The sequence below is a fragment of the Sceloporus undulatus genome, chromosome 3 (assembly GCF_019175285.1).
Source record: "Sceloporus undulatus isolate JIND9_A2432 ecotype Alabama chromosome 3, SceUnd_v1.1, whole genome shotgun sequence".
Taxonomy (NCBI): Eukaryota; Metazoa; Chordata; class Lepidosauria; order Squamata; family Phrynosomatidae; genus Sceloporus; species Sceloporus undulatus.
In genome coordinates, this window is record NC_056524.1 from 222,718,768 (window position 1) to 222,790,856 (window position 72,089).

Sequence of the window (72,089 nt, forward strand, 5' to 3'; positions counted from 1 at the left end):
GTTCCCATGAAGCATTTTACTGAAAGGGTATCCATGGCCCTGTTTACATGGGCCTTTTAGTACGTCCTGACGATGTACTAGGGTTGCCCAGGAGCATAGTTTTTAGACGCTGCCTAACCCTAGTACGTCTCCAGGACGTCAAAATGGCAGCGCCCTGTCTACATGGGTGCCACCATTTTGACATGACGGACACCTAGCATACGCACGTCCCAGCGCGCTTGTGACGCTGCAAGTGCGCCATTGGCGCTTTGTGGCGTCACAAGCATGCTGCATAAAGAACCCATCTTTTAAGAGTTCTTTTTGCTCCGCAGGGAAGCCCTGTGGTCTGGAAGCTGCGGCTTCCCCGCGGAGCAAACTTGGGTGGCGGGAGACCACCCGCTTTGGGTGGTCTGTATCCCTCCCATTAAACATAAGGGTGTTCGAGAGAGTGCACATTTTCAAGTGTTTTCTTAGACAAGGAATACGTAGAGGTGGATTTGCCAGTTCCTTCCTCTGAAATACAGCCTACTGCACCTGGTATTCATTGGCGGTTTCCCATCCAAATACAGTTGGCACTTAGCATTCATTGTGGAATGCTTCCAGGATCCTCCGTAGATACCAAGACCTGTGAATGCTGAAGTCCCATTATATACCATGGTGTAGTAAAATGGTATCCCTTATATAAAATGGCACAGTTTGCTTTGTGTGTGTGTATATGGTTCAATCCATGGATGCAGAATCCATGGATATGGAGAGCTGACTGATAACCAGGGCAGACCCTGCTTAGCTTAAAAGTCCTGGGGGTGGTGTGCTGTTGTTAAGTGCTTTTATCTTTTTAATTGTATTCTGTTTTTAAACAAATGATGTATTTTAATATTGCAATAGTTTAATTCCTCTTTAATTGTACTGTGTTTTTATACTCTAAGCTGCTTTGGGTCCCAATTCTGGGAGAAAAGGAGGATACAACAACAACAACAATAGTAGTAGTAGTAGTAGTAGCAGTAGCAGCAGTAGTAGTAGTAGTAGCAGCAGTAGTTCTTGTTGTTGTTTCGAAGATCAGATACATCTGGTGCCTTTAGTGTACTTAGGCACAGCTACAGGAAATGTTTAGGGTCATATGAATCTCATCCGTTCTCTAAAAGAGAAACACTGAACAGGGATAAATCTTTGCAAAAAGTGTGAAAGTCTTGGGAGAAACCCCCATAGAATACATGTACTCACAAGTGCCAGCATAGCATAGTAGTCTGAGTGCTGAAATATGTGCTGGAGACCAGGATTCAAATCCCCACAGCCATGGAAACCCACTGGCTAACCATGGGCAAGCCCCACTCTGAGCCTCAGAGAGAGGCAAAAGTAAACCCCACCCTGAATAGATCTTGCAAAGAAAACCCATGATAGGGTCACCACAAGTGAGAAATGGCTTGAAGGCACATAACAAACTATATACTCACATATGATTAAATTAAAACATACTCTGTAGAGAAGCATTCAGATGTTTAACTTGAACACCATATACAATGGGCCCTTGGTATGTGCTGGGGTTTTGTTCCAGGACACACACAAACCAGGAACCGAAATCTGTGGATGCTCAAGATTATATATAATGAGGTAGTAAAATTGTGTCCCATATATAAAATGGCAAAATCAGGCTTTTCAGATTTTTAAAAAATACATATTTTCAAGCCATGGATGGTCAAATTCTGGATACGCAATCTGAATACTACAGAGGGGTAGCTGCATAACAAAACTAAACAGGCTATTTTACAATAAAAAGAAAGAAAATAGAAAGAAGTGGTTGGACTATATGGAGACATTGCCCACAAAGATTTGTAAAAATCACCATACGATTTACCAACAACTCTAAGAAATGGTATTAACTGTTGAAGTTTCAGACTAAAAATGCCACTGTGTTTACAACATGACAGAGCCCAACTGGAGATCTCATTCAGAGGTTCTGCTGACCATGGGGGGAAATAAATTTTTGACACTTAAGCAAAAACAAGAACTTCAGCCCTTACAAATAAGCATGAAGGGCTGAAGCAAGTTGAGTTAACTTTTTTAAAAAAAGAAACCATTCTAAAGCAATAAACAGAGTAAAGCTATCTTGATAAAGATTCATTCCCTTTACATACAGCAACTCACACCATTCTACATGTGTTTCAGACCAAATGCCTTGTAGAAACATCTTCTGCAGTACTGTACTTTCTCTTAAATTAGGAATTACTGTTGCTCTTTTTCTAGATCACCACAGTGATGTAGATAGATGACAATAAATTTCCTTCTATTGAGAATTTTTTTTATTTGCAATGTTATGCTTGTTCGACTTTAATTTTGAAGAGCTCCCTTGGTCTGGACCATGTTCTACTATTGGCATTTTCAAAAAAACAGACCTTCAAAATAAAAAAATATATTTTTTGTTTATTTCACAATGTTTCCTTTGCATATGGCTCATTCATAGCTTCTCTCTTGTTAGTGAGGGGGGGGGGACAAGTATAAGACTGTTGTTTTCCCCAAGGTAATGGACAAAATCCTAATAGACATATAATTAAGATCTCTCTTCTTGAGTGTGTGCAATCAGACTACAAAATATGTTTAAAAGCCTCTCTGTCATATGCAAAAGTAGTTAGGTAGCCCTCACGGTGAAGACAAACCTTAGAACAGCTCCATAGGCCCACCTTTGCTAACCAAAATTCAATTTGTTCAAATGGTTTGGGTTGGCATGGTTATGTTACTGCCAATTTTTGTTTGGCATAAGACTGCAATTATGTCCTGGCTCAAGCTGTGCTAGTCCTTTAAACTAGTGAGGCAGACACATAGGGACCACAGAGCTTATCCAGATCAAAAGTTAAAATAGGATTGATTTTGATTACTTAGGAGAGAAGGACTCCCACAACAGAAAAAAATGTGTATGTGACTCACTCAAGTTCACCCAGTGGGTTTCCATGGTCAAACAGGGAATCAAACCCTGTTCCGAGAATTGCTGTCCAACACTCAAACCACTACACCACACTGGGATTTACATTTACCTATTGACAAATTGGCAATAGCAATCAACATATGCCCAAAAGGATGCATAGAGGATAGGTATAAATGGCATGAAATTCAAATCTTCCATGCCAGAGAGAATACTGAGAATTCCTGACCAGGTATATATACAGCAGGATGGGGGATTTCCCCCGCTGCTTTTATGTTCTCATGCCAAATAGGTTAGACTGTAATTGGGCACCAGGATAGCCACGCAGTAAAGTTGATAGAGCTTTTACATATCCACATTTACCTGGTGTGGACTGGTGGGTTCATAAACAAAAATACCATAAAATACTTTGCACACTAAATTGTTACATGCAAGTCTATAACTTTATAAGGAAAAAAAGTCAGTGTGGATTTGATACTTTTGAGTTCAGTTCTGCAGCATCTTCCCTAAATGAGTTCAGAAATATGTGCAGTCTCTTAGCACTGCACACACGTGGCCTACCACTGGCTTGCAAAACTACGCACAGAGCAGAGATTAGCAGAGTGCCAGCTGTGGTCAGCTGGCTGGGATGTTTTAGTCCAAAACCCCAACTCTTCCAGCTTCTGGCTGAGAGGGCTTTGCTATGTGCCCTTAAGAAAACCAATAGGAGGAGGAGGAGAAGTAGGAGGGACAGTGGCAACTTTCTTCTCCATATCAAAAGAAACTGTAGCTTCTCTTCCTGGCCTTCAGATCAGGAGAACAGCCTGAGCCAAGAGTAATATTCTTTCATTCACTCTCAGGCAGAGATAAACCATAGTCCCAACCTGGATCATTTCCCCAGTGCTATTTACTTTTCTTGGAGCAGATAAGTCACACGCCATGTCTACTGGAATCTAGTTGTAAAGAAGCTGAACCAATATATTAACAGCTTTCATGTATTTTAACTTTTATTGACATAGGGTGGGGGAATGGGATTTGTGTGGCCTTCGGGATCTTGTTGCACTGCCATTTCCAGAAGCTCCAGCCAGCATAGCCAATGGTGAAGAATATCTGGAGGATTATTATTAAAGTTTATTTATAAAGCACTGTAGGTTTACACAGAGCTGTACATCATGCAATTGCCATCCTGGTGTAATACTAAACAAGCTATTTTGTGCTATCTTAATCTTTCTTAAGCATACACACTTAGCTATTCCCAAGCTACATTTTAAAGTTTTTACAGAGGAAAGAATAAACTAGTAACATAACAACAAAAGGGCTGAGGCTCACAAGCATGAGCCAGTGTAGCACATGGAAGCACCCAGAGGCAATTAAAACCATTTTTGGCCTGGATCCAGTCAAAAGTTTTTCATACTGTGGGTTGTGCAGTTCACTACAATTGCTATCAGTTACACACAATGATCTGAAAAATGGTGAATTTACAAAGAATAACTTACGTATAGGGTGAGAACATTGAGAAATACTCAAAGGTGTAGCAGAGCTTCCCTCCCTCCACTCACATTAATTGAAGAGATTAAACCAGAAGGCAGAACTAATGCTCAAATAAAGAATAGCTGGGATGAAGGGGTTTCAAGCAATAACTACCACAGCACTCTCATAAGCAATGTGCAAAAGATCACATGGGAGGATTCTTCATGGAACTAATTGGCAATCAAAAGGAAAAACAAGCACTTCCTGTAGACGGCCAAGACAAAAAATGAGGAGGGAGAACAATCCCATCGGGGTAGTTTCTAATGGAATCTGTGCTGTAATTGAACTCAGCAGTAACTCACAGTAATTATTAAATCATTCACCTTACACACTCCACTAGTGCCATTTCCTGAGCTAGGATTGAAGAACCAGTGGCCTGTTACAGACTGCCAAAATAAAGCTGCTTCGGGTCTCTTTGGAGGTATGCTGTTTAAATTATGCATGCACCCTAAGAATCCGGAAGCTGCACCAAAGCTGCCCTCCAGTGCTTAGGAATGGAGTGTGGCTTTGGCACGACCTCTGGACTCTTAGGACCCATGCATCATTTAAATAGCATACCTCCAAAGAGACCTGAAGCAGCTTTATTTTGGCAGTCTGTAACAGGCCAATGTTTTGCAGTAGAACAATTTGCTCACAGTTAATTTTTTCTTGAAACAATATCCAGCAACATCATATCCATTAAGGGGTGAGTCCCAAACCCAATATATTAGCAAATGTCAAAGAAACCATGGCCATCTTCCTTATCTATATTGCTTTGGACTTATTTTTTCATGTATTAAAATACTGTAACTGCAAGATGTTATGACAAGTATAGTATCAACTACATGGCAATTATAGTTACATAAGCAAATAGATTTCTAACCCAAAGTGTTTGCAATCTATATGACTAGTGAGTGTCATCATTCCATTGTAAAAAGTGACCATCACAAAAAATTGCTCAAGTGTTGTCCTAGCCTTAAAGCCAAGAGGTATATCTTATTCAAAAAGTCCGTTTCTTTGGCTTGTACAGTGGACTCTTGTTATACGCTGGGGTTTAGTTCCAAAATCCCCCGTGGATAACAAAATCCGTGTATGCTGAAGTCCCATTAGATATAATGACAGAGCAAAATGGTGCCCCTTATAAAAAATGGAAAAAGGGACATTAGCTCTCACCTGTGATATGTCCATTCCCAGTAGATAAGAGCCCCACATCCTGTAGTTTGGGTTATGCTCCTCCCATTCACTCCAAATAGACAGGAAGTAAAAAGAGAGACCTTCTAGTGACCCCATGTGGGTGGAGCTAACCCTAGAAGGCCAGTCGCTACAACAGACGAATGCTCCAGAAAAAACATACACAATTCATTTGGATATCAAACTATAGAGAATTGGACGGCAACCAAGGCAGCCAGTGAGCAATCTAGCTTGCTCCCCATAGGGACGCACTATGTGGATATGAACCATCCTTGCGCCAGCACCCCTGAGGGTGGGCCAGGATGTGGGACTCTTATCTACTGGAAATGGACATATCACAGGTAAGAGCCAATGTCCCTTTTCCCAGTAGATAAGACCCCCACATCCTGTAGTTTGGAATTTACCAAAGCTGATCTAAACAGGGTGGGCTGTGCTGGCCCTTCAGAGACATAGGTTTGAGCACCTGCTGCAAGACCCCTCTCCCCTCCTTTATTTGCCCTATCAAGGGAGGCTGCCTGGGCAGAAGTTTCTTCCAGGCAGTGAAGAAACTGCTCCTGGCTTAGCAGTGACTGAAGACCATTTGTAACCATGGGTAGACAGCTGCATATGGCCTGTAGTGTAGCCCTGATATTCACAGGGCATTTTGCTGTATTTATGTTTGAAACAGCCCCAACTTCAAGCTGGGGTTTAGAAGCTTAGCCCTTTCAATCTCAGGCAGGCTTTATAGTAACCTGCCTGCATTATAGAAGCTGGCTTGGTCCTCAACTCCCTTCCCACTTGCATAGGTAGCTGGGAAGGGCAGAGGGGGCTACTGTGGGACATGGCTCCCCATTTACCTGAGGTATGTCTGGATCCTGAGAAAGGATCATCTCTGATGGAAAGGAGAGGCCAAGGGCCCCAATTGTTCTCCTCAAGAGTGCCACCATATGAGGCAGCCTAACACAATTGGGGGTGTAGGGAACACTCTCCCCATCCTTCTGAGAAGTTTTCAGCACCCCCTTTTTCAGGGGGGCTGGGAATGCAGGAGGATTTGTATCCATGTACTCTCTCAGAAAATCATAGAATCCTAGCGTTGGAATAGACACTAGGGCCATCCAATCAAACCCCATTATGCCACCTCTGTTTAGAAGTGGGTGGCAGGAACTCTCAATCAAAGCAGACCCGACAGATGGCCCTCCAGCCTCTGTTTAGAAGTGGGTGGCAGAGGCCATGCTCCCTCTGGTGAGGGCATGAAGCCATTTTGTGTTTTTTTTTTGTGGGATGCTCTGTGGCAGCCAAAAAAGACCATTTCAGAGTTGGAAGCCTCAGCCCCTGCTGGGCCCTGTCTAGCTTCCTTTACAGCCATGCGGCCAAGATGGTGGCTGGACATGCCAGAGGAGGAGTCCTCTGCCTCCTTCCATTCCATCTCATTATAAGAATTCAAAGGGAATGTGCAGGAGCCCTGGCAACACCATGTATTTCCCCGGCTGCAATAGGATCTCCCACACCAGATAGGGTGCTATTAGGGCTAGAGATGGGAAGGATGGGGGAGACCAAGAGACTGTAAGTCTGAAGGCAGGGAAATGTCTAATTAACAAATTGTAAGCCACTCTGATAGCCTTGGCTGAAGAGCGGGGTATAAATTATTATTATTATTATTATTATCATCATCCCCTCATCTGCCCTTTGTGGCAGGGTTCCAAACCTTATGCTAGCCATAGTGCCTGCAGTGGCAATGGCAGAGGCCTCCTGGCAATGACTGCCCTGAGAGCATTAGATATGACAAAGGTTCCTTGTTGGCTGGACAGAGGGGACCCTGGTACTCACCCCTTCTCCTGTCTTCTGGCCAATGTTGCCAATTTCAGGAAATTTCCCCGGAAATTGGGGTTTTAAAAGTTTTTCTGTGTCATTTCTGAGATTGCTAAATTTTCAGGAAGATTCTGGGAAATTCAGCCTTCCTCCCCAAAAAACCCGGCCAAAACACCTTCCTGCCCCCAAAAAACCTCCCAGCATCTCCCATCCTGGAATGTTCCGCCCCCTTTAGCCTTCCGATAGTGCCTTATATGTGGCCCAACCTGGAAGTCCCGCACCCATTCCAGGAAATTTGGGGGCATCCCGTAAAGCCAATCAGGGAATTTCCTTCTGGCTGGCTTGCCTCTCTGACCTTGGCCCTGTTTCAGGCTGGGCAGAGGTGCTGTAGAGAAACTCTTTCCCATGGCTTTTGGCTGGCCTGTCCTCTGAACCCTGGCCCTAAACGGGCTGGGCAGAGATGTTGAGAAGGGAAGTTTCCATAACTTCTGGCCAGCTGCCTCCCTAATCCCTGAATAGGCTGGGCAGAGGTGATGTGGACAAACAGAGACATGGAGGGGACACCACTCACCAACTGTTTCCACGGCTCCCATGTGCTGCAAAGCTGTTTGCAGAAATCTCCTGTGCTCCCACCATGAAAGGGGGCAGCTCTGGAGGAGAGGGAGTGTCATAGGCAAAGCCAAAACCTTTCTCCAATCCTGGGAGCCCTTACCATATTAAATCTTTCTTCATTCTTCCAAGGCAGCAAGAGAAATGAAGAGAAGGAAAAGGACTGGAGTAGCTGTAGTAAAGAAGTTGGAGAGCAACAGCAATCACATTGTACTGGAGTGACAAGACTGGCCTTCTAGGGTTAGCTCCACCTATGTGGGGTCACCAGAAGGTCTATCTTTTTACTTCCTGCCTATGTAGAGTGAATGGGAGGAGCATAACCCAAACTACAGGATGTGGGAGGTCTTATCTACTGGGAAATCAAGGTTTGATATTTGAAATTTATACTTTTTTTGAACATTTTCAAACCGTGGATGCTTGAATCCATGTATAAAAAATCCGTGTATCAGAAGAGCCAACTGTATTCTAATTTGTTATATGCTGATAAACTAAGGGGAGGAACAGAAAGCTGGATTGGGGCTGCAGCAATGCCATGGTCCCAATCCACGTTTTTGCTGGTCCAAAAAGAAGCAGTAAAAAGCCACTCCTTTTTGTGCTGGCAAAAAGCTGGCTTTTCCCGCCCCACTTCTGAGTTGTGTGTATGCTATAAAGCCAGCTTTTCATGCCAGTCTGTACCAGCCCTAAAATTGCTACAGCAATTAACATCTAAATCTTATATCAAAATAAGATCCCACAATTTTTTTCTGTGTTAAGAGATTTACAATCAAAGAACAAAGAGCATTAAGAAAAACTGTTATTCAGACATTAATTAGAATTATTAACCACTCTAACACAACAACTAAGGCCCTCTCACAAGCTTAAAGCCCCATACTTGAAAATGTACTCTGATGTAAATGCAGTACATCTTCATCTTGTTTCTAGAAAACATTAATGATGACAAGGTATCTGAGGATTACAGAAATGCCAGTCAAAAATTCAGTCACACATTTTTATTTACAGAAACTTGTATAATAATTAAAAAAAAACATCTCATACCTCTTTGCAGCTTGTAAATACAGTATGTATAAAACAGCTTCTTGCATCTGGAGTCACAGGCTTAATGGCAAACAAGAGGACACATGGGCTGAAATTTTACTCTTGTTGTGTGGTCCTGGCAAAAGGCTTAGGATGTGAACTCTGTTTCAAAGGAGAGCTCAGTATCAGCACTGTTCCAGAGCTCAGGAATAAGATGTTTCATGTTCAAATGTCCAAACTCAGTTGCTCAGAAGTACAAAATTAATTCTCATCAATCCACAAACTGGAGGAAATGACGAGAGAGCCATTATCATGGCACATCCATATGGATATTGCTAGATATATGCAAAATCCTATGGCCTAAATCGAATTGCTATCCCCATTTAGAGTAAACTGGATGATACTAATGGAGTAGACTGAGTAGTACTGGTGAATGGTAAGCCAACACATTTGTAAATTCTGCTAATTCAATGGGTATATTCTAATTGAGACTAGCAAGTGGAAAGATAGAGCTCTCTCATATAATATGAAAACAGATTTTTCACATCAAATTTACTACAGTAGTAGACATGTGTCTGTGGATGTGTGATAACCAGGCACCAGTAGTAGTAACTAAATTGTGAGGATTTTTTTTAAAGGCATGGATAAGTATTAGGTCTCAGTCCAACTGATAGACCCAACTAGAAATGAGCCACTGAGCAAGCTATTGAATCAATTGTGTAAAATCCATTTGAGAGAATGGTTCCACTTTAGTTGAGATTACTAAAGGATTTAGCCATATAGTTGCATGCATGTATGCACACACACCCATTTCTCCTGCTCAAACAGTAGAGTTCACTGCTGGGACATGCAACTCATAGGCCATAAACATCTTTTATATTTTATGAGTAAGCCCAAAGTTGTAATATATTAAAAGAAATTCTAATCAACTTTTTCTGTTATAAAAATAACAGCAAAACACCAATATTTAAATGGAGTATTAAGGGTTGCTGTCTTAATAATCAAGCACAGATAGAAATGGAGTTCTGGAGAAAAAATTCATGACAGAAGCACCTTCAAACTGCTGTAGGACTGACAGATCTTAGGGCACTGAGGGGAGATTCATCCACCAAAACGTAACATTCTCAGAATGGATATTCAACTTTTCTTTTTAATGTTTTCAGGTTACTTTAGCAAGCTCTGAAGGAATCAAGCTGAAGAATGGAAGGCACTCCAGCTACAGATGTATCAGCTATTGGATTCATTGCAAATAGTGCAAATCAATCCAAACATTATGTAGTACGGTGCGCCCGTGTTATACGCAGGCGCGCTTTACGCGGACTTGAGCGTATGCGCTCAAGCAGCAGGGAGCACGCAGGGCAGCACATCCCATTCAAATGAATGGTGTGTGCACCTGTGGTGCCCCGCATGTTCCCGCGCCGCCGTACATGAGTCCCATTCAAATGAATGGGTCTCCAGCATACACGGAATCGGCCTTACGTTGGGGGGGGGGGGGTCCGGAACGGATCCCCCGTGTAAGGCAAGGGCCTACTGTACATCATTTCCATTCTCACTGGAAAAAAGTGCTCAAAACCAGATAGATTTTCCTCAGCCAGATAGGGTTCCCAACTCTTTATAGAAAATATTTTGGTCTGTTTCACAACAGCAACACCAGGTAACTACAAGCCAAGTAGCAGAAGAACAGCCATGTCAGACATTGTACACTGTGTCAACCCCTGCTGATGGATCATAACAGCAAGCAGTACATTGCCTTCACAAGGGCTCATACTACCTTAGGTAGAATATATTTTATTCAATGAAGGGTACTATAATGCTTCCCAGAAAATGAAAAGGAGGAGGAAATAAGGTGTGATGATTAGGTAACTCCTCCTCCTCCTGAGCTACTCAGATAAGGAAGACAACGGAAGGAAAGGAGAAGCAGAGAAATTCCAACCATGGAATAATAATGGGAAAGATCTCCTATCTCTCTTGCAAATTTCATCAACATAGAATACCCCACCCCACAAAGCCTCTCTAGATAAGGCATTGGAAAACTGCTGAGGCAAATGAGAAATGGAAGCACAAAGATGGCTTACACCTGGCTGGGATTTGCCTGGAGACCAGAGATCCCTCAACAATGTTACAATGAACAGAATGTAAGAGGCCAAGCAGAAACAACCCAGAGAAAAATGGCTTTTGTCACTGCTTCTTCATCCCAGATGTTCTTGGGAATTCAAGCTTTTTTTCATGAGATCCTGTATACTATTCCAATTTAGTTTTCCCAGTGGGTGCCTTGGTTGCTTCCTTAAACTCAGGCAATTTTTGCTAGCCACGTCTCCAACGCTTCAATGTCAGCACTATCCTCTTCTCCCTTACTTCCTCTTGCACTGCATTCAACAAATTCCACTTTCATGGGCAATTGAGAGAAGTCAAATTCCTTGCCCTTCTTCCCAAGCTGAGGTGCAGACCCAGAGCTTGAACTATCCAGTGTGCTTGGGGCAGCTGAGAGTGTCACTCGTAAGGTATTGCTATTGAAAAAAAGAAAATAAATTTACAATTAACAAAATAATCCTATGCAAAATTAGAGGCTGAAATCACATGCGACATACATCTCATTCATTCATGCTAAACTAGCAATGAAGACGTTTTCTTTTAAGGCGGTGTCCTACCTTACTAGATCAGAGATGTGTGGCCAAAATTTATGAAAATCAAGCAATTATAATTACATTATATCTGGGGTTCTTAAAATCATTGCCTACTTAAGAGACAACAGTACAAGCTTCATTTTACATGGAGGTGGAAAACTGTAAATGTTTTCCCTTAGCTTCACCTTTGTAATACGTTGGTAGTTCTGGTGATAAACACACCATGATGATAATCTGAATAATGATTTTTTAAGGTTCAATATCCACTGCCTATTCATTCAAAATAGCTAACATATAACTGAGATAATGCAGATTTCTACCAACCTAACCTGAGTTACAATACTGCCACCAGCTGGAGAATAATTCAAAGCAATTAATTATTGAATGAATTATAATGAATTCATGAATTAAGAATCAAATCACTAAGCCTTCATCCATACTCCAGAAATAATCCAGTTTGACACCACTTTCATTGCCATGGCTCAATGCTATGAAATTCTGTGAATTGTACTTTTGTAAGACATTTAGCTTTCTGTCAGAGTTCTGGTATCACAACAAACTACAGTTCCCAGAATTCAATAACAGTGAGCCATGGCAGTTAAAGTGGTGTCAAACTGCATTATTTCTGCAGTGCGAATGTAGCCTAAGAATCATCTGGATCAAAGCAGTATTTCAAAAAGGTGAGATGTCCATAAACTGACTTGATTAAACTGATTTCTATGCCGTTATTCCTTTTGCTATCCCATTCCAATGAACTTTCTACAGGCAGAAAACAAAGACACCAAGAAGGGCACATGAATGAGGTCTGAGAAGACAACTCTTTTCAACACTTACAGTTCTCTTTCAAGTTGTTGCTGTATGAGTTTGGAAGATTTTGCCATTGTAACATCTAAGGAAGGAACAAATGTTTACATTATACTACACATTCTCTTGAGTTATTTTGATACTGAATAATTCACACAAATCAATATACATTCCTATACACAAAAAAAAGACCTAAAAGACAGCAGTACCTACAAGACCACTGCACTTATTTCCCATGCAAGCAAAGTTATGCTCAAAATTCTGCAGCAAAGACTCCTAGCATACATGGATTGAGAATTTCCAGAGATGCAAGCTAGATTCAGGAAAATAAGAGGCACTGGGAACCATGTAGAAAACACATGATGGATAATGGAGAGCCTCAGAGAATTCCAAAAGAAAATTTACATGTTCTTTATTGATTGCAGCAAAGCCTTTGACTAGAAAGACCACAAAAAGCGATGGAATGCTCTCAAAGAAATGGAAGTGCCATTAGATCTAACTGCTCTGATGCACAACCTATATCAGGACAAGAGGCTGCAATAAGAAATGACCTAGAGCAGGGGTAGGCAACCTTTTTGAGCCGGGGGCCGGGTTGCTGTCCCTCAGACAACTGGGGGGGGGGGGGGGGTGGCGGGGGGGGGGGGGGCCCCCCCCCCGGGGGCGGGGGGGGGCGCGGGGGGGGGGCTTCCACCCTCTGGGACGGAGCCGCATGCCAGGGCGGAGCTTCCACTATCCAAGGGCGGAGCCACATGTCAGGGGCGGAGTTTCCACCCTCCGGGGGCGGAGCCACATAATAATAATAATATTTGCAAGAAGCTACTAGGCAATGCCATAACACAGGAAAAATGCATGCACACTGTCTCAACCCAGAAAAGAGCAAGCAAGTCCATGTGGGGGGATTTTGCAAAGAGAATACCAAAGGATAACAACAATAATAATAGCAATATTTGCAAGAATGGAAGCGACTAGGCAAGGCCACAAAACAGCAAAAAATGCATGCCACTGTCTCAAACCACTTTCTTTCTCTCCCTTCCTCCCTCCTTCTCACTCCCACCCTCTCTCTCTCTCCTCTCCCTCCCACCCTTTCTCTCTCCTCCCCTCCCTCCCTCTCTCTCCTCTCCCTCCCACCTTCTCTCTCTCCTCCTCCTCCTCCCCTCCCTCCCTCCCTGCCTCCTCCTCCTTCCCCCCGCCCCTCCATTTATAGGAGGGAGGGCGGAGCCAGGAGGGAGGTGGATGGCGCCCATTGGAAGGCCCGCTGCAGCTGCTGGAGCCCCGTTTCAGGGCTCCGGAGGCCGCAGCAGGCCTCCTAATGGGCACCGCCATTTTGAAGGGCAAAATGGCGGCTGGAGCGGCCGAAATCGGCGGCGATTTCGACGGCAGGAGGGACCGGCGGAAAGGTACCCGCGGGCCGCATCCAGCCCGCGGGCCGGAGGTTGCCGACCCCTGACCTAGAGAAACAGAATGGTTCCCAATCAGCAAAGGGGTTTAGGTAAAGCTGCAATCTATCATCCTATCTATTCAACCTGTATGCAGATTATGCAGAGCAGGTTTAGAGTCAGAAGAAGGCGAAGATCAGAGGAAGAAACAATAACAAGATATGCAGATGAAACAATACTACTAGCTGAAACCAACAACAACCTGGAACAATTACTAAAGTGTAAAGATATACAACTGAGCACTAAATTTAGAATCATTCAAGCCATCATATTCCTCATGGCTATGTACAGATATGAGAATTGGACAATTAAGAAAATGGATAAAAAGAAAATAAATTCATTTGAGATGTAGTGCTGGAGAATAATGTTGAGGATACCATGGACAGCCAAAACAAACAAATAAATAAATGGGTCCTAGAAACTATCAAGCCCGAAATCTCCCTGAAAGCCAATTGCTACTGGGTACTCTTAATTACAGTCAGTGTGGTATAGGGTTTTGAGTGTTGGACTACTATAGTGGAAACTAGGGTTCGATTCCCAGCTCGGCCAGAAAACCCAGTGAAATACCTTAGGTAAGTCACACTCTCTCTGCCTCAGGGGAAAGAGATGGCAAACCTACTGTGAACAAATCTTGCCAAGAAAACCCCATGACAGGTTTGCCTTAAATAAATAAATAAAAATTTTATTTATATACCGCTATTCCATAGATCACAGCGGTGCACAGCATATTAAAAACAGTTAAAAACAACAATATACAACAGCAGTCAATAAAAACATAACATCAACACTCATACAAAGGCTGAAATGATGGAATACATCACATTTAGGGGAGAAGAATGACAACAAGGGTCACCATATGTCAGAAATGACTTGAAGGCACACAATACACACACACACACACACAATTACACTGTACAAATCGTTCAGATGAAAATATTCAGCAGTTATAAAAAGGAGAGTTGACAAGTGAAGACTGGAGAAAAAAAGAATCATCTTTTGTTATCTTTGTAAGTAAATGGACGCTGAAACTGAAGAGGCTATGCAAGAAAACACAGGGCTACAAAAATCCACTTACAATCCATTCCAGTTCCCGGATTAAATAGCAACCATATCCCATTTGCTTTATTACAGTTTTTAACTCTACAAACTGTCTTTAATACTATTGCATTTTTAAAACTTACATTCCTTGGCCTAATTATGCTTGTTAATCCCAATTATAGAGCCAGAATGGTATAGTGGTTTGAACACTGGACTATGTGTTTGAAGATCAGGGTTTGATTCCTTGCTCACCCATGGAAACCCATTAGGTGAACCTGGGCAAGCTATAAACTCTCAGCCTCACAAAACCCCATGATACATTCACCTTAATAAGTCAGAAACAACAACAACTTTCAATTAGTAGATTCCATGAATAGACCCATGAAATCAAAGGGAACTTGATTAAGTCAGCAATTATGTGCATTCATTCCATTAATTTTACTCTAGGTTGACTCATTTGGATTTAGCTCTTTATTTAATTTAATTTAGGAAAATTTATACTCAAAGGTATGACTGCCATTTCCCACTCATAATGGTATTATTATTTAAAGCTTGCCACAAATTATAGATGTAATAACAGAAGACTTGTTCTCAGCAAGAGTCTGCTTTTTGTTTCTATTTGATGGGACTCAAGTTCTTCAAGAGATTGACAGGTAGATTTAAGATATAAAAGGCTGACAGCCACTGGTCCAGAATACAGGAATTTGATTGCACAGATCTGATTATGTTTTGTAACCCATAATGAATGCAGACTGATAAAGTATGTACCACTTCTATCAGCTGGCTTTACCCCCTCCGCCAACACACACATACAAATAAAGGATTCAGCTGCAATGGTATAGTTCAGTTATTTCATCTTTTAATGTAAGTTGACAAATATTATCATATTTTATTCAGCTGACTCAATTTACTAGTCACTTCTCATCACAGCAGCAACCAACATAAAAAAAACCCAAGGATAACACCCACCTATTACAATGGGGTTGGAAAGAGGTAGAGGATACATCTGCTGGTTTTACAACTGTTGTTTAGCTTGGGGGGATCCCCTTTGCCAGCAGCCTAGGCATTTCAATTCAGTATGATACACCACAGACTCATGTGGGTAGTACATAACTCAATATGTGCAAATACATCTTAGGCAAAAAGAAAATATGAGAAAATGCCAGTCAAAGTATCTGATAAACAAAGAATCACCATTTTGTTTTCAAGTAAATATGTAGTACCTTGCTTATTGCAGGCTATTAGCAGGGGAGGTGCATTTTTCATCAGAGTGTTGTCAATCAGAAGCTGGTACAGGAATTCTGCTACATCCTTCATCTCTCGTTGGAATGCTATGCTATCTACAACAAACACAATTGCCCTACACAGAGAAAGTATAAAGAAATTAACACAAATGGTGTGGTGCTCCAATGACAGTCTACATATATAACCCCCATGGAACATTTAACATTATGCAAGAAGCACTGATCTTTCACTTTAAATACAAAGATCTAATATTAAGCCTGGGGACAGCATCTCCAAGCTGACACTACAGAAAAACTCTACACAAAAACTTTTTTAAAAAATCCTGCCAGTCTCAAGCATTTCCTCTAGATGTCTGATCTATTGTGTTAAAAAAGTATTTTCTTTCCCCCATGCAGTTGGCCAGTTCTTGAAAGAAAAGGAAACATGGATGAAGCCCAATAAATGAACTGCATACAATTTCATTAGGTGTTTAGGTTTATATATGGAAAGTCTATATGATCCATCCTTAGCAGAGGTCTTATTTGCTTACAGCCTAAAAGTAATGAACATCCAATTCTCTTCCTATTCTTACCTGGCTGCAGCCTTGAACCTATCCAGTAACTGAAGCCGTAGGCTCTCATGGCCAGGAAGATCAATCAAAGTCACACTTGTGTTCTGTAGGAGAAACAGTATATTTCAGGAACCTCTAGAGACACACAGAGGGTTTTTAGACAGAGTCAAAGTAAGCCTACTGTAATCTGTCCAAATATGTGAGTTCTTATCATCAAACATTATCAATTTCATTTAGTTTTCCCACATAACTAATTAAACCCAAATAAATATTTATAGATAAATATTTATTGCATAATTGTTGCTTGCTATTTGATGTTCTTTTGATGCCTGTTTTATCGAACCATTTCCTGTATTGCTATGTACTTTATATGTAATAGCCTACTAGCCCCACCACCTTTCCCTTTTCCTTTTATGTCATGTCTTTTTAGATTGTAAGCCTGAGGGCAGGGAACTGTCTAATTAAAAAGATTGTATGTACAGCGCTGTCTACATTTACAGCGCTTTATAAATAAAGGATAATAATAATAATAATAATAATAATAATAATAATAATAATATAGAATGTGATAAACTGTGATGAAATGAAAAATTTAAATTTGTATCCTAGCCACCAAATATCTAGAGTGATGAACAGAAATCCTGGGAACAATTATACAATTAGACCATGGTAACCACTAACCTTGTTTGCAAAATACTAAGGTGTACATCCAATTGCTAGTCCCAACCTGAATAGACCAATTAAATAAATGGAAATTATGTAAGTGCTCTCACTGATTCAGTGAGTATGCTCTACTACTAATTAGATTTACCGGTAAGTCTGACACAAGCACTGCAGAAATATTCACTATTACTTCTAGTGCTTCATCTAACTGATGTAGATATATGTCAAGTAAGTCACAGTTCTTCTAGGAACATCTAAGCATGAACTAGAATTATAGCATGTTGATAACCCAAACATTCAAGGAAAGCAGCATCACAACTAGCATATTTTTCTAGTTTTGTAACAAAAACAAAATAAAAAAGTGAAGTTTTTATATCCAGTTTGCCTTCCATCAAGGAATTCAAGACAACACCAAGGAAACCCGGATGATTCCCTATCTGAGTACTCAGACCATGTGAGTGGCCCTCTAGATTAGAGCATTTCAAACATGATTAAAGTCCTAAATATAAAGTTAACTTTTGCTTACACAATTCTCAGACATCAGTTTGTAATACCATGTTAGTTACCACTGTGGTTAAAAAATGGCAACAAAAGCACACACCACTACATTCCACTATTTAGCAAAACATAGTCAATCTTTTCAGACTCATCCTTACAGGACTGGATTACAATTGCAAAATGGCACCATACAATGGTGGGTGTTTCACTATTTGTGTGAAGTAGTGGTTCCAGGGAAGTGGCAAAGTTGCATATACAGGTACTACTATTTAAACATCTGTAGGGATTTGTTCGCCAAAGTATCAGTAAGAACAGGGAAATCATGGTAGGTATATACAGCTTTGTTTTATGTATAAAACCGAGAACTGCAATTTATTGTAATCCTGGTTGGTGAAAACAGACCAGGATCAAACAATGATTAACTACAGATCACTCCTGATCATTTTCTTAAATGAAGAGTAGGAAAGAAGTGGTCCTTCAAATGTTAACCAACTATTACACCCATTATCCTTCAACAGGGCTAAAATAATAATGGAAACAGTAACTACTTCTGGAAACCTACAGGTTCCCCATCACCATTCTAAACTATGCTTAGATGGCCATCTGAACTTGAGTAATGAAGGAGTCAAGAACATCAGAAAGGACAGATTAATAACAACAATAATAATATATTGGTATTTCCCACCTCTCCAATGGATATAGAAGAATATCATTATGTATAATGCATTACTAAGCCTTGGCTCTCTCTTTCAACAATGCATCCCGCACCTCACCTCACCTCACCTCAAACCTAACAGCATGAATAGTGTCTCCATGTGATCCTGGGTAGGAATGGGAACAATGGATCCCTCCTACAAAATGTTTAGGCAGGCCTAGCATATATAATAATAGATTTACTATACTGTATGCATGATAGCTACTTGTATGACTTGAAGGCACAAAACAACAACATGCACCTTTTCCAAGAGCAGATAAAAGAATGGCTTAAAAATGCATTCTGTGGGATTCCCACACAACCCTACAAATTTCACTTGTAAGATGAAATCCCCTTTCTTTCTTTTTTCAGATAAAGTAAGCTAAACTTGCATAAGAGCAGAGGTGATGACTAACACCTCCATATTACATTTCACAAATTATTACGATGAAATCCTTCAAGCTTTTAGTATAGCCCATGAAACCATAAAAATATAAGAGAACAATAAGCACACTTTTCCTGTCTTTACCTTATCATTTTTAACTCTGTACAGGGCAGAGCTATCGGTAATGGAAGTCTGTGTATTTCGGAAATTTCCTGTTATCAGCTAGGAAAATTAAAAGAAAGGAATAGTTAGAAGGATGCTATGAATTTCAAATAGTTGTCTTGAATTTAAATATGCAATTTAATTTAACAAAACTATCCTCAAGGAACATACTGGTAATTCTCCCAGCAGAAACAGCTTATCTATATCTCCCATCGTGAATTACATTTACTTAATAAAAATAAAAATTAATGTTATCATTTGATATGATATGGTTCTATTTTCATTTATGTAAACAAAGGGCTAAGATACCTAATAAGGAAACATAATGATTTTTTAATATCTTATTCCCACAGTGTCTTAAAAAGTAGGCTTACACAAAAAGCTTGTCACTTTTTCCAGTATGAAAAAACAATATGTACGTCTGGAACACAGCCAAAAGAAACCAAGAAAGGAGTTCACATACCCTTACAAAGAGAAGAGTTTTCCCCGAGTCACAAAGGCCCACCAGAAGCACCGCTCTCCGACTGCTCTTTCTGGACTGGACAAACTTCCAAATAACTACAGGAAAACATAAGAATTAGGGGACTTTTGAATGCTTATATCCAGGATGATTCATACTTTTGCCACCTATGAAATCAAACTGTTAACACGCATCCACTAACCTGGTTCAGATCTAATGCTACTTCAAGGATTCTGTTTTTAAAAATGAGGATATATTTTTCATAGAACCACAGAGATGAATGAGACCACAAGGGCCATCCAGTCCAACCCCATTCTGCCATGCAGGAACTCACAATCAAAGCACCCCTAACAGATGGCCATCCAGCCTGTTTACAGACCTCCAAAGAAGGAGACTCCACTACACTCCAAGGAAGAGTGTTCCACTGTCAGGAAGTTCTTCCTAATGTTCAGGTGGAATCTCTTTTCCTGTAGTTTGAATCCATTGTTCTGGGCCCTATTATCTGGATCAGCAGAGAACAAGCTTGCTCCCTCCTCAATGTGACACCCCTATTTAAACAGGGCTATCATATCACCCCTTAACCTTCTCTTCTCCAGGCTAAACATTCCCAGCTCCCTAAGTCTCTCCTCGTAGGGCATGCTTTCCAGACTCTTCACCATTTTGGTTGCCCTCTTTTGGACACGCTCCACCTTCTCAACATCCTTTTTTAATTGTGGTGCCGAGAATTGGACACAGTATTCCAGGTGAGGCCTTACCAAAGCAGAATGGAGTGGCAGTGTTACTTTCCTTGATCTAGATGCTATACTTCTATTCATGCAGCCCAGAATTGCATAGGTCTTTTTAGCTGCCGCATCACTTGTTGACTTATGTTAGATCCCTTTCACATGTACTTTCATTCAGCCAGGTGTCACCCATCCTATATCTGTGCATTTTATTTTTCCGCCCTAAGTGCAATACCTTACATTTCTCTGTGTTGAATTTCATTTTGTTAGCTTTGGCCCAGCTTTCTAGTCTATTCAGGTCATTTTGAATCTTGATCCTGTCCTCTGGGGTATTAGCTATTCCTCCTAATTTGGTGTCATCTGCAGATTTGATAATTATGCCCCCAATTCTTTCATCCACTGGTCACTTCTCTCCAGGATGAAAAGGAGCCATTGCTGAGCACCCTTTGGGTTCGGCCAGTTAACCAATTACAAACCCATGTAACAGTTGCATCATCTAACCCAGTGGTCCCCAAACTGTGCCCTTTAAGAGATTTTGGGCTTCAGCTCTGGGGCTGTGAGAGCTTAAAAAGCACAGTTTGGGGACCACAATAACCCATATTTTACTATCAAAACAATGATACCTTTATGTCATGATACCTTTATTACCAAAATGCACAATTACTTATTGCAAGCTTTCGAAGTCAGACTGGCTTCTTCATCAGGCAAACAGAAGAAAGAAATTGAAGCTATTAGTCATGGGCCTGCCTGATCTGTTTCTGGTCCTAGTTCAGATGGTGGGGAGGGCTATGTGCAGGCTGACACCTCCCCATTTGGCCATGTGGTCACTGGTAGATTTTCAAAATCAAGGAAATTTAATGTCCATTTGCAATTCAAAGACGTTTCATTGGAATCCAGCATGTCTCCTACCTTTGTGAAGCCACAGGCTCCTATGTAGGTAGAGAACACTGAAGTTTTGCATCAGGAACACTTTAGGTGATGTAGCGGGAAAGCATGCCAAACAGTGCCAATATTCGGGAAAACGCTTTCCCTTTGTTGGAGGCCGAGGCCTGAGATGGCAAGGTCCCAGGGCACTGGCTCTCTCTACTGGATTCCTGAGGAGCCTGTGGCTTCCCAAAGGAAGGAGGCATGCTGGACTCCAAGGAAACAGCTCCTCTGAGTTCAAATGGGCACTAAATTGCCTTGGCTTTGTCCCTAACTTCTGAACTAGGGCCAGAAACAGAAAACGCATGGCTCCTATCTATGACTATCATCCTCGGTGTTCTCTCTCTCCTCTTTGCCTGATGAAGAAGCCAGCCTGACTGTGAATGCTTGCAACACGGAGCTCTGCATCTTGGTCGGCCCAATGGATGTTCCCGGACTTTGCTATCTGGCCAACGCAGCCAGACCAGGGCTTCCCAACCTTTGGGCCTAAAGATGTTTTAGACTTCAATTCCCAGAAGCCCCCGCCAGTAATGCTATTGTTCAGGGATTCTGGGAGTTGAAGTCTCATCGTCGTCATCATGCCAGCCGCTGAGAAAGAAGGCCGCTGAGAAGGGGACTCACGCAGAGCCAGGAGGGCGAAGACGGCCACCGCCACCGAGGCCAAGAGCTGGGCCTGGGCCGTCTCCGGGGGAGGCAGCGGGGCGTCCTGCGCCGGAAGAGGCCCTTCGCGCGCAGCCTTCACCTCCCCGGCCTCCATCGTTAACGGTCACCTCGGCCTTGCTTTGCCTCGCCTCGCGCGCGGCTGATGACGTGGCCCCCCTCGCGAGCCTCGCCGACTTCCGGTCTCCTCTGCGCACGCACTTCCGTCCTCCCCCAAGTGCATCATGGGGGATGTAGTTCTCTGTGGGAGAGGCTTCTGAGGAGGAGGAAAAGTGGGCCCAGGAAAGGGATCGGAGCAAGACGTTACCACATAAAAACACACTCATAGACACTGAGGAAATAATAATAATAATAATAATAATAATAATAATAATAATAATAATGATAATAATGATAATAATGATATAATTATATATAATATCTAATATAATTACAATATAATTATAATTATATAACAACATATTATAATATCTAATATAATTATAATTGTAAAATAATATAATTATATGATATAATTATATATATATATATATATATATATTATAATAACTAATATAATAATAATAATATAATTATATACTATATATAATATAATTATAATACAGAATAATAGAATATCTAATATCTGTGAGATACAGATTTTTCTAAGTACCAAAGTACCAAAACAAATTAATCAGAACAAAACAAGTGAAGCAGCAATTTCCAATTTTTGTGAACTTTAAGTCACCCCTTTTATAAAAAAAAGTATTCTTGTCAATTAGTGAGAATAAAACTCCCGTATCTCTTGATTTATTTCTCCCTTGTCACATTGTCCTAGATTTACAGGTGCAGACAAAAGTTTTTCCTTTGAAGCTTCTTTGTCTAATTTAACTGTTATATTTGTAATGCAAGTCTATTTCATTATACATATATATATATATATATGAACAGAACACTTAGCCATTTTGATAATCTTAATAGAGACAAAAAAATACTATTTAAAATAACTAAGTCCAGCATATTTTATAAGCGTATCTTATTATCAACAACATAACCCCCCCTTTATTCTTGTAAAACAATATATTTAATAAATAACAGTGTTATAAAAAGCTTATCTAAAAACTCTTTCTTTTACTAACCTATATATTTTTATAAAATTCCCTTTCAGTTAAAGGCCTCAGCTGACCTTTACTCAGTCCTATTAGAATAGATATATTGATTATCATAGTATACATGTATATATGTGGTTCCATATTATATATGTAATTTAATTATAGCATACGTTTATATAGTCTAACACAATTTCTATTCTATTCATGTGTTTCTAACTCTTTTATTAAATCTTATGTTTGATTCAAATCCATTTCTCTCAATATCTAATATAATTATACTTGTTTATGTAATTTTATAAACCACTTTGATCTTTTGGAAAAGGCGGTATATAAATAATATATATTTATATATATATATAAATTTCTCTGAAGATGCCACAGCCACAGATGGTGGCGAAACGTCGGGAATAAACTCTTCTAGAACATGGTCATGTAGCCTGAAAAAAACCACAAAAAGCTTTTTTTATAATTATTATAATTATTTTATATTATTGTAATTGTATTATATATATTATATTATTATTATATATTATTATATATTATGTATAATTATATTATTATTTAATTATAGTAATATTATATATTATAATATATTATTATATAATTATATTATATATTTTATATATTTATATTATATTATATATAATTATATTATATTATTACAGTATACATAAAATCCCATGAATGAGTTGTTGCTGTTTCTTGCCTAGTTATTCACGGGATAATGACACTTTATTAATGTTTCATCTCAACGTGTGAAAACCATTAGTGCAATTTCACGATTATCACGGGATATTTCCAGGACAATAGCGCTTTGAACATGACATTGTGTGAAAGCCATTAGTGCAATTGCGGGATTATGACGGGTTAATCACCATTTATACTTCCAATTGTCCGCCATGTGAAAAACTAAGAAACAGAGGCACCCTGAGCTCTGGGTGCGAGTCTTGTCTGCTGCTGCTCCTTGGGAAAAAGAGCTTTAGAAGGATGTATCCTATCCCACTATTTGCAGCTTGGACAAGCTGTCAAGTAGACAAATTTCTCAAAGGGGAACAGCAAATGTGATGCTACTCAATGTGCTTCTTTGTCATGCTCTAGAGGACATTTTGGGACACTTCCTGGACAGAAAGTTGAAATGTAGGACATGTCCTGGAAAAGCAAGACGTCTGGTAACCTTGGAACTAGCCAACCCATTTGTCAAATGTCTGTTTGGCCCTCAAATTCAACTGTGGGCGCAACTGCCAAACTCCAAACCTGACTGCCATCAGAAGAGTGACCAGCACCTTAATTAAGTTTTTGAGGACTACAGTACACTTCGCTTTGCATCAGGCTTAAGAAATGCAGATTTTAAAATAAGGCATGTATGTAAGTCATGCATCCAGATGTAGAAGAAAAGTCGCTTCAGTTGCCATGCTATCAAAAGATTATGGGAATTGGGAGTTCTATGCAAAGGAGGAGGTGGCACAGTGGTTAAATGCCTGTACTGCAGCTACCCATTTACAGTCACAAGGTTGTGAGTTTGATACCAGCCAGGGGCTCAGGGTCATCTCAGCCTGGCATCCTTCCGTAGGTCACTAAAATTAGTACCCAGATAGCTTACACATTGTAAACTGCTTAGGGAGTGCTTAAGTGCACTAGTGATAAATAGTATAGAAATGTACTTGCCATTGCTATATGTGTGTGGGGTGGGGTGGAGTTTCAATAACTAGAAAATAAAGAAGACACGAAGAAAGTTAATTTTAACAAAATTCTGGAAGGGGAACAGCAAATGTGTTAGGCAATGGACTCAAGGTGGAAGGATCCTCGTAAAAACTTTCAAAAGTTTTAGAAGGCTCCTCCAATGTGCAGCAGGGACAGGCTGGCTACTGAGTAGACCTCATCCCTTGTCCCAACCCCATTTGCCTAATGCGTTTGCTATTTCTGGGTGAAGTTAGGCCAGCAAGTTAGTTGCTAAAAATATACAAATCTCCAATTGAGTTAAGTCAGCGTATTATTTATTGCCAAGTCGAGTCCAAATGGAGTCACTGAAGTGATATGAATCCAACTTGAATCCGAGTCTATCGACTAGAGTCAACAGCAATGTCTTTATTCAAACAAACGTGAACAGTGGTTTTCAGTCTGCCAGTACCTTTCAAGTACAAGCCAAAATATCACTTGACCAGGAAGTAGTGTTCACTTTTTGCCTTGTTTCTACATTTTTACACTGCAGAATTAACTGCCATGGAATCCTGGGATTGGCCATTCCGGGGCTGCATCCACACAGCAGAAATAATCCAGTCTGACCCCAATTTAACTGCCATGGCTCGATGCTATAGAAATCTGGGAACTGTAGTTTGTTGTGCAACCAATTCCCAGTATTCCATATTCCAATTCCAGATTACTTCTGCTGTGTAGATGCACCAAGGGAAGAATATTTAGGATTCTCAAGCAGAGATTGCCTGTGACTCCCCAGATTACAAACCCCATTGGATGAAGCCATAACAGTTTAGAGTGGAATATAGCAGAGTTTGTGTAGCGTGAATGGGCTCATTCATTTTGTTATATGTGTGTGTTGGGGGGCGGGGGATTCTAGTCTCTTTGGTATGAACACTTATATCTAGGGTTGCCAGACTGAAAACTGGAGAGGGCACTTGACATTTTAAGGGCTATATAAAAGAGAATTTCAGAGGCTGTCCCTTGTCATGCAACAACTAACAGCTGCTAAATTTCCCTCTTCTACACAACAATTAAAGCTACAGGGGTCTCTCCAGTTTCGACTCTGGCAACTCTGTAATACATGTCTGCACATCCACATTAATGCACTGTTGAAGAGTTCAATATTTCCAATGTTGAGCTGGATTTTATAATAAAATGTGCTGCTAGACTAATTCTTATCAGTGCAACTTTTATAATGCTGTTTATGTCCAAATAATACACTTTGTTTATTACATTTGTTGTCTCTTTTTCCTCAGATCTCAAAAACAAAGATGTATTTGCTCAGCTAGTGTAGCATATAGCAGTTTGCAGTTCTTTTTTTTTTTTAAAAAAAGGATGTAATCAAACTTTTTCATGTACATAACCAAGACCTTTATATTAAAGATTTCATTAATATGCCAAATAAATTGTACACATTTATATGGAAAGTAAGGTATAGTGAAGTATTATAACTCAGCCTCAGAGGAAGGCAATAGTGGCAACCCCTCTGTACAAATTCTGCCACGAAAACACCAAGATGGTTGCCTTAGGCCGGGTCACCATAAATCAGAAATTACTTGAAGGCACATAACAACAATGTAACCTCATGAATATACCTACATTAATCTTCAGATTTGTGCAATTATTTTCAACCTTGGTAGAATGTGAAGGTTGCAAAATGTTGATAAATGAATATGGAATTCATCAGAAATCACCAAACATGAATTAAATCAAGAATGTTAATTTTATTTATTTATTTTGCCCTAGTGACACCAATGAGTTGCAAAGCCATACAAGGAGAAGTTCAAAGTTTCTGTTTCAATATTAATGAGAAAAGAGCAAATAGAACAGATTCCTCAAGTTTGGACAAGAAGAATGAAGAATCCAAGTTTTCTTTTTCATTTCCAGGAACTGCAGTTAATATCAGTTATACTACTGGTGGAACAGACAGGCCTTAAGGAGTTCTGTTGGGGGGGAAACAGGAAAAAATGAAATAAAAATTGAGAATCAGTAAACAAAACCAGATAAACTGTGCCAAATACATGTGGAATTTTTCAGAGGGTCCTTTTCAAAACCAGCTGAAATCAATTATCACAAATGAATAAACAATAGCATCACTGGTTATGTAACTATCTAATATATCATTCCAAATTTCCTGTTCAAAACATTAGGGTCATAAAGAGGTTTATATAATTCTAATGGTTATGAGGATATGTGCTACACATACTAGACTGTGCCAACAAAACCCATTATTACCATTCTTTGACTCCATGGCAGTTAAATGAAAACTAGGCTACTGAGTTCATATGGAGCATCTTAGTATAAACAATTTCCATTCATTAAAAAAAACTAGGCTAAATCCAATGTTAGTCTGAAGTCGAGGAGATAAATGAAATGAATTGGAATTGGTAACCACACTCTCTTGGTCTCAGAGAATGGCAATGTCAAATCCCTTCTGAAGAAACATGCCAAGAAAATCCCATGGGATGGTCATCAGAAGTTGGAAATGACTTGAAAGCACACAACAACAACAACAACACCCTTGATCTTCCTTCTTATACATTCCTGATTTTGGCCAATGACCAGTTCCTCCTTCATTTGGATATTCCATTGCATACACACACCCTCCTATGTCTGACTAATTTACCAGACAATCCTTTAGAAAAAATCCTGAATATTACTTTATTCACTGTATTTTTTTTAATGGTGAAGGCATATAAATGATGTTGGGGATATTCCAAAATGTGTCTGGATTACCATTCACCAGTCTGCTCTTGAGTTAATGTGCTTTGTCAGTTCTAGATTTTGGTTAAGATTCACAAGAGGAATTGCCAAGCCAAAACTAAATCAAAAAAGCAACTAAAAATACCATAAAACTTTGTTCAGTTGAGAGAGAGAAAGAGATTACACGTATGGGCCTTCAATACAGCTCATGTACCCTTAATGTAAAATGGCCTTTAAACACAGGGGAGCAAACTATAGACCTGGGACTACGTGGACTCTCTAAGCTTGTTTTGTGGCCCACAGAATCCCCCAGACCACATTTTTTAAGCAAAATATAAGTGGATTGTTTTGGCTTCTTAAAACAGGTTCACCCTTTAAGGAGTTTGTGATGTCTCTCTACTGTTTATTAAAAAAAAATACATACACAAACATTTTTCAAACCCAGAAGTGTACATCTGACCACTTGGACCACCAAAGTTGCCCATCCCTACTTTAAACAAAACTGTAGACACTTTGGAGTTTATCACACAGGGTTTTCCCCATGCAGAAATGGGATTTAAAACAGGGAAATCCTGCAAAAGCAGGATCATTTTTAGACAACGTTGTGTATTAACACGTACAGAAAGTGGAAAAATCCTGTAAAAGCAGGATTGTTTTCACACTCATGAGGGGCACTGAGCATTCACATGAAAATAACTGCACATAAAGTTGACAAAATCGGCTGCTTTTTACTTTCGGGATTCTCCTGAAAGTAAAAAATGGCTGATATAAAATGCAGCTTATGCCTATAAAGTTGACAGCTGCTATTCATTTTAGTCTATCATTGGTACCTGAAGGTGAGCACTCTTTGAGTCCAGCCACAGAATCCATGTACTGCTTGCCAAGATAGGCCTCATAGGTCTTTTCTTTTGGAGTAGCTAAGCACACAGTACCATCTTTGAACAAACTGTCTTTGGTATCAGATTGGAACAATTGGAAGACCTCTTTATCAGATCCAGTGTTTCCATAATATATCTGTAATAAATGAATACAACCAGGATTCAGTTAGTTTTCATGCTTTTAAAAATGTGTTTATGCAGCTCCTTGTAGAAAGATCACAGTAACCTCATTCAATTTCTACTTCAACTGTTTCACTATTGTGTTCTTTTCAAAATCTTTTTCTTAATGATTTAACTGCTGCCACTCTTCCCCTGTTTGTTTTTGGTGCCATTTGTGCCAGGAATGTTATTGCTGTTGGATGTACTGTGAGTATGTCTGCTTAAGCTAACAGAATTTATTTACTCACAAATAAGATAAGATCTGTAAATTATGGTGCTGTTCTGTTAAAAATATCAAAAGCAGTTTAATTTAGGACTTATCTAGCCTGGCAATTTGTGCCACATTGTGGTACACTAGTTAATGTGCTTGCTCTTGCTTTCCTGCCCAATCATATTCTTGACATTTTGTTTAAAAACCTGGTAAAAAGGCATCACATTTTGATTCATTTCTGGGTCTTTTGTGGCATGGGTTGTGACATTAAATGTGGCAATCACCAACCTTCTCACACCATTTTCCATCCAGGTGTGTTTCCAGGGGCTGTTGCAATGCATGTATAAGTCTTTTTTTCTCCCCAATAGCTCATTACCATTTATTTTAAAAAAAAATTAAATCCCTGTAGAACCAGTGTGGTGTAATGGTTTGAGCACTGAACTAGGACTGGATCCCAGGGTTCAATTCCCCACTGGGCCATAGAAACCCACTGGTGATCTTGGGCGAGTCACATACTCTCAGCCCCAGTGTTACTGCTATAAATTTATGAAAGGTATCTAAGAACTCTAGTCCCACTGCTATAAACTGCTGTGATGGTAACACTATGTTTTTCCTCAGTGGGAGTTCCACACACACACACACACACAGAGTCTCTTGCCAATCTCCTCCAATGCTTCATTTCACACAGGCTATGCATATGCGCATGTATGTGTTTGGCAGAAAGAGATGTCACACTGAGGGAAAATACAGCGCTGCCACTACAGCAGTTTATAGCAACAATGCTAAAGTTCTACAGAGATATTTTTTAAATGAAATGAAAACATTTCTTCTCAGAAGGGTGAACAGTTTCCCTGGAGATGTTTTGGGTGAGAAAGAAAATGAAATAGAGGCAGACAGCAGGCTACAAAAGCATGAAAAGTTAACACTGCCCCCAAACCACAATGAACCCCAGCAATAGGCATATGGGTGAATTTGAAATTCAAACTGCATCAAAATGGACTGGGAAAAGGAATAATGCTCTGGGGAAGAGCTGTGGTAATTAATAGAAATGACTAGGAAAAGTATCAGGATAAGATCACGAGAATCTCAAAAATAAAAGTGGTAAGTACAGCAATTAAAACTGCCATATTCCAACACATTTGGTTAGTCTGACTGACTATCTTTAATGTCTTCTTAGAGGTCCCCAGGTCAAGTCTCACCTGTTGTTGGAGCATCACGCGGCGGACATTATCTGCCTGGTCAGGTCGTGTTACTACACCATGAGTAGGAACGGTGGCCAGACCACATGTTAAGTATTCAGAAATTGGACAGCGGCGACCATCACGTGCCAGCAATACAAAGTCATTAGGCCCTTTGTCGCCTACCCAAGCTGGTTTGTTGTCTCCTGCAATAAATTCAGAATGAATTTTCAAGACTGTAAGGCTCTTTACAAAAACAAAAATTGGTTTGAGCCTAATCAGGTGTTGTTCACAAGAGATAATATGTGGAGCAGGAAATGGGACTGGGCTTGTTGGCCTCAATCCTGTCATCAGATGCTCAACTAACTGGCCATTCTTCCTTGAGATCCACATGTGGGTAGAAATGTCCGCAAGAGTGAGCCTTTGTGTATACAGTTGGCCCTCCATGTCTGCGGCATTGACTTTTGCAGCTTTGATTATTTGCTGTTTTCATTCTTATGTCTCTCTAGGTCCTCCAGTGCAACTCTGCCAGAAGCTGACCATAAGGTTGTGCTGGAGAACCAAGAAGTTCCTAGAGAAAACACCTCTCTAGACATTTGTAGGTCCTCCAGCATGATTCTGTGCTCAATGTCTGACATACATTGACCATAGAGCTGCACTGGAGGACCTGGGGAGTCCTAGAGAAGTGTCCTCTTAGGTAAAAAGAACAGTGAGTTTTTATTTGCGTGTTTCCACATTCATGGGGGTCCTTCACCCCTAACACTAGCGAATTTTTATGTTGGTTGGAAGATTGTACCTGTTAAGCCTAACATTAACTATTTTTATGACTATTTAGAGGCCAAACAACAAAACAGACAATACAGATGTTCCTGTGCTCTGCTGTACCTCAACCTAAAATGATGTAAATGAGCATAGTACATTTTTTCTTCTGCATTTACCTATTATTCCATTCTCCTTCACTGAATTGTAAGTGCCTTGGAGCAGGACCTGTCCTCTTGTACTCTGTAAAAGACCATGCCCACTGGCAATACAGTATTTAACCAAAAATGAACATACCTGTGTTGTCAAAGGGTGTGCTGTGTTTAACAAAGGCTACATCTCCTGACTCAATCAAGCACCTAGAAAATACAATAAAAAGAAAGTTATGCAGCATTTATCAGTTCCATGAGATTGTATGTACTTTCTTTTCATTCAATTACTTCCGGTTATGTAATTGATTAAAAATGTGTAAAGAAGTGAAATGCAGAAGTGTCCTCATCCCTTGGATGACTCAGAGATAATATCTTCACTGAATGAGAAATATCAACAGTTGTGAAATGAAAAACATTCCGGTTTTTAAAATGATGATATCAGTGCAGTATGCTGGTAACTTCTTTCCAAACGCATGGATGCATGTTTTAATTGCTTTGTGTGAAATACAGACAACTATCCTTACTGAAGCAGAGTAAATGTAATTCAGGCTACTAGTGGGATCACGACTTATTTGAGACATGCTTACAAAAGTTTAGATTTTCAGTGTCAAGGATGGATATGGAATGTGTGATACTTTTTTTAAATCTCCTCATATCATGTGCAAAGTCCACAACTACAGTAGTTTCTGCACACCAGTTACCACTCTTGGAGGTCTTTAGGGAGGCTAACCTTGAGGCTCATCCAAAACTGCACAATTACATGAAGAAATTAAAATTAGTCATTGTCGCAGATGCCAATCCCAATATGTACAAAGCTTGGAAGGAATAGGTTACAAGTAACCTTAACTGTTACCAACTATCAGGTTATCCAGGGGATGATAACTCTCTCCTCCCTCTTTAATGTTAATGTTTACATGCCAGGAGTTTGAGGAGTAGGAACTAATGTTTACTTTATTTAAAATTTAATTAAATGTGTTGGTAGCATTTCATGCGCTAAACGATACATAACACTGACACATTAGAAAAAATGATTAGCACTAGCATTTGAACTGTGTGCAGTAATGTTTGCAGGCTTGGCATATATATAATATTTCTGTTGTTAGAGGGTTACTGTGGAGAGCTGGGGCAGGGGGCTGCCAACATCTCTAGAAAGTCATGTTGAGCTGCAAGGGGAAGAAAGAGGAGGAATGAAAAACAGTATGGTTTCTCATTCCTCCATCACCACCAGAGAATAGATTGGATTACACCAAAGCTACCTACCGGAAAGCACCGTTATAACCATAGAATATCTCATTGCTGTTGGGTTTACACTTGTATTTGTCAGAGATACTGCCTTCCCCGCCACTGCCCTTACACAGCCTGCACAGTGGAGAGTCAGCTGGTGCTCCCGGTGCACAGCCTTCGCTGAAAAATTTACCTAGCATGAGAATAGAAAATAGTCAGTCAGTCCTACCATTTATTTATTTATTTATTTATTTATTTATTTATTTATTTCCCTTCTCTTCCTATGGATCAAAGCAAGAAACAAAAAGAAATAACAAAACACATAATATCAGTTAAAAGAACATATAATACCAATACATATTAAAATCCATCAATGCACAATTTTAAAATACAGTTGGCCCTCCTTATACACAGATTCCTTATACACAGATTCAAGCATCCACAGCTTGAAAATATTTTTTAAAAAAGTATAAATTTCAAATATCAAACCTTGATTTTTCCATTTTATATAAGGGACACCATTTTGCTATGCCATTATATTTAATGAGACTTGAGCATACACGGATTTTGTTATTCATGGGGGTTCCTGGAACCAAACCCCAGTGGATAACAAGGGTCCACTGTAATCTGGATAGGTCTATTAGGGGGGAATTAGTCTTTGCTGCTGTTTTAAATGCGGACAGTGGGCCTGAACAGACAGGCCAAAATAAAGCTGCTTCGGGTCACTTTGGAGGTATACTGTTTAAATGACACATGCATCTTAAGAGGCCAGAAGCTGTGCCAAAGCTGCGCTCCAGTCCTTAGGACTGGAGCGTGGCTTTGGCATGGCTTTTGGACTCTTAGGACGCATGCATTATTGAAGGAAAGACCTGTGTGCCACGTGCTTTGTCTTCTGTCCACTCACTACTATCCTGTTCCTTTGAGATATATCACAGAGCCTGCTGTTCTGCCATCAGTGCCAAGACAAGATTTGTCTACTAATCTACTTAACTTCCCCCTTCTACATAGTTCAGTGAAATAGCATCAGCTGTATATCCAGAAGGCTACAGATCCAATCACTCACATTTTCAGCTAAAAGGATCAGGTAGCAGCTTATATGAAAGACCTTTCACCAAGTTCCTGGAGAACTTCTGCCAGTCAAAGTAAATCTGGGGTGGGAAAGTGAATTTTGGAAGTAGAAATAGAGATTTTCTGAGGAGGGAATCAGGATGAGACTTTTACTATGCAATCATCTTGCCTCCAACATGGACTTGAATAGTGGTGAGGGGGAGGATGAGTGCGTGGATCTAGAGATTACTCTCTTCCATGTTCAACCTCCCATGGTTTCCCATTACATCCAATGTTTTCCTTGTTACAAAGAGATGGAAAAGCTAGAGAATCCATCTTGATTGGTAGCAGTAACATCACTAGGAGGAGTATAGGGGTGCAGAACACACCAGATGACACCCTAAGAGGGTGACACCACTGCTCTTCAACCATCTGTGTATAGGCAGAAACAGGCTGTGGAATTCACCAGGGTTTCTTCAAAATGCTGTAGAGATGCCATGAATGGGAGAAGACAAGAGAGGCCCCAGGTTTTGTTTAAAAAAAATAAACATTTCAAAATTCAATTTTTTTTAAAAAAATTAAAAAACATTTCTTTAAAAAATCACATTTTACCAAATTTTCATTTTATTCACATTAAATATCTATATGTAAATACATTTATGCTTTGCATATAATATTGCAATTTAAAGGTATAATTTTAATTTTATTAGTAGTTTACATTATGGCTATTACCATTACATTCAGTGAGATATAAGAATTATGACTGACGAGTAACATTAGTAAAGAAAACATTACTAAGGATTCTGTATGATGTGGCATTGGAGGAGGTCAATGGGGGGGTGACACCATGAGTGTCCCCACCAGGTGACGCCAACCCTAGTAATGCCACTGACTGGTAACACTGAGACACTAGAAGTACCCTAACTGACTTTAGCTTTTATCCTTACCAATTTAAGATCAAAAAGGCAGGGCTACATAGGCTGCAATGAAGCTCTTGGAGGAATACAGGGTGTTATAGTAATTGGCAAGGTACATAAGAAAATGAACAAAACGCCACTCACCGAAGTCACAATCTTGATTGTTCTCATTGTAAATCAAGCCCATAGGGATATTCCAGCCAGCAGTTCTATCAACCCCAGTGTGGCAGGACTTCTTTCCTTTAAGGGTCTTCCATGTGATGTCGGGTTTGGATGCTTCTGCTATTGCTACAGCAGTATAGCCCTTAACTGAAAGCAGAGAACAGAAAACAAGAATCTCTCAGATGAGAGTTAATGAAGGGGGGGGGGGGGTAAGCTCAACCCTGTTTTAGGTGCAGACTTTTGGGCCCTTGTATAAAACCCTCTACTGTAACATCCATATATGAAAAATCCAGATTTAGTAATCTTGCTTTTGGGACTACAACTCCTTTAACTCTTAAATCAGCATGGCCATTGACTACAGTGGCTTAAGGATCTGGAAAGGTCTAGTTTCCAGAAGTAATGCTTCCAGGCTCTGGATCTGCATGTGAGAAACATTACAATGCTATGTTCATTCACTGGCTTGAAAACTAGATTCTCCAGGTACTCTATGGCTTCAGCTTGCAATGTAAAGTAAAGTGCTTATTCCAATGTATTGGGGATCAAAGTATGTTGAAGATGCACATCATTAAAGGCTGAAAACACATTAGTATTCCAAGAAACATGATTTTGGCAGAGGTTAATCAGACTTGCTAGCAAAGACCATGTTTATCTGCTGATAACCAGTCACAGAAGAAAGGAAGCAAATTCACAAGTTAAAGGTATGCAAGGCTTGTACTATAACAACCAGAAAACACCGAGCATTTACAATTCCTGTTTCTAACAATGTATTATCTATATCATATAGCTTCACCTTCCTTCACTACCCCCTCCCCACCCAGTAGGTAAAGAAAGCATAGCACTGACAGTTTTGAAGATGTTTTCAAATCCCAAATAAAAAGCTTAAATGACTGATAATATCTTCAATCCTTGTGTCCCATAATTACCCACCTGTTGTCTCACGATCTGGCTGGTTGCATACACCATTGTCAGGAGCTACAAAGAAAAGCAAGAGGATGTGGAGAAAATACTTTAAGACCAAGCATGCCCAAGTCATCATCACACCATGAAATAACAAAAGTCCGAGACCAAATGGACAAAACAGACTGCTTTCTTAAATCATACAATAAAATGCTTCACATACACAACTTACAAATGTGAGGGTGCTTGTGAGTGTATGTCTGTCTATATTCCCTTAGAGATAACCTGGCAATATTACTTGAACTGCATATTACATACCATTATATCTTCAGTGAGTATTAGAAAAGATAGAAGCTCTGCATTTAACAAAGATCCCAAGGCTTTCTTGCCTACTCTGCATTGGAATATCATGTTAGAAACATCCTTCCACACAACCATATAAACATGTATGTAAATGAAAGACTATGACTTTGTTTATGTCAAAGAGCAGGTAGACGTCTATGCACACACACAAAATTTTTATATGGTGTTCTGTTGTCCATTAGCAATGTGATCTCCTAACCAAATAAAAGATATTTCACCTTTATTTCAATAAGTTTTGTTCAGGACCATGACCGATATATATCAGCCATTAAACCTTTTACTAAACTCACCTCACTGAGGATATCTCTATGTAAAGGCTACAGGGTTGAGGAGTAATCAGAAGATACTGTATATACTTGACTATAAGTTGACCTCATGTATAAGTCGAAAGCTAAACTTATGGATTTTTATATAACCCGTGTATAAATTGAGGGTAAAACCTAGAGGCATGTAACAAAGGAGGCAAAGGATGAAGGAAAGAAAAATGATGTCAAAGCCCAGACATTAAAAAAGACCAGAAGTGGTACCGCAGTGGAAAAAATAAAGAAGGGTGATGCTTCTTTTAGTTTCTTCCGGGTTGGACTAAGCTCTTGCCTTTTGCCACTCTACTCAGAGAAGGGGATTGTATAGTACTTACAGCATTTACATTGACCCATGGATAAGTCAACCCATTTTTGGGGGTCAATTTTTTGACTAAAATTTCTAGACTTGTACACGAGTATATACAGTATTTATATAGCTGTCATGCGTTTACTGTATATACTTATACCATAAACACAGTAAGCACATGACAGCTAGTACTGTGTTAAACAACAATTTTCATACTTACAGTAGACTTCTGCCAATACTGGAACCAAGCCACACTTTCCTGCTGTGTAGATGTGTCCACCATCCAAGCTTATGGCATCAGCTTCACCTTTCTACAATAGAAATGATATATATTATTAGCAAACTCATTCTCTGAGTGTGTATCTTAATGTACCTAAGATAGTACCATCTATGAACAACAACAAGGTATCAGCAGATTTGGGGGAATTCTAATACTTGCAAAAATAAAAATTAGAAAATATTGAGAATGCTGGCAAAGTGTTGGCAAAAGATACAAAAAAAAAAGGGGGGGGGGGTAGAAGATGGAATATAGAGTATTGAATGAGCCATGACTGATTGGCTAGTTGTGACCCTGAATTGAAGATGAACACATCACATGACAAAATTTTATAGCAGGTTCTACTTTTAATTCAGAATTTCTTTTTAAAAGGAAAGATTAGAGAAGCCTGAATTACTATCCCTTTGTATGTAATTTGTCTTGCTGTACTTGTGCTGCTGGGGGCCAAAATGGTTTCATACACATATACAAGCAAGAGGAAGATGTCAAGCCTCAAAATAATCCCAAGGTTTTCAGGTACCAAAATTTGATCTTTCAGGTGTTTTGAACTTCAGGTCCCAGAGGTCCCAGCCAGCTTGGCTGATATTCAGGGGTTCTGGGAACTGAAGTCCACTGTACCTGGAGGACCAAAGTTTGGGAACCTCAACTCTAGGGTAATTCTGATTCTCTTGATACTTTCCTCTTCCATATAATAATGTCTTTTTGGCCCTTGCTCAGCAAGTGCAACAAGACAAATTACAGATAAAATAATCCATATTTGGTTCATATCAGCCCTATCTATCTATCTATCTATCTACCTATCTACTTAGGGCTGGAAAACGATCCCCAAAACAGACCCATAAGAACCCAATGGCATGAAATGTTGACTGACTGGGAGGAAATGAAGGCTAAAGGAGGTGATCAAAAAAGAAGAGGGGAAACCTGTAGCATGAATAATTATATTATAATTTCCTGGTCCATACTGAGAAGCTTTTAACAAAGGTGTTCAAATGGGCAGATATGAACGCTATCCACAGACATCAAGAGAGAAATCAAAAGATTTTAATACAGCTAGATCTTGCTCTGAAGACCAGGGTTCAAATCTCCCCTCAACCATGGAAACCCACTGGGTGACCTTGGCCAAGTCACACCCTCCGCCTCAATGAAAGCCAAAGACATACTCCCTCTGAACAAATATTGCCAAGAAAACCCTGTGATAGGGTTGCCATAAGTCAAAAATGTCTTGAAGGCTCATAACAACAACAAGGACTAGGCTTTATTAGTAACACACAGAAACACACCAAAATCATTTAGTTAAAACTCAGTGAAAAAGCTTAACATTCATCTCCGAATTAAACAGTTTCTACCTGACTTTCAGGAATGCCCCTCCCCTCCCCTCCCACACCCAATTTAGTTCATCAATTTAACTGGGTCCCTCAGTTCTCTGTGTGTCTTTTTAAGTCAGGTGGAAGGGTTACCAGTGTCTATTACTTCTACCCATTCAGCTGCATATGTTTACATCTGGATCAAGCCCCCTATGCACATTTATCTTTTATTTTTATTTTTAGCTAGAACTCTGGATATAATTTCATGAGTGACTATTAGAAAGACCCTAGCAAGAGCATGGGGGTGGGGGGGGGGGGGGGGGGGGGTGGGAACCATACTCTTAAGTCCATTTCACAGCCTGGTCCACAGGAGGCCATTAAACAGCCCACTATAAAAAATGCACAGTACTTTGCAGATAAAATCACTCAGATTCATTCTGTTCACACTGTCCTTCTGAGCTGCCTCAAAGGAATGGTACTGATTACATTACACTGGGACAATTCTTTTCTGGAGACCAGAAACCATGGCCATTTTGAGCAAACCTAGAAATCTGCTATCTGCACAACCCATACAAATTTGCATTTGGCATTATAGTCACTGAGACACAACATAACATAGGGACACCTGAAGCAATGGGATGGAGGAGCGAGACCATGAACGAACTACTTCACTTTTGCAAAGCAGGGTGGCCAAAAATTCAGGAAGGCATGAAGACCAGAGAGGGAATAGGAATGGGATTTAGACACTATAAACCTCCTCCAGCTCATGTTGGATTAATTCAGAACAAATCTTAGAAAAATTACTTTTTGTCCTACAACTCCCAAAACCCATGTTGGCTGGGGGATTCTGGAAGTTGTTCAAAAGAATATATTTTTTTCAATACTGTCTATATAGAAAGAAGGAGAGCTGAAGCACAGAAATAGCCTTAGTACTACTTTCAAGAACAAGGTGAGGGTGCAGGCATGTTTAAGCCCTTACTATGATCTTGATGATACATTCTTCTGTAGTTTCAGACACAGCACAGTCGATGGCACCATTGCTTACTCCGCTCCACAAGTCACACTTTGTCTTCTCAGCTGTGCCCACGGTACACCACACAATTCTGTTTGCTGTGTCAGGACCAGGAGCAATTCTCTCTAAGGGACCAGAAAGTTGAAACTCTGTTAACTCTGCACTCCAACGCCTCATCATTCTGTAATCTTACTGCTGGTAGAGGGAGACTACTGACTTCCAAATTATTCTAAGCCCTCATCCCATAGTATATGAGTCAAAATTTTCTTGACTGGCACATGGAAGGCCAACAAAGCAAAGTGTTTTGGGGAAAGTAGATAAATGAGTTAGTAGTCTTTTAAATTTAGAACAACGGCATCCTTTTTCTCCTGGAAACAATTAAAAAACAGTTTTGACATATAATTTAATCATCTTGACATAGACATAATAGGACGTTTGCAGTAATAGTGAACTTGAATAACATACTACAAGTTTACAGGCTAAAATTAATGTTCTAATTAAAAGTTATTTACAGTACAAAAAGCAAAAATACTTAGTCTATTTAATGCTGAATAATATAGTCAGAGCAGCTCAGAGACAAAATTTCTAATTCAGGAAAGATCCAACCCTATCCTATGACAGCTACAATAAAATGCTTGCAAGAAAAAATATTTACAAGCCTTATATAAGGGATTCAAATACTGTGCTTTATTTGCAAGCCAACTGTATTTTCCAGCCATTGAAATCATATTTTGCCACTGTGAAAATATCTCCACTTCAGTATCTCATGTGAATGAAAATTGTTATTCTAAAATTATATGGAATATTGTTGTATATCACATGCAACTACTGGCTAGTAACTAGCTAGTAGCCAGTGACTTTTTTGTTTATACCTTTATTACTTTTGTGATTTTTAAGGTATAGTTTTGCTTGTGTTTTACTTCATTAGTACTGCCCAATTGTACTACTCAAATGTTGGATCTCAGAACTGTTCCATTAAAAAACATAGGGCCAGCCCTAAATTGCTTCTTTACTTAGCAAGTATTCTAAATACTTTGGCTTCCATCCGTGAAAATGTTCCCATGAGAAAGATTCAACAAGTAGTATGAAGGAATGCTTTTACTGATTACATTATATTATTTTATCATTATAATGTTTGCTGTTCTGGGCATTTCTAGTACAATAAAGATATATAAATGATTCTTTTATTATTGTTTTGGTTGCTAAAATACAAAATGTATGGCAGACTAGCAGATCACAACTAGATAGTTTGCCTTATGCTCCAAAATGTTTTTTAATTATTCTTTTTATACTAAAGATTGTTTTAACTGTTTTGTTTCTAATATATAAGCCACTTTGGCTCTAATATGGAACAAAAGTGGGATATTAATCAATTATTATTATTATTATTATTATTATTATTATTATTATTAAAAAGTGATGGACTGCTTTTGGTCAGATGGGTCATGAGCAAACAGAACATTCAATTGGCATTTTCCTCATAATAAAACTGTCAGTCATTTATCAAAACTTGTTCCCTAGTCAGGACATTTATCCAATTATACATCTCAGTCAATAAAATTCTGATTTTGCAATTGTCCCCTCCCTATAGACTTCATGAACACACAGTTAATAAAATAAGCTGCATTTAAACCAATCCTGCTGACCACAGTTTCATTGTTTTCAATTAATTCTACCCGTTCGATGATGCTCATCGCTGGACTCAATTATTCATTGCAACTGGTGTCCTGCTTACCTATTCTGAGACTCTGAGCAGAAGTATAATACTGGTTCCCCAGGTAGAAATGAAAATCCATAACATCAGGAACACGGCGAAGATTGACAGCAGAATCTTTAAACATGAGGTCTTTGAGGACACCCTCAGCGGGACCAAAAAGTTGACACTCTGCTTGGTTGTGCTTGGAATACCGTTCCTAGGAAAGGAAGGAAAGGGTTACATGGAAGTAAGGAACAGAAAATATGAAGACAAGTGAAACAAACATGTTAGAAAGTGTGTGTGTGTGTGTGAGAGAGAGAGAGAGAGAGAGAGAGAGAGAGATTATTTTCCTGCTTCCCCCTCCCCACATGTCTTGTGTACAGTTCTACTATACCACTTCTATCCATACAATATCATATCCTCCAACATTTCACAGATGAAAACTGGGATATGTGTGGTCAAGATGGCACAAATTATTGATAAGAAAGAACACACAAACTAGGAGATGTTACAGTAGTTTTTGTGGGGTTTTCGGGCTATGTGGCCATGTTCTAGAAGACGTTTCACTAGCATCTGTGGCTGGCATTTTCAGAGAAATTTCACTGAAGATGCCAGCCACAGATGCTGGTGAAACATCAGAAATAAACTCTTCTAAAAAATGGCCACATAGCCCGAAAACCCCACAAAAAACTATGGATGCCGGCCATGAAAGCCTTCGACTTCACATTACAGCAGTTTGATTTTCCCTGAATCTACAGGAAAGAGCAAGACTTTGCCCCCATCCTTCTCTCCCTTCTGTTGAGTTAACTGAGTCCAAACTACTTTTGTACTTTAAGCTCATTTGTAGCAAATAAGCTTAGAAGAAAGGGGAAAAGTGGAAGGGGGAGAAAGAAAACCATACATTTTAAAAGCAGCTGAAAAAGAACAGAGGAGTAATGGAGACTGTTCCTGCCAGACTGGGAAAACCAGAGGGAATGCAATTTTCAAGGCATTTGCCACACTTTCTGTGACTATCAGCTAAACTGGGAGATCAGAGAACATTTGGAAGCGAGTACAGCCAGAATATTCATTACAGAAAGGTAGTGAAACATTTGTCTTCAGAAAATATGAAAATGTTTGTTTGTTCTAAAGATACCAAAGCATTAGAGAGGAGTGTCCAGATGGCATCTGCCCGACCATCCACAGTTCGTGCCACCACAGCATGAGCAGGAACCCTAGCCAGGTTACACTGCTGATACTCTTCAATGGGTTTCTTGGTGCCATCTTCACAGAGCAGCTCATAGTTGCTCCTCTCATCTGGAGAAAGAGCTGTGAAGAACAAGGAGTAACAATGTAAAGCCCAGAAAGAACAAGTTTTGTTATTAGCTGCTGGAAAACCAGAGCTCAGGAGCCATGATTTACCAGTAATCATGGAAAAATAATATGCAAAGGGATCTTGCAACACCTTTGAGACTAACTGAAAGATAGAAATTGGTAGCATGAGCTTTCCTAGACTTGAGCCTAAGTCCTCAGATGCATTTGGTGAAGTAGGCTCAAATCTATGTAAGCTCATGCTATCAACTTCTATCATTCAGGTAGTCTCAAAGGTTGCAAACTGATTTTCCAAACTACAATGGCTATGTCTTTCAATGTAAAAACACTGTAAGTGAAAATATTTACCTAATACTGTTGCATCTTTCACAAAGGCCACATCTCCAGCTCCAGACTTCAGACACCTTAAATATGAAGAGAATGGGAACTATTAGAACAATTATGTTTTTGCTTGCTGCCTTGCAATCTTATCAACTTCTTTGTTCTTAGTTTTTAGTTCAGAGTATACTTATGGACAGATTTCTTTCCTAGACAGCAGTATGAATGATGAACCACTGGTACCGAAAGCAAATTTTAAACTAGGCACGTATTCAAAGGCACCTTTCTTCTGCAAACCAGTATATCTACCTCAGAAGTGAAAAAACACATGGATTCCATAAGCATAGAAATCCAGCATTGTGTAGTGGTAGAGTGTGTGACCACAACTCTGAAGATCAGTGTTTGAATCTGCACTTGGCCATGGGAATCCACTGGGTGACCTTGGGCAAGTCACATTCTCTCAGCCTCAGAGGAAGGCAAAGGCCCTGTTGAACAAATCTTGCCCAGAAAACCCCATGGGGTTTCACTTTAGGGTCTCCATAATTTGGAAACAATGTGAAAATGTGAACACAACAACCCCATAACCGTACAGTGTGGACACACCTTGCTTAGAAGCTAAAGGTAGCCTGAATTCAGGATGCTTCTTTCTGTCCACATAATGGATCTGCAATAAGATAATCATGAACACATGACACTTAGGTCTACCTAAGCCAGGGGTGGGAATCGTGCAACCTCTCCTTCTTCAGAGGTTTTCAAACAGAGGTTGGATGGCCATCTGTCGGGGATGCTTTGACTGTGTGTTCCTGCATGGCAGGTGATTGGACTGGATGGCCCTTGAGGTCTGTACCAAGTATATAATTCTATGATTCTACGGTTGTTCCTACAAGAGGAAGCTAAACCCAAATAATGCTGCTCTTGGAAAATCTTACTAATTCAGGTAATGAAAAGTATGAAATAAAATTTTGTGCAGACAGTCTCTCAGGTTGCATTCCCCTCCTCCACACACACCATCATATTTATGATGAAACAAATTCACTAATACTGTACAAAAAAAGGATAGAAAAACATAAACCACTCACTCTAAAGCTCCTGAATATCCAGAGAAAGGATCATTTCGGCTACATTTCTTGTCACCTTTTCCAGCACATAAGTGGCACAGATTTCTTTCAGAGGAACCTGGGACACAGGCAGCAGCAAAAAATCTGGCCACAGCTGTTAAAGAAGAATACACAAGCAGGTTATGATGCAGGGGGGGTGTCTCTTCCCATTACGTTGCTCTCATATGAGTTTGTATGAGAAAGCGAAACTTCACACATGCCTCAGATATTCCCTGCTGGGAAAACCAATGTTTTCAAGGGTGACAGTGGTTCTCTCTCTTTGATCAGAAACAGATGCAGAACATGTTGCATTCACAAATTTTGTCTCATAGGCAGCTTCTTTCTGCAGTAATGTCAGGAAACCCCAATTGCACTTGTCTGATGCCATTTGGGCCAACAGACTGTGTTTGACTAACACTAGCTTTTATCCTCTGCTACATTTGAATGATTGGTATTGGGGTGGTGAATACAGGAAGTATTCCACTTTTGTAAAGGGCCCAAGACAGCACAGAAGAGATAGGAAATGTTTTGCATGTCATCTCCCAGAAGTCTCAACTATCATAGCCAATAGCATGAGATTATGTAGGAGAAATCATTAAATAGCTCAGGAGGATAAATGATTCTTCCCGTAAAATATAAGGACTACCATAGCCACTCATTGCCCAAGACATTTGGCTGCCTAAGGCAAAAGACAAAATAGGACCCACTCCCCCAGTCAAGCTAGCCATTCTAGTTTGCTTTTTTGGCACCTAAGACAGAAGAAGAATCTCTCAATGGGCTGGATCCAGTCTTAGTTATGTGTAGAGTAGACCCACTGAAAGCAATGTGCCACCTCTAAATATAATTAAGCCAGGATCCAACTCAATGATAGTAATACATTAACAAATTACACTTTAATGAATTCATTTGACATAAATAAACCACTACCTGAGCCAGCTGCCTTGATCTGTCTAATGCCAGGACCGTCCCTATTCTTGAACAATCAACATGTTATACAGTATTGCTTTGCTGACCTACTTTGCTTAACTGATATGGTAGGTTCTGACCTAAAAAAACCATACAACAGAAAAGCACCTCTTCCGTTTAATCAAAACCAGATGTCATGTGCAGTTTTTATTTGTTTTGCTGGAGGTTCACTTGTTATGTTTCTGTAATTCTTTAGACATCTGATGACAGTCGCTTTTTTCTATTAGACTCTGCCACCCCCTCAATATCACTGTTCTCCTTACCATGCTGCTTACCTTTTTCTATTGGTTCTGTATCTGCTCCTTCCCATTGTATTATTTTTTTAGCCACAAGGGTCCCTATTGGAATATTCCAGCCTGCAGATCGGCCCAAGCCAGTGTGGCAAGATTTCTTCCCTTTGAGATCAGCAAGCGAAGCAACTGTTCCTTTCTTCACAACGGCCACTGCATAGTAACTGGTAACAGATTCTGACAGAGAAAAATACAAAGCAGAAAGTAGATAGATATATGTGTGGAAATGGGGAGTGTTCCTACCTCTCCTTGGGTATGCCTTTTCAACAGTATTGTTGTCCTGGGGGCACAGATTTGGATCTTTGCAGCTCAGAAAAAGTTCCTGGTTTGGACTAATTCAACTCCTGGACTTCCCAAGACTAGTGGCTAGGGCATTGTGTAGTCCAAAAAATAATGTGTCACCCCAAGCTTTGGTTTCTGCCCCCCCATAAATGCTTGACACCAGCAGGAGCCTGTACCAAAGGTGGACTTATAGCTTGACACTAGAACACATGGTTGCACACACAAGTTCCCATATTCAAGCTCCATTTAAAGGAATCAGAGGCCCTGGAGAGCAATTGTCTACCACAGTAGATAATCCTGGACTAACCTGAACCAACGGACTCTTTTAGCATAAGGCAGCTCTATCCATTACTTTCACCTCCTGCTTTTTTTCCCCTTGGCTTATTCAGTTCTTTTCTTATTAACACTTTTTGCATACCTACCCTCAACTAGCATCCTTTTGATGAAATGCAGTGCTTGGACAGTTACTTTACAATGTTAATTTATTTCTGTAGACTATTATCCTTACTGTTCATCGTGTTAGGAAAGGCTGTTCTTTTATGTTAATCATGAAGTTACTTGCTATGGTGCTTAAATATCTGTGGGTTTTTCTAGATTTACAGGGGCCACCACATTCTTCCTCCTTTTTTCCTTTTTATATTAAAACAGACTATCACAGCTATCACTTTAAAAACTGCTGTTGTGCAATTACTGTGATCTCACTTTTTAAAGAAAAATCTTAGGAATGATAAGAGAATGGAACAATATCTGGAAAAGTACCCATCCATGTGCCTCTAAAAATGGTTTTTAAAGTAATTTATAGAAGCAATTAGAAAACTGTACTCAATATACTCCCAGAACATACTCCAATTTATTATTGTTCCCATGCATTACAGTATTTTTGAAAAGCAAAAAATTGGTAAATATATTATTTCTTTCATAACTCATTATTTCTGAGTTCTGATTCATTCATCTTGCATTTTCAGACAAGGCTTTGTATTTTGTTTTTGTTTTTAAATTTACCTCCTGCACTTGTGGTATAGACTTCAGATACAGCGGGCCTCAGGTTGTAAGGGGCCATGCCTGCTTCAAAAATTAGGCCTCCGTCCAGGCTGATGGCATCAGCTTCATTGTTCTGGAAACACATAACAGGATTAAATGAGAGGAGACCACTAAACCACTATTCTCACCTCTTGGACATAAAAGTAATATGAATGGCAGGGGCAAAACCATAGTCATACAACTCTCCAGATGTTGTTGGACTCCGAGCACTCCCATCCCCACAGTAGGTGGACCAAAGCTATTTTACTGTCGGTATCTTCTAGGGACCCTTTCACACTATACAGTTATAGAATTGTGATGTCACTTTAACTGCCCTGGCTACATCCTGTGGAGTTCTATATGAGAATTTTTTTATAGCCCTTCCTGAACTACAAATCACAAGATTCCACATGATAGAACCATGGAAATTACAGTGGAATCATAGTGCTATCATCATTGCGAAGTGTGAAAGAGCCCCAGGCCTTGTCAGACTCTGTCAGCTTCGCTCATGATCTGCCAAACTTTTCCAAATTCTTGCACTCATCTACCCGGTTCTATCCTATGCCATTTTCAAATGTAGGACACGTTTTTTAAAAAATTGGAGGACATATGAAAAAATTGATGATTTTTTAAAAATGTTAATATAAATGCATGTTTCTTAGGCATGATCAAAATGGAGAACATTTTGGCATTATTTCTAGACAAAAATAATATAAAATAAAAAATTGTTTATTTTTAATAATAAAAATAAAATAAAATAAAAAGGAAAGGTTGTTTATTTTTAATAATAAAAATAAAAATAAAAAGACAAGGTTGTTTATTTTTAAGAATAAAAATAAAAATAAAATATAAAGGAAGAGTTGTTTATTTTTAAGAATAAAATATAATTTAAAAAATAAAAGAAATAAGGCAGAGCCGAAGTGGCCACTCACCTCTCCACTTCCTCCTCCTCAGCACCATTTGGAAATGGCGCTCTCCCCTCCTCCTGACCCAGAGGCCTACCCTCATTGGTCCTCCTCTGCCTCCTCCTCCTCCTCCTCCTCCTCCTAGTCCACCTCCTCCAAAGCTCTGCCAGCTCTTTGGCACTGGAAACAGCCCCACCCCTGCTCTTCAGCCATTGGCCAGCCAGCCAAAGGGGACGAGCTCTCCCTTTCCAGCCCCTTGTGCGAGCGCGCTACCGGGGAAGCGTGCGCTGTTGCAGCCGCGCGGGGCTAGAAAATAGGAGCTTGTCCCCTTTGGCTGGCCGGCCAATGGCTGGCTGGCCAAAGAGGACGAGCTACTCTTTTCTAGCCCCGCACGCGGGCACGCTAGCGGGGCAAGCGCGCGTTGTTGCCTGCCCAGGCAAGTGCCATGCGGCACAGTCGGGCAGAGGAGGGCAGCGCTGCTGAGGAGGAGGAGGAGGGCGGCGCTGCCGAAGAGGAGGAGGTGGGTGGCCGCTGGCCGCGTGCATTAGCGGTCACGGCAATGGCCGTATGAGCGGGCCCAGTGGCTGGGCACAAAGCCGGGATTTTGGATGAACCGGGGCGGGGCAGGGTCCTCCAAAAGCGGGATTGTCCTGGGGGCCGCCAGGATATGGCATCCCTATTCCCGATGAGCTCCGCTCCACCACCTCCCTGGATCTCTTTAAAAAGAAACTTAAGACCTTCTTTTCCCACCACACTTTCCCCCATGTGCCCTGATATTATATGGTTCCCCCCCCAAATGTATCTGCATCATTGACATCAACTCAACTGGCTTTGATTTGATTACATAGCTTTTTAAATTGTAATTGGTAACTGGTTTTATTGTTCTATTTTATTGTATGTACATATTGTATTTCTAACGTGTATTATTGTATTCTCTGTATTTTTGTGCACCGCTTTGATCAATGTAGAAAAGCGGTATATAAATATTATTATTATTATTATTATTATTATTATTATTATTATCATCTAAACCAGTGGTTCTCAAACTCTAGACCATGCCCGATAGTTACTCAGAAGGTTGCAAGAAAAGTCAGCCTGCAAGTACAGTAAATATGAAAAAGAAAGGCAAGCCTGTGTGTGTGAGTGTGTGTGTGTGTGTGTGTGTGTGTGTGTGTGTGTGTGTACATGTGCACACCCACCCATCATTGAACACTGACTGATTCCTTCAAAAGCTTGGGGCTGAGTTTAGTATGCCTTCCTTTAACTTGAGACATAGCAAAAATCAACTTTCTTTTTTAATGTGTTTCCCACTCAACATCTCATAAAGTTCTGTCAATGGCACAGCTGGCACATGCCCCTGCCAACCAAGAGGCATGCAGAGACCAGCTTGCCTGGCTCGGAGAAGGAGGGAGAGGGAAGAAGAAGCTGCTTAAAGGCCTTACAGCCGCCTCTGCATGCCTCAAACCGAGAGGAATTTGCTGGGCTGCTTTTGGATCATCCGCTCCCTCATACATACACCCCTGTAGCACAGGCTCCCTGGAAAACAATTCAGACAGAGCAATTGCCCCAGATTGGGCTGTGGTGGAGGGGAGATGTGAAGAGAAAAAGTGGAGAGCATGAGAGCTCAGTGTTAAGACAGAGGGTGAGTTGTGACAATACATACACCAAGAGAACCTAAGAGGAGATGTGATGAACTGGTCAAGGGCACCCTCATGAGGAATGGAGGGGAGGGGGGATAGATAGATAGTTTCCTGGCACACTACATACATTTCAACACCATTTCAGCACTTAGGGCGGAAAAATAAAATGCACAGATATAGGATGGGTGACACCTGGCTGAATGAAACTACGTGTGAAAGGGATCTAGGAGTCCAAGTAGACCACAAGTTGAACATGAGTGAACAGTGTGATGCGGCAGCTAAAAAGGCCAATGCTATTTTAGGCTGCATCAATAGAAGTATAGTGTCTAGATCAAGAGAAGTAATAGTGCCACTGTATTCTGCTCTGGTCAGGCCCCACCTAGAATATTGTGTCCAGTTCTGGGCGCCACAATTCAGAAAGGACATTGAGAAACTGGAGCGTGTCCAAAGGAGGGCGACAAAAATGGTGAAAGGTCTGGAAACCATGCCCTATGAGGAACGACTTAGGGAACTGGGGATGTTTAGCCTGGAGAAAAGAAGGTTAAGAGGTGATATGATCGCCCTGTTTAAATATTTGAAGGGATGTCATATTGGAGAGGGAGCAAGCTTGTTTTCTGCTGCTCCAGAGAACAGGACCAGGAACAATGGATGCAAGCTGCAGGAAAAGAGATTCCACCTGAACATTAGGAGGAACTTCCTGACAGTTAGGGCTGTTCGACAATGGAATGCACTCCCTCGGAGGGTGATAGAGTCTCCTTCCTTGGAGGTCTTTAAACAGAGGCTGGATGGCCATCTGTCAGGGATGCTTTGATTTGGATTTCCTGCATGGCAGGGGGTTGGACTGGATGGCCCTAGTGGTCTCTTCCAACTCTATGATTCTATGATTCTATGATTCTATCTAACCCCCCTCATCATCATGAGTGCACTCTTGGCCAGTTTATCACATCTCCTCTCTGGTTCCCATATTACATTCCAATACTTATATGGTTATCTACACTTTGTGGTTTTAGGCACCATATTTCCTCCTGCCTTTGTCCCCCAATGACTACCATTAAAACTGAACTTGCCACCTCATCTCTATACCTACAAGGGTGTGAATTTCAACTGACATTCCCACACACCACAGGCTTATATATGCCTGTCTCTGGACTCTCCATTTCACCCTATGCATCCGAGGAAGTCTACAAAAGCCTACAAAAGTTCATGTCTACAACAGCTCATGCTACCAGCTTCTTTCTTTCAGTTAATCTCAAAGGTGCTACAAGCTCCCTTCGTAGGCTGAAACTGAGAGGAGATTCACCACCCCAGTGACATAATAGAAACCAGCTGCTATTGCAGCATGGTTGTCAGTTCTGCCATGAATATTTAGCTCATCTCACACAACGAGATAAAGAAAATCCCTCAGCTTCCATGTCTAGCTTCTGCAGGTCACTTACTGCAATGCCTTTTATGCATTCATGGACATCAGACTTCTTCACACAGCTCAACTGTGGCACGTTTTCCCCTTGTTGGTTGCTGAAGCACGTTTGCAGTCTTTGACATTTTGTTTGCTCAGGGGCTGAGGTTACACACCATCTTACTGGGGAGGTTGCAAGGCACAGTGCTGTGGAAGAAATGAAAAAGAAGTATTGATGCAATTTGACAGACCTTGAACAATGCCTGGACTGCTCCTCCCCATAATTTCAAGAAAAATGAGTTTTCCTTCCAAGTCAAATCAGTGCCAAAACTAGGGAGTGTATCACATGGGAGGAATTTCTCTTAATTTCGAATGAAAAGAAAGTGGGGCCAGAACGCATTCACATGAATTCGCTAGCTCAGTGAATTCACGTGAATTTGAATTGTGTTCATACTGATTTCTCATTGCCCAAAAATAGCTTGCCATTGCCCGAAATTGCGTGTGGTAGTCTATCATGCAATAACGTTAAACCCCATGATTGCATTCGGATTACCATTGGATTATACTTCCAATTTTCTTTGTCTGATAACGTCTATCCTGGGTGAAAAGCACAGAAAATGGAACAGAATACTAAAGGTCAGTTCTTCTGCTGTCACAATAAACATCACATCAAAAGGCATCTGTGATGCTTGCACAATCATGTTAGATGTGACTATGCTAACTCATGAAAGAAATCCCATTTGTGTGTTACTAAAAGAAGAGAGGAGGAGAAGGTGGCACCAAATATGGCTGGGGAAATATGTTATCTCCGCCATAGAAGCATAATCTGGAGAAATGACCTAAAAACCTGCAAATGTTGCATAGCAAACAAATTACAGTTCTAAATGTATTCCATAAAGAACTGCTAATCTATAATGGCAAATTAATGGGTTGAATTATGGGGAAAGAATCACACTTATGGTTCTGATTTTTTAAAATTATATGAGGTTTTTTAAAATTATATTTCTTAAAATATTTATAGACCATCTTTTAGTCATAAGGATCCCAAAGCAGTGTACAAATGAAATATTAATACAATTTTAAATACAGCAAAGATGAACCCTCATGTCCCAGGATAAAACAAACCTTTGCACTGTGTGAATTGTGTGTTGTTTTCTGTACCTCAAGTACTAAAGAATGGAAAAATATCTCATCTTCTAAGAAACTTTTTTTCTGTGACAAACCAAGTGTTATCTGCTCAAATAACCAGTGCCAGAAAAGGCAGGTTGGAATGAAAGTAACATAATCTCAGATAAAATAAAATAAAATGCACACTTCTTGTACTGTGGGTATTTCCTGGCCCCAGTGAACTTCAATATTCTCAACCCTTAAAACAAACAAACAAACACGAAGCACAAACTTTATTGTTCGCTGGAAGCTAAACACTGAAGAGGCTAATCTAATCTCTTTAGAAAGGAATTTTATAATTCTGGTGCTGCTACATAAAAGGCCCTATTACACCATTCCTTTATAGTCTAGCTCAGTGATAGCGAACCTATGGCACTCAGAGCCCTCTGTGTGGGCACATGTGTCATGTGTCAAATAAGTGGGTTTTGTGTTGCAGTTTGGGCACTCGGCCTCTAAAAGGTTTACCATCACTGGTCTAGCTTAACCTCTTTCCTAAGGCATGCACGTTATTGTTCAGAAGGAGTGTAACCACTTCCAGAACAGGTTGTACTCCTACGAATCTGTCAAGACATCTGGCTTATTGGGACCTAGCCTCAACTTGTTAGCCCATGCCCCAGCTTCTTTGTTGTCAGTTGCAGAAGTGGGTATCACCACCATAGTGATTGGCCTCAGATTTGTCCCTCCCAATGGCTTCATGAAGATATTTCCGTAGAAAAGGGCATAAATCTTGAAGAAATCTGGCTGAGCAGTAACCCCTCATCAACACCTTCTGGGCATGTTCAGAAGATAGATTTGCCACTCTCCGTCATGCATGCCCAAAAGGCTGTATGTGTGGTCAAGCAACTTGCCCCTAAAACATGTTGGTGCAAGGGCCAAGGAAAACCAGAAGGCCATCCCATATAAATACACTTAATTAGAGCCTGGAGGAGTTACATTTTCTGAGTAAGAACTCCCCAAATCTCCCAGCCAGCAAGCTCACTGACCACGCTGGCTGGGGTTTCTGGATGTTGTAGTTTTAGAAAGCAACTTCCTCAAGCTCTGCACCAAATATGACTGGAATCTTACTTTTTGCAGTAGGAAGAAATGTTACGCTCCTTCTTCACTCTCAGCATGGTCTTGTCTATGCACTTTATCACACAGGGAAAATTGGGGGTTTAAACGGCCAATTATCTCGTGCATAATATGATATCACATTTAAGATTTTCAGACACATCACTATTAACAAGGCAATAAAGAGGCTATAAAATTGGCTGTTTAAACCTCGATTTTGCCTCTCCCCCCCCCCCCCCTGTGATAAAGTCCTATGAAAGCCAGTGTGGTGTAGTGATTTGAGTGTTAGACTACAACTCTGGAAACCAGGGCTTGAATCCCCCCATGACCAGTGAAACCCAATAGGTGGCTTTGGCAAGTTACACTCTCAGATTAACATCATGTTTAGTTCATTCCTAGCTCTGGTCAGTTGTAGAGTACAGATGCTTTTCAGGAAAGAAGTCTTCAGTCCCCGGCTTTCTCAGATAAGGCTGAAAAATACCACACCTGAAATTCAGCAAAACCACTGTCAGTATAGACCAAGGATGGAAAAACCTTGACCCATAACTGATTTCTGCTCAGTAAACCACCCAATCTCAAGACTTTCCCCTTCGTCTGACTTAGCATCTTGAAAAAATCATTTTCAACTACAACTTCCAGAATCCCCTGGTCAACAAGACCAGTCCGTGGATTCTAGAAATTGTAGCCCAAAAGAGTAACATGAATAAGTTTTTATATGACTCAGTATATAGCAACTTCTTATGTTCCTAATGACCATGACAGCCATCGACCAGGCAGTTCTTCTGCACAAAATGTATGATTGGGGAGCTGCAAAATAATACTATGTTCTTGCAGAGGTCTCTTTGATTCAACAGGAGTTGAGAACTTCCTAGTAACATTATGCCTACCTCAGTTGCCCTTAATAATAATACCCTGCCCTGTCTTAATGATACCTTATATTTACCCATTCTAGTTTTAACACTGGAGTTCATAGTTTAGGGGAACACTAGAACTCTCTGGCTGAGAATTCTAAATACTCCTCCCTTAACTGTAAATCCCAGGATTCCATAGGACAGAACCATAGCAATTAAAGTGCGATAAGTGTGTTGTGTGTTATGGCCCCATGTCATCTTCTCCTCCCCTGTAAAATTCTGTGAAGAGGGTATGGTTGTTTCATTGTTAAAATAAAATCTTGAAATGTCCTAAATTATCAGTTTAATCTAGAATCATTGTTCTAAAGAGTCCTTTTAATTTGAATTACATACAACAAGGCAAACATTGGGTCTCAGCATTCTACAGACTGTGGCTATGGAAGTTAAAGTAGTATAATAAGTGTGTAATGTGAAAGCTTTCCCACCTACAGTTTTGTCCCATGGATTCTCCCCTTAGATTCACATTACTTTGGCAAGCACAGGGACTGACTCATGAATTTCCCAAAGTAACAGGTAGTCCCACACCTTCACTTTTCCTTGCTCAAAGCATATCACTCTGGGATAAGAATACTATTGCCTTTTCTGTACTAAAGAGTTGTTCACACTTCATGTTATTCATTCAGCATAATCTCGCTGCTCAGTGTGCTTAGCACAAGCATGTAAACATTCTATATTTTGTTTAAAATATTTATAAATAATAGTAAATATATATAATTTATTCATAATAACAAAGCATCATTGCAGCCTTTAAAATTTTTGGCTTAAAGCTGGGCACACATTAGAGGATCACCAAAGTTTTTGGACTGAGCCATCAATGAAGAGCAGAAGTGCTAGGGGACCTCTGACCATTCCAAAGTAGGGATTGCATTGTTGCTCATGTGTCACTGAAGCAGCAGGGGACAGTTGTGGCTGTCTGAGTGTTGTTCCGCTGCAATCCCCATCAATCCTCACCAACACAGCCAGTGATGAGAGCTGATGTGAGATTTAGTCCTATATTTGGGCAGCCACACATGCACACCTTCTGTGCACTAAAAAATGCAATTCAGTTGTTCTATCAAAATCAATAAGTGCCATAAATAAAAATGATAATTTTTCAGTTTCTACAAGCAGTAGGAAAGGTGCCCCTCTAATCTCACACAGCTGCCCCTCAAATTCCTTTGACTTGCTACTTTCTGCAAGCCAACATTCACTTACCCAGGAGCCCAAAGGACAGCGTGGCTTGGAGGGCAAGTTTCATGGTGTTTTTCCACCCTTCTGGTAGATTCCAGATAGGTGTTGTCTGGTGTCACTCACAGACTGCTCCAAAGCATCTGTGCAGGTTTTTTACTCAGCTGCCTTGCCTTTTTATAGTGTGAGCAGAGTCTGCAGTGTTAGCAGAAGTGGTGACCCAATGTGTTTGTCCTTCCTCATTTCCCAATAGCTCCTGGCTGCCTCCCCCTTTAACCAGCCCATTTTCAGGAAGAATTTCATTTTGGCACTGAATTCATAGTCATGCAGGCAGGCATGGATGGGAACCGGCAAAAGGGATTGAGAGGCTTCAAATGGGAAATTCCCCTTGCCGTTTTCATTCTTCCTCTACTTGGAATAGAGTTAAATTGGCAAAAAACATTCACCACCATTGTTCATATTAAATGGGCAGGAAAAAAAACACCATGACCCCAATCTACAAAAAACAAAACAAAACCCCAAACAAAACAAAAGCCTGCTGTACTTGGCTCTGAATTTAGGCCCTTTGTGCAACTATCCTTCTTCCAACAAATATCTGTTTGTCAGAATCTGGAAATGTTACCTAAAATCTCAGAGCTTGAAAATGTTATCTTTTTGGACTATAGCTCTCATAATCCTCCAGCCTGTTTGGGCAAGAGCTATGGTGGCTAGTTAATTCTGAGAGCTGTAGTTCAGAAAAGCAATGTTTCCAAGCTCTGCCAAATCATATACACAAAATTGATAGCTGAAGCTAAATAGCCATCCATCAGGGATGCCTTGGTTGCATCTTACCCTGTAGAACCTGTATTAAACATAGAGTTGGATTAGATTACCTCCAAGGTCCTTCCCAACTCCATGATTTCTTCTTTCTTCTTTATATATATTTTGGATCCTCTCTCTCCTTCCCTCACCCCCCATTAGTAAATCTCTATTTTGCTTTAATTTTTCTACAACAGGAAGGCTCTGTACAAAACAGTAAGCAAAGCTGGGAAAATCAGTAGAATGTTATGATATAGCAGCTTGCTTAGAAACTGAATCAAAATAAACTATAGACTACCTTAGGACATGAAGAAAAGTACATGAGATTTTGAAGACACTGGAGTAAAAATTCCTTCACTTCTCTTGACTTGATTCAAATGGGTAATCAATGCACACTACATATGTGGTGGAAATGCAATAAAGCACAAATTTATTGGAAATCAATACATACAAGATAAATATAAGGAAGCAGAATATAAGAATGTTTATCTTCTAGTTCAAATCAGAACCAATGTGGAAAAAATTAATTTTGTAAATGGGGCGGAATAGCATAAGAATAAAGTGCAAATGTAGATAACCAGGAAATATGATAAGAAGAAAGAGACAATTAAGCTTGAGTTAGCTTTATGTTTTTTGTTTATTTGTTGTCTGTTTGTTGTTTGCTTTTATTGTTTGACTTTTTATGTATATTGGCATACAGTATTGTGATGTCTTTTATATGTAGTATTTAATAAAATTTATTTAAAAATAATATATTTAATCCATTATGTTAGTAACAGATATCTTTCCTTTTCTAACCAGAGTGACAACTTCCAAAGGGTTAGTCATTTTAATCTGTTGCAACAAAAATGTTCTCTTAAAAGACTGATATGTTTATTATGGATTGGCATGACCTTCTGTGGAGTGTAGTCTAGTTTATCAGTGTTAAACAATACAGGAAACACTTGTTAAACCTAGCAACAGTATGTCCATTAAGTTAAGGGTGGGAATTATGCAGCCCTCCAGAAGCTGGACTGCAGTTCCCAGTAGCCATAGCCAGGGTAGCCAAAGACGAGGGAACTGCAGTGGGACATGCAGTGCAATATCTGGAGAGCTGCATAATTCCAATCCATGCATTAAACTAATGGGTCTTGTTAAATCAATATTCATGTAAGTCTCACTGATACAGCAGGTCTACTTTAGTTGGGACTAACAACTGTACTTAGCCCTCAGTATATATATTTATATATACCATTTATACTCAAGCATATTTATTATTATTATTATTATTATTATTATTATTTGTTTGTTTATTTATATATATAGCGCTGTAGATTTGCACAGCGCTGTACATAAAAACAACAAATATAAAAGAATAAACCTGCCTATGGCGTACAATCTAAGAAATGATAGGATAATACAAATAAAATACATAGCAATACAGGAAATGGTTCAATAAAACAGGCAACAAAAAGAACATCAGATAGCAAGTGACAATCACGCAATGTCTGGGAACGCTTCTCTGAACAGGATGGTCTTCAATTCCGTTTTGAAGCTGGTTAAAGAAGTGATGGCCCTTGCTCGCGAGGGAAGAAGGTTCCAGGAGTGAGGGGCAGCAAGTGAAAAGGGGTGAATCCTAGATGGGGCAGAGGAAATCCTGGGCTGGGACAGCCAACTTTGACTACCAGAATGGAGGGCCCTAGTGGGAAGGTGAGGAGAAAGAAGGTCTGATAAATAAGGGGGGGGGGGCAGCCCATGGAGGGCTTTAAACATCGACAGCAGGAGCTTGTACTGAACATGGAAAGGGAGGGGGAGCCAGTGAAGGGATGCCAACACAGGAGAGATGTGGTCAGAGCGGTGGGCGGATGTGATAATGCGTGCAGCTGAATGCTGGACAGAAATTAAAGGACGGAGGTGAGAAAGAGGAAGCCCAGCCAGGAGGACATTACAGTAATCAAGTCGTGAGACCACTAGGGCATGGACCAGGATCTTGGCAGTAGAGGCAGAGAGATATGGTCAGATTTTGGCAATATTGTATAAGAAGAATCTACAAGCCTTGGTTGTGGTCTGGATCTGAGGGATACACGACAGAGAAGAATCAAAGATAAAACCAAGACTGCAGGCTTGCTGGACTGGTTGAATAGAAATGTTGACAGAAAAGGAGTGTTGAAGGGTGGACTTAGGAGGAAAGACAAGAAGCTCCGTCTTGGACATGTTGAGCTTCAAATGCCGATGGCGCATCCACTGCGAGACAGCCGTGAGACAAGACGAAACTTGCTGTTCAAGCCTTGGAGAAAGGTCAGGGGGGAAAAGATACAACTGGGTGTCATTGGCATACAGATGGTAGGAAAAACCAAAAATGCTAATGAGTTTTCCTAAGGACAGTGTGTATACCTTTTCAGCCAGCAAATAAAGCTAAGGCAACTGTGGCAGATGCAGATGGATTATTTTAGCCCACTCTATGAAGAGGGCCTAAATATTATAAAGGACCAGATCCCATCTGATCTTGAAAGCTAAGTAGAGTCAGCCCTCTTTAGTACTTGGATGGGAGACATCCAATGAATACCAGGTGCTGTAGGCTATATTTCAGAGGAAAGAACTAGCAAAAACATCTCTGAGTATTCCTTGGCTAAGAAATCCCTGTGAAATTCATGTGGTTTCCATCAGTTGACAGGTGACTTGTAGGCACATAGACACATGCACGTGAGACTTCCAGAATGCTGGAAACATCAACTGATGGAGAATGTTGTAAACCATGATGGAAGTAATGCTGCCCTCCAGATGTTTTTGGACTGGAGTACCCTCAGCCCCAGCCAGTATAACCAGTGGTGACAAATGCTGGGAGGTAGAGTTCAACAACATCTGGAAGGCCACATAACTCCACCACCACTGACCCACACATCACTGTAACATTATAATGCTTACATTACAACTTCACTGGCTATTGGTAGGCACAATCCAGAATGTTGGTTATGACCTGTACAGTGCTTTACACAACTGGGACAGATTATGGAAAATACTATGTTCATCCACTTTAGCCTGTTTAGGTTTTAAAATCTTTAGGAGTAGTCCTTCCTTTTATCCCACCAATATCTAAAAACATGGCACCTGTCCCTCCAATATGTGGAACATGGTTAAAAATAAAAGTAAACTGAGAGAGAGCCTTTTCAGGGGCTGCTCTCAGACCTGTAACACTTCACCAAAGGAAGCCTCTCTTGACAATTTTCCACCAACTTCCAAAGACAGTTTCATTCAGATAAGCCTTTGAAAAGATTTCTTTATTTACCTTTATCACCATTGTAAATATGTTGCTATTGGTCTGGCTGCTTGTTTTCATTGATTTTATTGCCATGTTTTGCCTGCTTAGCACTTATTGGCTGTGGGGAGAGTTTACATTTTATGGCATTGGTGTCAGCTAGAGTGTATTTATTGCCTATCTTAAAAACCACTTGGTTGAAAGAAAGGATAAAAGTTTAACACATGAAATAATAAAGAGGTGACCTTCAGTCTCCCTACGCTTAGGTTAGCTTGGTCTCCTCATCAAACTGATATGCAACCTGAAGAAAATATTCTCTATCTTTTTTAATTAATTAATTAAAGAAATGGTTTTTAAAAGGCACACATTCATGTTTACTTTCATAAGTATCAGGAAGAAAGATAAAGAGGTTGATGGAGATATTATGTGGGAATCCCCCTACCATGGGTCATGTAGAGAAAGCTGTTCTGTGTAAGATTTGTTGTTGTTATGTACCTTCAAGTCCTTTCCAAATTATGGCAAGATTTGTTCAGAGGAGGTTTGCCATTGCCTTTCCCTGAGGCTGAGAGGGTGTGACTTGCCCAAGGTCACCCAGTGGATTTCATGGCCAAGCTGGAATTGAACCCTGGTCTCCAGAGTCATAGTCGTAGCTCAAACCACTATGCAATGCTGTTTATATCCACTCAGAAACTATTGATATGACTGGATCGTCTCATAGAAATGTTAGCTGCATCATACAAATATTACCTACCCAAGTTTTATGAGTAAGAGGGAGCCGCTCTTTCTTAGTCAGGCCAAGAGTATCTTGGCATGTACATTTCTTCAGCTATGTCTTTCTTGTCTTTTTTGTCAAACAAGAGATTCTCATCATTGATGAAGGCTTTTAAAAAAAAGTTGGAGATCTGGATCAAATAAAAGGGAGAAATATGTGGAGTAGTTACATTCCGTGTCATAACCCTTGCAATCAAGATATTTATCACTTACTGCATGAATAAGACAGCTGTGGGAAGACATTCATCTTAGGAACAATGGAGGGCTTGGTTTGGTTTCCCCCCCCCCCCCCCCCAAAAGAAGAAGAACCTTAATCCTCCAAGACAGGGGAAAACTATTCTTCACAATATAAAGGACAGAAAATATAACATATAATTATGAGGTCTTCATGTTTCACCCCAAAACAACATTCATTTGCTGTCAACATTCAGGTACCAAGAGCAATTTTCTCAGTCTAAGTGTTGTAAACCATGTTGGAAGTTAATAATCCTGAGATATAACAATAAGGGTTTATGTTTAATCTGCTCAAACCAATTAGATCAAGGATCTCTACACTCCCCAAACCTGGGAATACAGATGCAGTAATAACAAATTGAAAACCTTTATGGATTAATGGATTGAGTGCTGGACCAGGACACTGGGAGACCAGGGTTCAAATCCCAGCTCAGCCATGAAACTCACTGGGTGACCTTGGACAAGTCACACTCTCCCAGACACTGAGGATGGCAACGCAATCCTCCTCTGAAGAAACTTACCAAGAAAACCCTGTAATAGTTGGAAATGCCTTGAAGACATACAATGACAAATAACAATAACAAATTAGAAACAATTCCTGCTGTTTTATAGAGCCAGCCCTGATTGTTGCATCTGGCTATGAAAGATTCTGAATTTCAAAATTTCTCATTTCATTTACCACTGCCAGAATTGGGGGGGACAACAGCATAAAACCACACAACATTCTCTTTCTGTGTATGTCTTTCTGTGTTTTAAATATTAAAACATTGCTTTAAAACACAAAATGGTAGGGGAATGGTATGGTACTAATATTGTGCTCTAGCTAGACCAGATGTGTCCCCGTTTTCATCTGTGAAATACTGAAAGATATGATGTTCCCATGAGAGTCAGCATGGTGTACTTGTCTGAGCACTGGACTACAATTCTAGAGACCAGGATTTGAATCCCTGCTTGGCCATGGAAACATGGTGGGAAGCCCTGGGCAAGTCAAATTCTCTCAGCTTAAGGAGTTTATCACATGGAGGCACATGGAGAAATGAGATTTTAAATCCACTTAACACCCACAAATGGAGGTTGTTTTTCAGATGTGTTGATGGAAAGAGAAATAATGCAAATATAACTTGAACAGAAAGCCAACAAAAACCACTCCTTTCTACTTTCGGAATTTCCCAGAAAGTAAAAAGGAAGGTGTTTTCGGCTTTCCATTCATGTTATTTTAACGTTATTTCTCTTTCATGCAAACATCGTCTAAAAAAACAACCTGCATATGCAGGTTTTTTCTACTTTCTTTTCAGGTTAACCCCAAACATTGTGTGAAAGCAGGTTGTTTTCACTTTAAATCTAGTTTCTGCACAGGATTTGTCCTTTGTAATAAATTCCTAAGAGAAAAGCAAAAGCAATCCCCCTCTAAAAAAAATCCTGCCCCAAAAAAAAAAACCCATGATAAGTTTGTCTTAGGGTCACCACAAGCTGGAAACATCTTGAAGGCACACAACAACAACATGATGATCCTGTACCCTTGAATGTGTCTTGGTCTCAACACTGAGCAGGTTTCAATGGGTCTGGATCCAGTTTGGAGGTGATAGGGAAACTGTGTGCCCATCATATCCAGCTCGAGGATCTCTTAAGAGACATTGGGAGTGTGGGTAACAGAGGTCAGACACAGTTTTGGGGGTGGTTGGGCAGTGCCTTATTGCAGTAGCATCACCTGGGTTGCCATCACCCAGTGCAGTAATTAATGCTGTTACTCCTCCCATGCCACACCATACAGAATCCTTAGTAATGGTTTTTGTACTAATATTACTCAGAAATCAGGTCCCATATATCACTGAAGGTAATAGCAACAGCTGTAACATAAACAGGTTGCAAAATTAAAATTATACTTTTAAATTACAATCATACACACAGTCTAAATGTATTTACGTGTACATTGGGCTGGTACACACTGCCATAAAGCGGCGTGCTCCCAGCGATACTAGGATTAGGGAGCGTGCACCTACTGCACGCTCCCTAACCCTAGTACATGTGGGGGGCACCATCATTACGTGGCACCATCCACACAGTGTGCATAACGATGACATCAAGCACACACTGCGTCCAAACGGCACAGTGTGCACGTGACATTTCCTCACTGCCCCAGGCCGCTTACAGTGGCCTGGCGGAGGCACAGAAAGGAACTTTGAAACAGAGCTCCTTTTGGGCCCCTGCATCATTCACGTAGCAACCAAATGGCCGCGCCAATGATGCAGAGGAGAAAGGGGCTGCAGCGGCCGCCTCTTTCTCCTTTTTAGCACCAGGGTGCCGTTGGCACCTAAAATGCAAGGTCACCCATTTTCCAAGCCATTTCGCCGCTTCTCTTTGGCCTGGAAGAGCGCTGGATTGGGGCCGCAGGACTGCCGGTGAGGTTGCCCTGGCCCAAATCCAGCATGAAAAGGGACCTTTGGGCCAGTCTTTACCAGGCCATAGTTTCATGGTTTTGAAATGAACGTTTGGAAATGTGATATTTTTAAAGAAAATGTAAAAAGTTGTTTGTTTTAATTGATACCTCAGTGGATACCAAAGATCCTCTGTATTGAAAAGGGCAATGTGCTGCCCTCAAATTGATCTTATATTATGAATGAATAAAAAGGTGGAAATTTCAGATATAACCTGAACTCATATATATTTCCTTAAACAAAAGGTGATTTATTACTGCATGCCATGAATTCATGGTGTTAGAGAAATTGTGAAGAACTGGAAATTCAGTTTTAAGCTAAGATCATGTTATTAGTAATGCACTATATAAACATTTCTTGCTCCAGAAAGGGAACACTCCCATTTCAAAATAACAAGAAGGAGAAGTTAAGAGCAAAACACATAATATTTCTCCACCTTTATGTGTAATTGTTTGCTAATATTAACCGCATGTTATGTACATGCTAGAGAACCAATGTGGTGTCAATAAAACCCCATAATAAGTTCACCTTGGGGGCCATATAAGTTGGAAATGACGTGAAGGCACACAACAACAGTTAAGCACTAGTAACTTGCAGACTCAGCTTACCTTTCACCTTAGAGAAACCCAACTTCCATGATACCCATGCCCACTTGGTCTCATGTGGGAGGAAGAAATGATGAAAGAACCAGATTTTTAATTTATGGCCATGGTCTTTTTTACCCTTTGATTGGCTCCCTTCCATTAAAAATAACGGGAGGAAATCAATCTACCCCATTGCATGCATATTTGTAAATTTCTAGCTTGTTTGTGAGCATTGCTGGCCCCCAAACTGCATTGTCATTCCATTGGAAGGCCCTCCTTCTTCACTCTCTGACAATGTAGGTCTGAATGTTCTGGGAGAAGGACCATCTCCATAGATTTCCATAGGTTGTTCCAGGGTTGCATCTCTTCTCTTGTAATTAAGATGTTTATCACTTACAGCATCAATAGGACAGCCGGAGGAAGACATTCCACTTAAGAAACAATGCAAGGCTTGGTTTAGTAAAAAAGGAAAACCCCTAATCCTCCCAGACAGTGGGCTGAAAGCTGTTACTCATTGTATAAAGGACAGAAAACAGAAAAAATAACATATGATTATGAAAGTTTCATGTCTCACTCCAAAACAACATTCATTTATAGTCAACCTTCAGGTGTCAAGGGCACTTCCCTCAGTGTAATTGTACCACAGATTCCCCAGCCCTGGGGTATAACCATAAGGCATTTTGTTTAATCTACACAAATTAATTAAATGAAGGATCCTCAGACTTTGTTGTCTTGAAAAAATAGCTTTTTGAGTGACAACTCACAGAATTCCCCAGCCAGCATGGCCAATTTTCTAAGCATTGAGTGGGCTATCCATTCTTTTCTTTAAACTGATGTTTTTTTAGCAACTGCAATGTGGGCGGCTGTGCGAATGACATCTGTTAAAATTTAACATCTTCTGCGAATCAGTACAGCTACACTGAGCAGGAAGGAAAAGGAAACTGGGAAGTGTTACTAGTTATTGGGAATGCCTGGTTATATTTATGTCCATTCCCAATCTCAACAGACAGATGTCTCAAGTCTCTTCTACTCTACTCAATTTCCAGCACTTCAATAAGACTGTGACTGCCATGTCTGCATCTTATGCAATCCTGGGGTTTGTAGTTTTGTCAGATATTGAGATATCTTTGTCAGAGATGTCAAGTGCCTCATCAAACTACACTCCCAGGATCCCATAGGATGACATGGCAGTAAAATTGGAATCAAAGGGTTATAACTGTGCCAAGTGAAGATCTCAGTGACACAGAACATGCACAAAGCAGGAAAGGCCTGTCCAACCAAGCAGCAACATTGTCCCTTCTCCATTACCTCATGCATTCAGAATATCTACCACTCCAGTCCAAGACTGCTACTCGAACTGGGCTAGAATGGCAACTCTGATTCTACCAAGCCAAAGAGTATAGTATCCCTAGGCCTACCAAGGTGTTTCAGCATTTGAGGCTGAAAGTCCCACACGTACCTCTCCCCAAACCTGGCACTACACTTGAGATAATAAGAAATTAAATAACAACAATTCCTGCTCTTTTATGACATCCCAAATCCTCCTAATGGTAGGGCTAACCCTGATAGTTGCATCCAAATATGAAAGATTCTGATTTTAAAACATTTATCATTTTATTTGTCACCAGCAAAACTGAGGAAAAGCAGCAGAAAACCACACATTCTCTAAATTATTATTATTTTATTTTCTTATATCCCACCTTTCTCCCAAAACAAGGACTCAAGGTAGTGGCTGGGTGTGGATGAGTCTTTTAAAAACAATAACATTACATTAATACACAAAATGGCAGTGGAATGGTAGGGTATTAATGTTGCCACAATACCATACCCTGTAATTGACCTGATTTAGCAAGGACACTCCCGTGTCAAAATAAGAGGAAGATGTTAAACACAAAATACAACATATTTTTCCACCTTTATGTATAGTTGTTTAATAAAATTAACCATAGGTTATGTACATGCTAAAGGACCAGTGTGGTGGTTTGAGTGTTTAAGCTGAACTCTAGGAGACCAGGATTTGAACCCCTGCTTAACCATGGAAATTCAGTGGTGACCTAGAGCAAGTCACACTTTCTCAGCCTCAAAGGAAGGGACTGGGAAACCCTCTTTGAACAAATTTGTCAAGAAAGGGGGATTGGCAAACCCCCTCTGAACAAATCTTGTCAATCCTAAATTCAGTTTAGAATTGTTAGAAATTGGAAGTGACTTGCAGGCACACAACAACCATAGGTACATAGTGGAATAAGCAGTGTTTTATTTTATTTTATTTTTAAAGATGACAACTAAGCACTTGCAACTTGTAGAGCCCACTTACTCTTCATCTTAGAGACTTTCATGATACCCATACCCCAAGTAGTCTCATGCAGAGAGGGCTGGAATGATGAAGGAGCAGTGTTTTTAGTCTGTGGACATGGTCTTTTCTTCTTTGACTGCCCTGTTCCATTAATAGCAATGGGTGCGAATCAATCTAACCCAGCTGCATGCATGGTGTAGCTTTCTGGCTTGTTTCTGGTCATAGCTGGCCCCGATACTGCACTGGGATGCCTATTTTCTTCAGTCTCTGACAATGTAGGTCTGAATATTCTAGGAGAGGGACCAGCTCCAAAGATTTCCATGGGGGTGCTCCAAGGTTAAATCTTCTCCTCTAAATGTGGGCCTTTCTTCTTTGTCCTTCCCATTGTTTGTCAATCAATTCTATGGCCCTATTTACATGGGTGTCGCCATTTTTACATAAGTGCCATGTGACACTTAAGTAATGAGCGTGCCAGTGGCACACTCATTACGCTACCACCGCAGCAGAAAAAGAACCCACTTTTTGGCTTCTTTTTCCGCCAGTGGGAAGCCTCGCAGTTTGGCAGCTGAGGCTTACCTCTGGCGTAAACCTAGTCGCAAGCAGGCCACCCTTTTGGGGCTGTCTGTACCCCACCCTAAGTCTGAAAGAAAATGCAGAATACTTTCTGCATACTTTTAACAGGGGACACAGCCACTGGGCAACAGCCGTAGTATGGAGTGACACGGGTGAAGGATCTGTCAGAGACAATGGCAGGGGCTAACTCAAGGGGTACTCAGTGCTATCTTGCAATGTAACCTTGTCTTCCCAGGAGAATCGACAATGGTAATCCAGAATAACTGCTGGCTTTAACTTTAGAATGATAAAACAGTGCTTGCATTTGGGACAACCCGAGGATAGATGGATCGGGAAGTTGGTTGAGAACATGGTTGGGTGCAGGTAGGAAGTGTTGGCTTATTGCCTTCACCTTTGTCTATGGTAGGAGGAAAGCTGGGGGGGGGGGAATGGAGCGATCAGCAAACCCATTCAGTTTTTATCTTGGTATCACCTGGATCCTTCACGTGTCTCCAGGTCTACATGTCCTTCCCATAAGAAATTCAGCTGGTATTCCATTGTGACCTCTTAAGAACATGCCTGGCTCCAGATATGAAAATACAGAGACCTCAAATATAATGCAGGGTACAATGGGTATGCTAACATGTGGGACTTCCTGAATTTCAGTGGAGTGTCTATAGGCTGAGCATCTGCTCTATGCAGAAAGAACCAGAGTTCTAAAAAGCTAATTTCTGAAAAACAACTTCCAGAATCTCCTGAGCAGCATGGCCACATGTCATGCTAGTCTGGGGATTCTAGTATATGTACGCTAGACAGTAACATTTCTAAGCTACACAAAGAGTGCCAAGAAGTCAAAAGAAGGACCAGGAGACACTACCTCCATCTTTTTCCACACCTTGATTTGTAATTTGTAACTGAGTTCTCAGGCATTTTGAGCAGAGTGACTATTAAAATGATTGACATCAAACTTGTTTTAATGCAAACAGAACCAAGTCCAGATCTCCTTTACTTGGCAGACACTGTAGATATAAAGTTCATAAAACAGCAACATGCTGTTTGTTCCCTAGTGTGATAGGATGCGCTGAAGCAAGCAAAGTGTGGAGGGGGGCATGCTGGTGCCTTGAATCAATATTTGCATGTCAATATTGCCCAATGTGCAAAGCAGAAAAGCAAACAAAGAGGACTGTGTCTACTCAAGATATCCATTCCTTTCTCTTCCCAGCATCCTCAGCTGAAGGCTAAACTGCCCCAAACTGCTTAATCTGCTGAGAGCTCATGGTTGCCCACTTCTACTTCTGGCAGCCCTCCTAAGCTATTAAAAGCTATATGGTTTGCAACATGTGAAGATTTCACTACTGCTGCATTATTGTCCCAGGAGAACCTTGATCTAGCAATCATATAGCTCTTAAAAGGCATAGGAGCACTCTCCTTCCTTAACCCAAACTGAAATGGTAATGCTGTGCTATTAAAATTAAATTTGAACACTTCAAGTGCCTTGATGTGGTATCAACTGATAGTGACATTTTTCTGTACTGTAATGTCAACCCTCTCATGGCTCATTTTTGGGGTGAATTACTAAGCCCTAGATATTGACATTTCCCCAGATCACTTACTTTAGACAAGTGGTCCCTTTCCCTGAGCAGTTCATCCTATAGCCAATTCAGCAAAAGGAGTAACTTGCCCATTGGAGCAGTAACTTCTATGAAATTATTTTTTTTAAAAAATACAAGACACATCATACAAGACACATCAGAATATTTTCAATGAATATGGTAACACTTATCAAAAGCTTCACAGCTGTTTGAGAGAATCCTTCCTTCTTTCTGCATGGCAGGGGTTTGAACTAGATAGCTCTTGAAGTTTATGATTCATTCTCTGTTTCATGTTATATACATTCCCACTACGAAGTCAAAATCTGAAATATATTCATGCAAATACAGTAATAGTACAAAGATATTTTAAAGGTACTGTAAAAATAGTCCCAGAAAAAAAAGCATAAGAAAAAATGGTGAGATGGAGCAACTGCAGAATGTGGCATATTTCTGAGTCCATATCTAAAAGGTGTTATCTTTAAAGAATGCTTTAGTTGTGGAAAAGTTCCAAGATTTCAAAATAAGCAATAAAACTTATGATGGAGTAACAAAACTCATAAATCACAAATAGAAGGAAATATTTGAACAGATCATGACCTGCAGAAAATGAATCTGATTGATCTGTAAAAGAAATAAATAATAAATGCCAAAATCAGAAAACAGAGCAACCAAGATAAAATGTCTTCCTTGCCTCCTTTCAATGGGCACATGTTTTAGAACTGGGACTGATCTAAAAAGATTTTCTTCATCCTACCTTGACTTGCTGGAAAGGCAATATATCTTGCAATTGTTTAGAATTAGGAAGTTCAGGTTCTAAGTGATGGAGAGCACTTAATTTCAGCACCTTGGACAGCCCCTTTTAAGTTTGAACCAAAATCTAGGACACATTCACCGTCTCAATGACATCATAACTTGGACCTGCAAGAATGAAATTTGAGAATTAAAGAAGGGTGTCAAGGAGTGGGGATTAGTGGACTAAAAGGAGAAATTAATTGACTTTCGTGGCACCAGAGAATGCCACCTATTTGGTTAGGAGTATATCAGCCTGGCTGTACATGAGCCTCAAGGTACAATCTAGTAAATAAGATGGAACAGAGTGGAAACTTATAAAACCAAGCAGCTCTCCTCACCATCAGTATAGCCAACTCAACAGTGTTGAGCCATTGCTCCTGAGACACACCATAGGATTTTCAGAGTATGGCATGAAGATCATAATTGTTGATCCTAAGAAGTCATTTAGTTATTGCCTACTTCAGAAAGAAGAGATCTTCTTTCCTTTTAAGCTGCCTTCCTCCAAGCTAGATTCTCCAACCCCCACATGGACTATTAAACCCAAAATATTATTGTTTCTTGGGAATGGTGGGAGTTAAACATGTCTGGTAACAATCAAGTTGCAAAAGGCTGTCCTATAGCAAGCATGACTAGAGTTGCCGTAATTTTATACTAAAACCCAGGACAAAATGTGGAACAAAATCTAGACCAAACTGTAGGACAACTGCAGGACAAAACTCGACCGAAAATGTAGTACATTTAAGAAAACGGAGGACCTTAAATGTCCTACATTTTGGGCTGAGTTTTGTCCTGCAGTTGTCCTACAGGATGGTCTAGAATTTGTCCTACATTTGTCCCAGGTTTTAGTGGACACGCCTCCCCTTGCCACCGGAGGCGGCTCTGGTGAGCTGAATTTGGGACACCAGGGGGGAAGGCGGAGAGAGGGGCTTGTTGGGGCAGCGGCACGTACAAAGCCAGCCTGCCTGGTCTCCTCCTCCGTCATGCCTCCCCTTGCCACCGGACCTCGCTGGGACCTGCATTGCTGCCAGGCGGTTCTCCTCGGGTTGTCTGAGGTGCGCAGCTGCGCACCGGCCCGGGAAGGTCGCCCACGGACTGCTTGTTTGGGACTCCGCAGCTCCGCAACTGCGCAGGAGAACCGTGTCCTTGCCAGCTTTTGAACAGAGAATGTCTGCTGTGCCATACCTCTGTTCTTTTTGTTGCTTGGTAGGGGGAGGGGGAGGATATGGTTGTGGGGAATGCTTTGGCTGGGGAGGAAGAGGGTAACTTCTGCACGAGCGGAGCTCCCATTGAGGTGGTGTGGGGCAGGGGGAAGTATGGCGGTAGGAGAGTGGACTTGCATTACAGAGGAAGGCGAGATCGATGCTTAATATCTATCTCTCCTTCCTGTCCCCCTCCTAACCAAGAGGTCCTGAGGGTCACTCCAACCGTGCCACAAACCCTGTCTCTGCTCTTGTGCAACGCCAGGTCTATTAACAACAAGACCCACATCATCCACGATCTGTTGGAGGATAGTAGTTGTGACCTGGCTTGCATTACTGAAACCTGGCTTGGGCCTGAGGGAGATGCTGTGTGGGCGCAGGCCCTCCCTGCCGGGTTTTCAGTGAAGGACCAGTCCAGGTTAGATGGGCGGGGGGGGGGGGGGGGTGTTGCCTTGGTACATAAGAACACCTTGTCTCTCACCAGGAACCACATCCGTCAAACTTCCTTTATCGAGTGTATTTACTTGACCCTGAAGGCCAGGGACAGTCTAGGGATTTTGTTGGTGTATCGGCCACCCCGTGCGCTAACAGACTCCCTTAACGAGCTGACACAGCTGGTCGCGGAGCTGCTGCTGGAAACACCCAGGCTACTTGTCCTGGGTGATTTCAACATTCCCTTCGCGGCCGACTATATTCCATCTGGTGCGGCTCGGGAATTCATGGATACCATGGCCTCCTGGTGGAGGCAAAAATCAAGGCTTCTACCCAGATCCCCCCCCGGGGGTGGTGGACCTATTAGAATGGTCCATCCTCGAAGGCTGATGGACCCAAAAGGTTCCAGGAAGCCTTAGAGGGACACATGGTTGGAAATGACGGCGACTCTGTTGATGCCCTGACTGGTATCTGGGATACCGGTCTTTCCAGGGCTATAAACAGTATCACTTCCAAGCGCCCTCTCAGGCCTGCTTCCAAACAAAAGCCCTGGTATACGGAAGATCTCCGGGCAAGGAAGCGGGTTCTGCAACGGCTAGAGCATCGCTGGCGGAAACACCTACACTTAGCCGACAAGGCTCTCCTAGACCGCCTTTTGGAGGACTACGGAGAGGCGATACAAGCAGCTAAGAACTCGTTCTATGGTGCTCGTGTTGCGTCCGCGGAGTCGCATCCAGCAGAGTTGTTCAGGGTAGTCAGGGAGCCAACTCAGCTCCCTCCTGCCCCGAACCAGATCCTTGAACCTTCTAAGGCCTGCTGTGACCAATTTAACAACTTCTTCGCGGATAAAACCTCTCGGATAAGCGAAGGTCTTAATGCCGGCATTAGGGCAGAATCCAGAGTAGAGGCGTCCAGAGCCTCCGTGGACTCCATTAAACTGGATCGGTTTGAGTCGGTCAGTACCGATGATGTGGACAAGATCCTTAGAAGCGTTCGGAAGACAACCTGCTCTCTCGATCCCTGTCCCTCATGGCTAGCGGCTCAGGGGGGGACCGGTGGTAACTTCATTGTTACACCGGATTATAAATACAGTACATCTTTGAGGGACGGGCAATTTCCATCCAGCTTAAAATTGGCCATAGTAAAACCGCTGCTAAAAAAGCCCTCCCTCGACCCCCTGATGCATAATAATTACCGGCCAGTCTCGCTACTGCCATTTTTAGGGAAGGTGATCGAGAGGGCAGTTGCAATCCAGCTTCAATCGATCTTGGATGAAATGGATTATCTGGACCCATTTCAAACCGGCTTTCGGGCGGGCTACGGGGTTGAGACGGCCATGGTCGCCTTGGTCGATGATCTCCGTCTGGGCATCGACAGGGGAAGTGTGTCCCTGTTGGTGCTCTTGGACATCTCAGCGGCTTTCGATACCATAGACCATGGTATCCTTCTGGAGCGCCTGGCAGAGGTGGGAATCGGGGGCACTGCGCTCCAGTGGTTCCGATCCTACCTCTCTGGGAGGTTCCAGATGGTGCAGCTGGGAGACGTGTGCTCCGATAAGAGGGCCCTTACATCTGGGGTCCCTCAAGGAGCCATTCTGTCTCCCATGCTTTTCAACATTTACATGAAACCGCTGGGAGAGATCATCCGGAGACATGGGGCGCGGGGTTATCAGTATGCTGATGACACCCAAATAGTCTTCTCTATGTCTCCGACTGATGCAGTGACTGGGGATGGCATCTCTCCTCTCGTGGCCTGTCTGGAGTCGGTAATGGGCTGGATGAGGGAAAACCGACTCAGTCTGAATCCAGAGAAAACGGAGGTACAGTACTCGTGATAGGTTCCCCCGGCCCGCGGATGGCGGTGGTTCCACCTGTCCTGAACGGGATCACGCTTCCTGTGAAGGACTCGGTACGCAGTTTGGGGGTGCTCCTTGATTCATCGCTCCACTTTACATCTCAGGTGGATGCGACGGTCAGGAGCACCTGTTATCAGCTTCGGCTGATTCGCCAGCTGCGTCCCTACCTGGACCGGAGGGACCTTGAAACGGTAGTACATGCTCTGGTAACCTCTCATTTGGACTTCTGCAATGCGCTCTACATGGGGCAACCCTTGTACCATACCCGGAAGCTACAATTAGTGCAGAATATGGCAGCCAGGTTGGTTACTGGCATACCCAGAGCCAGCCACATAACACCAGTGCTGAAAGATTTGCACTGGCTGCCTATTCGCTTCCGGGCGCAATACAAGGTGTTGGTTATCACCTATAAAGCCCTAAATGGCTTGGGCCCAGGATACCTTGAGGACCGCCTCTCCTCATACAATCCACCCCGCACTCTCAGAACATCTGGGCAGCACCTATTGAGGGTCCCAGGAGCCAGACTAGCCTCCACATCAAGGAGGACTTTTACCATCTCGGCCCCGACCCTCTGGAATTCTCTGCCCATTGACCTCCGCTCGGCCACCTCCCTGGCCCAATTCAAAAAGGGGCTGAAGACCTTCTTGTTTAAATAAGCATTCCCTGATACAGGCCCCACTTAGCCTCCCCCCCCCCGTCCCCGTCAGCAGTGGCAAGCTGGCTAGAATGTTTTAATGTATTTGTTTTCAATGTATTGTATATGTATGTATTTTATAATGTTGTACACCACCCAGGTTATTTAGAAGGGCGGTATATAAATAAAATTTTTATTTATTATTATTTAACCCTACAAGCATCACATCTTACCACCTCTTCAATGTCACTCATCTGCATCTTTCCTTTTTTTCAACCCCTGCACTCCAACATGAACAATTCACTCACTTTCCACATGCTTTTGTTGTTGTTAAATGTTATTAAGGTGTGATCTATTTCAGTTAGAGGGTACTGATCCAGCACAACTGTAGCAATAAATGGATAGGTACAAAGAACAGTGAATCAAGAGTGGAGAATTCTTGAGTACTGTAATGTTTTAAGACCCTCTGAGCATTTTTCTGCACAACAGAATTACTGTATCCATTCTGCCTCCCTATTCCCAATCAAGATGGGTGGTCTGCAAAGACCAGGAGTAGAGCACATATTTTGCATGCAGGAGCCAGGGATTGCAAATTCAATCTGTGGCATCTTCATTTTAAATTATCTGGTATTTAACTAATCTATTGTTCACTTCACCCATCTTACTATATAATTACAGTTGTCTCTCCTTATCCACAGATTTTTTATCCACAGATTCAAGCATCCATGGCTTGAAAATATTTTTTAAAAATAGTATAAATTCCAAATAGCAAATCTTAATTTTCCATTTTATATGAGGGACATCATTTTGCTCTGATATTATATTTAATGGGTCTTGAGCATCCTCTGATTTTGTTATCCACTGGAGATTCTGGAACCAAACCCCACTGTATAATTGTATAATGTATAATGAAAAGCAGGTGGGGAAAGGTAGAGAAGAAGAGGAAGAGAGGAAAGAAGGGGTTGTGGAAAAAGCAGAATG

The 72,089-nt window shown here is 40.9% G+C and overlaps 2 protein-coding genes across 2 annotated transcripts; both read right to left on the bottom strand.

Moving 5' to 3' along the window:
* Positions 1-8,943: 8,943 nt before the first annotated feature.
* Positions 8,944-22,022, bottom strand: SRPRB (SRP receptor subunit beta). Its single transcript, XM_042460577.1, has 7 exons — positions 21,810-22,022; positions 19,546-19,640; positions 19,065-19,142; positions 16,702-16,784; positions 16,109-16,245; positions 12,442-12,496; positions 8,944-11,490 (listed from the first exon to the last, which is right to left on the bottom strand). Exons 1-7 carry the CDS (start codon positions 21,943-21,945, stop codon positions 11,274-11,276), a joined length of 801 nt encoding a protein of 266 aa, XP_042316511.1. The 5' UTR covers positions 21,946-22,022; the 3' UTR covers positions 8,944-11,273.
* A 4,316-nt stretch (positions 22,023-26,338) lies between these two features.
* Positions 26,339-53,886, bottom strand: TF (transferrin). Its single transcript, XM_042460576.1, has 17 exons — positions 53,730-53,886; positions 49,448-49,614; positions 45,449-45,560; positions 44,150-44,341; positions 42,891-43,023; positions 41,842-41,897; positions 41,318-41,490; positions 40,222-40,399; positions 38,454-38,611; positions 36,114-36,204; positions 34,952-34,996; positions 34,007-34,171; positions 31,935-32,091; positions 30,820-30,881; positions 29,785-29,969; positions 28,168-28,351; positions 26,339-26,577 (listed from the first exon to the last, which is right to left on the bottom strand). The coding sequence occupies exons 1-17, from the start codon at positions 53,770-53,772 to the stop codon at positions 26,546-26,548; spliced, it is 2,133 nt and encodes a 710-aa protein (XP_042316510.1). The 5' UTR covers positions 53,773-53,886; the 3' UTR covers positions 26,339-26,545.
* Positions 53,887-72,089: the final 18,203 nt, after the last annotated feature.

What these genes read in the sequence shown, in the direction of transcription:
- SRPRB (XM_042460577.1), bottom strand. Translation starts at nt 21,945, where the DNA reads ATGGAGGCCGGGGAGGTGAAGGCTGCGCGCGAAGGGCCTCTTCCGGCG. An exon ending in AAACTCTTCTCTTTGTAAGG is followed by an intron (nt 19,143 to 19,545) that starts GTATGTGAACTC and finishes TAATTTTCCTAG; the next exon opens with CTGATAACAGGAAATTTCCG. An exon ending in AGGTTCAAGGCTGCAGCCAG is followed by an intron (nt 16,246 to 16,701) that starts GTAAGAATAGGA and finishes TTCTCTGTGTAG; the next exon opens with GGCAATTGTGTTTGTTGTAG.
- TF (XM_042460576.1), bottom strand. Translation starts at nt 53,772, where the DNA reads ATGAAACTTGCCCTCCAAGCCACGCTGTCCTTTGGGCTCCTGG. An exon ending in CTATACCACAAGTGCAGGAG is followed by an intron (nt 44,342 to 45,448) that starts GTAAATTTAAAA and finishes TTTCTCTGTCAG; the next exon opens with AATCTGTTACCAGTTACTAT. An exon ending in GGATATTCAGGAGCTTTAGA is followed by an intron (nt 41,898 to 42,890) that starts GTGAGTGGTTTA and finishes TTCATATTTAAG; the next exon opens with GTGTCTGAAGTCTGGAGCTG.